Below are 72,089 nucleotides of genomic sequence, written 5' to 3'. Positions count from 1 at the left end.
ATGTGCGTGGATCGAACGCTGGGTGTTACGGTTACAAAACTACCGATATCGAGTCATATATGAAAAAGGTTCAAGTAATATCGCGGACCCGTTGTCAAGGTTGGTTAAAAACAAAATCGAAATTGAGCAAAGTGCACTCGAAGACGAATTCTATATTCGGACTATAGTCACAGAAACTATACCGACAGCTCTGTGTAGAGAGGAAATAGAACTCGAGTCAGAAAAAGATCCCCAATTACAAGAAGTTCGAAAAGCACTGTCAACAGGGAACTGGAACACGTTGTCAAGTTCAAAATTCAGATTGTTAAAAGACGAACTCTGTACATGCGAGAATACGGTACTTCGGGGAACAAGGCTGGTAATCCCTAGGAGCCTTAGAAACAGGACGCTAAGCATTGCTCATGAAGGTCATCCTGGGATCGTATCAATGAAGGCGAGACTAAGATCAAAAGTTTGGTGGGACGGTATTGACGGGGATGTGGAGCGCTTTGTCAAGGCTTGTAGGGGCTGTCAACTGGTTCAGCAGGGTGTTGACGTCGCGCCCATTGTCCGAAATACACTCCCCGACAAACCATGGAGCTCTCTGGCAATGGATCTGTTAGGACCGCTTCCAACGGGAGAGAGCCTATTGGTGCTCGTTGACTATTATAGTCGATTTTACGAAATCGAAATACTACATAGTACAACAGTAGAGGTCATAATCACAAAGTTGAAAGTCATATTCGCGAGATTCGGATACCCCGAGGTGATCGTGTGCGATAATGGGCCGCAATTTGCAAACGAACGATTGGACAGTTATGCGCGAGAAAACGGTTTTCGAATTGCTCACACCACACCGTATTGGCCTCAAGGAAATGGAGAAGTCGAACGACAAAACCGGAGCATTTTAAAAAGATTAAAAATCGCGCATTCGGAAAAAAAAAATTGACGAGACGAATTGCATCGATACTTATTGATGTATCGATCAACACCACACACGGTCACCGGAAAATCGCCAGGAGAGCTAATGTTCGGTAGAAAGATCAAAACAAAACTACCCGAGCTGTCGGAGGGGGTGCAATTCGACGACGATGTCCGCGAAAAAGATGGTTGGCAAAAACTCAAAGGAAAGGAGTATTACGATTCTAAGTTTAAAACTAAGGAGTCAGGAATTCAACCCGGGGATACGATTTTAGTTAGACAGCCCAAAGAACATAAGTTAAGTACCGAATACAACCCGACGCCTTTTCAGGTAACGGATAGTCATAACGGCGCGGTAACTATTACTTCACCGGAAGGAGTATCATATAAAAGAAATACGAGTATCGTAAAAAAATTCAATAAGGAAACACCGAAGGATCCGGAACCAGGAATCGAGAGTACGTACTTGAAAGAAAACAGTATCGACCAAAGTAGGGGTGAGAAGGGTCAAGTAGGCATAGAAGTAACGGTAGACAAAGCGGTCACAGGAAAAGGCGCTGAGCCACGCCGATCTGGAAGAGAACGAAAGGCATCAAAACAGTACAAAGATTTTGAAATGTAAAGGCTACTAGGTTAAGAAACGTGATTTAAAATTAAGGATGGCACTGTGTAATATCTAGAATAAGCGGAAAGACAAACATGTATTATGGCTACGAAAAAAGAAAATGATTGATACAAATATTTGATAAGAGAAAACAGATGTAGTGTATGCACGCGCCGAGTGGCGCCGCTAGTGTTAAGGAGTCGATTGGGTGATGCAGGTATATGTGTGTGTGCGGGAGATAGCCATGAGCGAGCGGCGGTAAGGACGTGTGCAAGGAGCAGAGATTGTAGGGAGGTGAAATAAAGACATTGAGTAACCACGAAATATCTGGTGTTGTGTTAACCATAAATTACAGTAACCTAGTTTTGTGGGCAACTCGTAAACAAAAGACAGTATCTCTTTCAACGGCAGAAGCTGAATACGTTGCGCTCAGTTCTCTTGTGACTGAATCCCTATGGTTTAAAGGTCTCCTAAATGATTTGAAACTAAATTGCTCACATGTATTAATACTTGAGGACAACCAGAGTTGCATACACATTGCAAAAAACAGAGATAATAGTCATAGAGTTAAACATATTGATATAAAACACCATTTTATCAGAGATACCATAGAAAGCGGAGACATCATTATTGAATATATTCCATCTGCACAACAAAAATCAGATATATTCACTAAATCATTAAGTAAGGAACTATTTGTTAAGTTTAGAAGTAGCATTGGTTTAAAGGAATTTGTATAAGTTTAAACCTAAGAAGGTATAATGTTATAATATATATGTACTATTTCACATAAAGGGAAACCTGTGTAAGAACGCAATATTATGGGGGAGTGTTGAGGAATATTGTGTCGGTAATGTAGCGTTGATACATGTGGTGGCGCCACTGTATACGTGCTGTTGACTCAGGACAACGGGTTGCCTCTCTACAGACATGTGATCTGTGGGGTTTATATTCTTAGTACAATAAAGAACTTCCAAAAGCATAAACGTGTGTACGTTCAGAATCCCACTAATATTTTGTTCACATATTATATACATAAATACTGTGGGTAGTTTTTGCTGCATTTACGACTTGTGTCAATACTTAGAATAATTATCGACCATCACACATCCGACACGTGGAGGTAAGTCTCAATTACTTTTCTACGTTACATATTTATCAAAAATGTAAGTGCAGTTTTATAATTGTTTTATGGAAAATAAAGCCTTTATTTCTTTGTGCTTGAATATGTACCCAAGTTAACTAAAACATGAAAAATATTCACAAGTAGCAACTTTAAATTAAACTACTCAACAAAATTAGTGGGCTAACTTTACTGTGACCAGCCATTTAGCGTGGTCTGCTACATATGATACAGATACTGGTTTACAGAATATAAAGTCAATGGGTATACGACCAATGGTTCAATCACTACATTTTACAGCTGTTGAAGATGCCTAAAATCAAAGACAAAAGCAGTTTATCCAAAAGACAACATCGGCGACTAGTTCAGAGAGAATATAAGAAGCTGCAGTGTAGTACTCAAGATGCTGAATTGATTTCTCGTGATTTTCCACCACCTGTAACAATTGTTGCTGCTGATTCTGCTATGACACTAGAATCAATAGAGCTCGATAATAATACTCCAGATATAACCAGTCCACAGAATAGTTTCCGTGATGGTAGTTTTAATGAAAGTAGTGATAGCAACAATAGTGGCCTTACGATTAACCATGGCGAGTTGTTTCATAATATCACTGAAAGAAGTTTTCAGACTGACCTACAGAACTGGGCCATCACTCGAAATATAAGTCATGCAGATCTTGATGCATTGCTACAAATCTTGTGTGGAAATGGCTTTGATGTGCCATCCGATTCGAGAGCTCTCGCCAAAACTCCAAGAAATTTGAAACTTATTAAGATGAATCCGGGAAATTATTTTCATTGTGGATTGCGTTCAGGCTTATTGCATTCTATCTCCAAGTATTTTTCACTTAAAAATTGCCCCTCAGAGTTGAACATAAACATCAACATAGATGGACTTCCTCTAACAAAAAGTTCTGGCAGTCAATTTTGGCCAATTTTAGCATCCATCGAAGTAGATTTTCATACAGAACCGTTTGTCGTTGGAATATACCATGGTTACGAAAAACCATCAGATAGTAACGAATTTTTGAAATATTTTGTGGATGATTTTGAAGATGTCTCTGCTACAGGTAGCACAATATATAACAAGAATATCCAAATTACAATTAATGCTTTTATCTGTGATGCGCCCGCGAAATCTTGTATAACTGGAACAAAAGGGCATAATGCCTACTTTGGATGCGGCAAATGTATACAAGAGGGGGAATGCATTCAGAACCGTGTAAAATATCCCGAAGTCGATTCACGATTAAGGACTGACGAATCATTCAGGCAAAAAACGAATGAAGAGCATCATAAAAAATTGTCTATTCTAGAAAAATTATTAATATGCATGATAGCAACTTTTCCACTCGATTACATGCACCTGGTATGTCTAGGTGTGATGAAAAAATTAGTCCAGTTTTGGGTGAAGGGAAAAAAGGATGTTCGAATGACAAATGAGAACTTGACAAGAGCATCAAATCATTTGTTGTCACTCAGCGGTTCAATATCGAAAGAGTTCTCTAGAAAACCAAGGCCTTTACCGGATGTAGATAGATACAAAGCTACCGAACACAGACAATTATTACTATATACTGGACCGGTTATATTTAAAGATACTGTAACTAGTGATCAATATACACATTTTCTTAGTTTGAGAATAGCCATTAGAATTTTGGGAAGTTCCGAGTTACATCGCAAGTACAATGATTATGCTCGAAGTCTTCTACTATATTTCGTAAAAACTTCTCACTGCTTTATGGACATCAATATGTTTCATATAACGTACACAATTTAGTTCACTTATGCGATGATGTTAAGTCGAAAGGACCATTAGAGAAATTTAGCGCTTTTAAGTTTGAAAACCATATGCAAAAAATAAAAAAAATGGTCAAAGTATCAAGTAAGTTTAAGTTTAAGTTTATTTTTACATCATTCTGTATACATATTGTAATGTCTCGTTTTTCTGTGGCTGTCACAGACGCGTTGGACGTACTTTATCCCCTTTTCAGGGGCGGTTAGGTCGATAAGTGTTGGTGTGGGCGGTTCCTGCCCAAGAGTGCTGCTCGTCCTTCGATGCGGAGGTGCAACGTTGTGCGCGGGAGTATGAGGATTTACGTGGATGAAGTGGCGAAGAATCTACCACTGCAATAGTGCGTAGACGCAGCCGGTGAGGTGGATGGATGTGTGATTGAGCAATGCAGGGTGCGCTGCAATAGCGCACGACCGCAGCCGTGTGTGTGTATCAGCAATGAATCTTCCACTGCAATAGTGAGAAGACGCAGCCGGTGATGTGGATGGACGTATGATTTTGCAATGCAGAGTGCGCTGCAATAGCGCACGACCGCAGCCGTGTGTGTGTGTCAGCAATGAATCTTTCACTGCAATAGTGAGAAGATGCAGCCGGTGGGATGGAGGTGTGGGTGATTGATAGAATCTCTCTTTGCGCGTGTGGTAGATAAAATAAGAATTTTCAATCTATTTCGCCTGCGGCGTATAACATTATACAAAAAAAAAAAAATAAGAAAATAAAGAATCAAACAGTGTTGAGTAATAAAATAATAATAATGACAAATAATAAAAGTGAAATAATACTGAAAGTTGTGTGGCCTAATATCGGCGCCAGCTACCGAATAAATTGACTAAATGCGTATATTGTAATTAATGATGATCGTTATGAGTCGTTGACTAGCTGCAGTGCAGTAAATAAAGATAATATAAATTTAAATAGGTTTGCTTGTTTGAAATGGTCTGAGATTTCGAAATAGAAGAATATAATACTTTAAATAGCCGTTATACGGTTAGAACACAATGTATATAATTGGATCAACTGAGCGGCCTCAGTTGATTCTTTGTTTGCGAACTAGCTTCTCCAAAGGAGAGCTGGAAGAAGAGAGTCTCCTGCCGTGTCCGAGCCGTCGGCTTATATACTATTTTGGTTGCTTCCCCCTCTTTGTCGGCCCGCGAGGCTCGGACGCCGTGTGTTCTATAGATATAGGGTTTTGCTAGCTGTGCCGACTTAGCGTGCCTCATATAGGTATATTTCTTAGTATATACATATTATTCTATCCTCTTTGGTTTTACTTGTTTCGAATATTATATGGCCAGTTTCAGTCTTTTATATGTGATATTCGTACTTTGCGACGGCTAAAATTAATTCAAGGAATGATTGACTCGAGGGACGTGGATTGCTTCCGTGGGTTATAATGCATGATTCATTTTGGGCGTCACAATATGTTCAGTGTTCAGTTTTTTGGGTATGCGTGTTTGGGTAATTTTTCGTGTAAGTTAAGTTAAGTTCATTGTACCTTTATTCTGTGTACTTATGTTTAGGGTTCAGTTTTTTGAGTATGCGTGTTTGTTTCATTGTTCGTGTATGTATATATCTTTTTCTGTCTTTTCCATTCGTTATCGTTTTGTTATGCTTTCGATGTAGTTTATCTTTTCCACATGAGTATTTACATGCTTGTGTGTGGCGAGGGTGGTTTTGGTGATCCTTGTTTTCTTATGCTTTCAATGGTTCTTCCGTTAGTGTGTTATTATCTTCTTTTCTGTTTCGTCCATAGTTCATTTTCCAGTGTTTTGCTTCAGTTCCGGGTTTTCATCCTCATTGTGGTCAATTGTTCGTCATTGGTTTGTAGTAATTTCTCCCTTGCTAAATAATCCATCGTCTCACGTCGTTTTTGTATGCATTCACGCATTTTTCACGTATAGCTTGAGGTATCTGGTTGTATACAATGGCCGCGATGTTTTTTTCACGTCTCTGTCCTCTGGTTGTGTGAGCTCTGAAATGCATCAGATTATTTTTTTCTTTTTCTCGTGTTCTGCATTCGTGCTGTATTGTTCTTTCTGCGACGTCAGCGGGGTTCTTTTTGAGTCGTATCATAATGGCTGTTAAATATGTTTGTCGTATGTCGGGGATGTCTGCCGTTCGATAGAGCTGGTCATTCGGATAGTCTCGAGGTTTGTGCAGTGCTATTCTCAGGATGATGTTTTGCATTGTTTGGAGTGGTTTGATGGCTTTGTCATACGCACTTCCCCATGCTGTTATTCCATATTGTATTATTGAGTGTACAAGTGCATAATATATTTGTTTCGTAACTTTTGCCCCAGCCATTAGTCTTGTGTTTACAAATGCTATTATGGTCCTTCTTATCTTTTCTGTTGTGTCCTGTATGTGCTGAGTCCATTTCATTTTCTCATCAAAAATTATGCCTAGGTATTTTATGTATGGCGTTTTTTCAATCTCCTGGCATTGGCATTCTTCTGTGGGCTCTGCACACTTGTGGACTCTTATTTTCAGATCCGCGGCTTCTTCTATATCCCTTGTGATGTTATTTCTGTATTGAATGTATTTAGTTTTTTTTATGTTCAAAGTTAGCTTGTTCCTGTCCAACCATTCTTTTATTTTACCCAGATCAGTGCTTGCTTTCTCATAGACCTCTTTCCAGTCATTTCCTCTGGTTACTACAGCGGTGTCGTCTGCATATGCATATATTCTGGAGCTAATTTTGATGTTGCATAGGTCGTTTGTATAAATCTTGAAAAGTATTGCTGACAGAACCGATCCTTGGGGTACTCCTACCGTTGTTCTTCTTTTTTCGCTGATGTGCTCGCCTATCCTTACTTACTGGTCTCGTTCGGTAAGGTAACTTCTAAACCAATTTAATGTTGATCCTCTGATACCGATGTTCTCCAGTTTCTTCAGTAGCCTTTGATGTGGCACCGTATCGAAGGCTTTTGCGAGGTCTAGGTATATAGCAATTGCTGGTTTTCCGGTGTCCAGTTGATTTGTTATTTGATCCGTTATTTTGTGTATCGCATCCTGCGTGCTCTTACCCTTACGAAATCCATGTTGATTTTCTGATACGATGTTAAATTTTTCCAGGAAGTTTGTGAGCCTTATTTTTACACATCTCTCTAGTATCTTGGCTATATTGCTGGTAATCGAGATTGGTCAGTAATTTTTAACATCTGTTTTCTCTCCTCCTTTGTGAATTGGCGTGACTGTGCTTAGCTTAAATTGCTTTGGGAACGTTCCAGTCTCCAGGCTCAGATCGAATATGTATTTCAGCGGTTCGGTAATATATTCGGCTGTTTCTCTGAGTGTTTTCACTGTAATCCCATCTGGTCCTGGTGAGGTTCTTGTTTTCATGTGCATAATGTGTTGTTGAATTTCCGTACCTTGTATTGGGGTTAAAAAGATTGAATGTGAGTTCATCTCTTGTTGCTCCTCTTCTACGTTTTCTTCATTTGTCATCTCTGTATGTTGTTTGCCATATCCTCACCGATGCCTGTGAAATATTCATTGAGGTAATTGGCTACCCTTTCTTCATCTTCTATAATATCATCTCCATCCACCTTTACCTTTATGGCTTGAGTTTTTTTTTTCATTTTTATCTTAGGTCTGTTCTGATTTATTATCGCCCAAATTTTTTTCTGATCGCTATTGGCTTTGTGTATTTGCTGTCTGTAGTACTCATTTTTTGTGAATTGTATTAATCTTGTGAGGGTTTTCCTATATTTTTGCATTCATTTTTTCTTTCCGCATTGAATGGTTCCTTTTTCAGTCTCTTTACCATTTTATCTCTTTCCCGGATTGATTTGATGAGTCCAGCGGTAATCCAGGGATTGATTTTCTTCATCTTGCTGGTTGGCTTTTCTATCCACTTTTTCGTTGCATTCTGGATCGCAGTTTCAAGTATTTTCAGGAATTCTTCAGTGGCTATTTCTGTATCGATTTCTCCCAGTACTTTTTCAAACTTTTCTCTCTCTAAGATTTGTTTCATCTCCGAGAAATTTATTTTCTGCTTGTTGCTAGATGGTTTCGTATTTACTTTGTCAGTATGTAGTACTGCCGCTGTTATTTCTTTTGTGTTGTCTTTTTTTACAAATATATGGTCAATACATGTGCTGTTGTTTCCTGTATCATGTGTGGGTACGTTGATCGTCGATATGTATCCATGCTCTAGCATCATGTTGTAGTACTGTTCCTTTTCCCGGGTATTTGAGTTGCCCAGGATGTCAATATTTATATTTCTCACTAGTATTGCTGTTCTCGTGGTGCAAAGTGCTAGCTCTTCATCAATGGAATCTGTAAACTTCTTCGTATTTCCTAATGGGGATCTGTACATTGCATGTATTGTTATTACTTCAGCTTTTATTTTTATTTCGATTTTAATCATGTTTGCGTCTGTTATTTCAGCCTTTTTTTCAGTTGCATTGATATTTTTGTGTATAAGGACAACTACACATCTTCATGGGATATTTTATTGTTTGCCCAAAATGCTTCGTAATCTGGGTAGTTCCATAAATTAATTTTATCTGTAAGCCATGTCTCAGTAAGTATTATTATGGTCATCATTAGATTAATTTCCTGTAGCATTATACTGACTTCATCCATGTTCTTTCTGAGGCTTCGTACGTTCATCTGTAGTATTATGAGTCAGTTGTCATCTATTATTACTTCTTTGAGTTGTTCTGTAATTTGGCACTCATGTGTTTTTAGTAGTTCATCTTTTTCTGTGTACCAGTCGTTCATTTGATCTTTCTTTGTTTTATGCTTCGTTGTTTGCTGGGATCCTGTTTATTGTTCCGTACTCTTTTGTTGTTTTAGGATTTCTAGATCTGCTTCTTTTGAGATTTTTATCACTTTTCATCCTTCTTTTTCTCTTATCATTATATTTCCGTCTTTGAGCCAGATATAACGGTAATTATTTTCTCTTCTGAATTTTTTTGTTAGGTACATAAGTTTCTTCTTGTAGTTTGTAAGAGCTTCGTTAATGAATACCGGTGTTTCAGGAAAACTTGTGTGTATTTCCTTTGCTTTGATGTCTGGTTTTAGTTTTGATTGTGTTATCCACTTGTTCCGTGTATTGACTGAGCCAAATCTAATTATTATCAACCGTGCTACTGCTGTCTTTGCGGGCCGATAGATGTCACTTATGTCCATGTTTACTGTATCGATCTGGATCTTTTCTGCAACATTGCTGATTATTTGACAGAGATTTTCATTGTTGGTGACAAGTATGCCCACTATTTCAATTTCGTTACTTTTTAGCTTTTGTTCCATTTCGCCTACCTTTATCTCGAGTAGTTCACATCTCTGTTTCTTCATTTCTTTCGGTGAGTTTGGTAATTGCTGTTTCAAGGGTCTTGTTTCTTTTTTCATATTGCGCTATTTTCTTAAAAAAATCATTAATTTTTTCGGAGTCGAATCTCATGGATTCTTGTATTGCATTAGGAATAGCTTTCATGGCTTGATTTTCTTTGTTACCTGCATAAATTGCTTGCTTGATTTCTTGCATACTGCCTAACGATTTGTTAATTTGATCAATATTCACTTTGATCGCTTGGAGGTCGGCATTGCTGCTTCCAGCACCGCGGATATTATGAAGCTCATCGTTGTCGCTGTCTTCTTCGATTCCATCGACTGTATTTTCCTCACATTTCTCGCAAACGTAGGTTTTCGGCACTTTGACACTTGTATCCCTGAACGTTGGTTCTTTGCGGATACATGTGATATGAAATAGTTTTTTACACTTGCCTGAGCAGTGAATATTTTCCTGACTTCAAGGCACCACTAATTTACATAATCCACACTTGGTAGCCAGCTTGGTTAGCCTAGTAAGCCCTTGTAACAATTTATGAACCGTAATGAAGAGAAGCGTAAGTTAGATTCTGTCACTCCTATGTCTCAGAAAAAAACAGAGTTTCCAGTCATAAAATATCACAGCATTGAACATTCTAGTATAAAAAAAGTAATAAAATCACTTCAATATGATGATTTTTTTTTTAAGTATGAAAGTACCTCATAATTGTTGTTGTTTGAAAGATGGGACAGTTGTTAATGTGAATCAGATTTATTCTCAGATGGAACAAATTTATTTAATTGGAAAAACATATTCCAATTCGAAAGCATTATTCACAATTCCTTGTGAGTCTTCAAAAGTCGGTATAAAAGTTGTATCTATTCAAAATAGTCGGTCCATTAAATTTGGCGTGTCTGACATTAAATGCAAATGTCTAAAATTCCCATCATCGCACAATAACAGTGATGTGATCATTCCGCTGTTACATCACTGACAATTGCCACCACGATTTCCACCAAAATACTGCCGTGTTTAAATTATAATCTTCTATTTCTTTATGAATAAAAATCTTCATAAATGACTATAATATCACATTGAAAAAAACGTAGGGTTTGGGATGAAAATCCTAGATCGGTTGAGCTTTGTAAATTTTGTATTTTGTATTTTTTGACAATTAGGATATTTTGATCCAGCATAAGGAAATAAAATTTTCGCTTTCGTTTTAGGGAACTATATAATTTATAACAGGAGTAATTTTTTAATTCAGATAACAAATTAATAAGTAATATGCTATGAATTAACAATTAAGAATATAAAGTTGATATTAATAATATATGATCTACTTTGCTAGTTATGACTTCCTGTAAGTGGTACGATACATGTGTACAGTACCACTTACAAAAGTGATAACCAAAAAAAAAAAATTACGATTTCAAAACAAAAAAATTTCTAATACTTTGCCGTATCAAATTTTTTTAATCATCATACCGATTTCAGAACAAGGAGATCTCTAACCTTTTCTAACTTCTAACATTACAGACTATATGAATCCCTATTTAATTATATGTATGTATAAAGAGTGCTGAATATTTACTGAGAATGAAAGATGGACCAAAATTAGTATCTGCTAGAATAGATGTATTACATACAGAACAATTTTTTTTCATTGTGGAATAAACATGAATAATTATGGCGGCGCCAAATAATAACGTAAATAACGTAAGGACGCCAATGAATTTTTCCTCGTCTTACAATTCTCGCAATTCATCCAATCAGCACGTAGGGTATTTAAAATAGCGTCCGTTGATTAGCTGCACATCACGTGATATATGTGAACCAGAGAAGTTTGTACACCGGTGATTTTACCTCGTGACTCGTGAGTAACGGCTAAATTTTCTATCTTACCCACGCGCACAGAATTTCCAGTTTTGTGATCTGAAACACTCGAGTGTTTGACTTTCAAGTTTCGTAGGTCAGTCAAAACATATTCTACTATTGCTATCGAACGACGTCATTTTCATAATTTAAACGAGCGTGTTAACAATAATTAGCAATCAGCACTGAACAGCCGGCATATTACAGCGTGGTGGCAGTCGCGTGCTAAACACAGTTAGTGCAGCCTTCAACATTCGTAAAATTCAGGTGATTATCTAGTATTTAAGTTGTAATGAGATTTTTTACTCACGTGGTGGCTATCGAAATAACCTCAATTTTGTGTATAATAATAATGTTTAAAAATTGAGACACGTGCTTCGTGAATATAACCTCAGAAAGACATGCAATCACCGTTCAGCTTGTCTATGCAGTTAAGGGGGTGCTCTCGTCGATTTCGATGTTCACGTACATATCTCCAGATATCAAAGTCCACGTGTTTTGAACGCGAAAATGGGCATAGCAGCACCATTCTATACACAATTCTGAACAGAAAGACGTCAATTCATTTTTAGTTAATGCAGTAATTGAGAAATTGCATGAAAACTTTAAATTTACTATTGGGATTTCGTAGTTCAAATTATAATTATGAGAGAATTCCTCACTTGAAATATTTTAATTAAATTGATGAAGCTGTCGATCCAGTTGTACTGTATTCATGTGTTTTCAGTCAAAGTAATAATGGTTTTACCATATGCTGTCGTATCATTTGTGGATGATGTGGATAGCGATGATGAAGAAATTGAAATTACTTCAGAGGTACCCAGTTGTTGGGTATCTGACGATCGCAAGCATTGCTATTGGCCTACAACAAAAAATTTTAATAGTCTTATTCCACGACGAGTTGAACCAAAAATAAATCATCCTACCTGGAAGTTGCACGATGTGACATTCGAAAATTATTATGGTGAGTTAACTTGTCAAATCTCAAAATATCAAGTAAAATATACAATTTGTTTATACAGTTCAGTCTCCATATAATTGGTCCTATCACAGCATGTATTCATGATTCAGACAGTTTCGACGTTGCTATTGAAAAATATTATTGCAGTTTAATGTCTTAAAATCTTAAATATTTCAATTTTTTATTGGCTAAACATAAAAAACTTGGAAGATGCTCGAAAAAGAGCAGTTACTATTTCATCTGCCGACGAAACTAGTATACCCGATGACGAAGAGCGTGGCTGCAGACAAAAGAAGTATGGCACTCGTCAAAAAGAAAGACAGAGTTCTGAAATAGTGGCATCTGGAATCGCTAAAAGCAAATAAATTCCCCTTCCACCCAGTTGCGATTTTAATGATAATGATCAACTACTGCAGATCGACAATATTCCAATTATTTGCGAAGACAAATTAGGAGGTATTTCAATATATACGTGTGTGTGTGTGTGTTTGTGTGTTTTTACCCTTTCGGATCTGTCCCATAATTGGTTATAGACTAATGCTACTTACAGATAATCTCTGTGAATTTATTCAGATTTTGTAATTTACTCGTTTCGGATATGGTTTTTTTTCTTTAAGGGGGGGGGGGGGGGGGGGGGGGGGGGAGAGGGATACGGTTAATTCGGTGGAAAAAAGACACTTTTTTAAACATTTTTTTACAAGATACGGGCAATATATTTCAAATTTAATTATTACAGTATTGTAGAGTAACCTTTTAAGGATATTTTCTGAAAATTTCAGCGAAAAATATTAAAAACTAAGCCGTTGGCAGCAAATCTCCGGAGACGGCTCCAAGTTGTTTTACGGTGACGGTTGTAACTGATCACTCGATCATCTGAAATCAAAAAACTAAATTGATTTGATTAGTTTATGAGTTCCCCCAGGTAACGCTGTCGAATTTTTGTTTTTTTCTTTTTTTTTCAATTTTTGGTGACACTGGAAAGTCAGGAATGCGATTTTTGCTTGAAAAATCGGCAAAATTGTTATTGTAAAATAAAAAATAACAACAAATTCAAAAATAACTCGACAGCGTTACCTCATGAATTATATAAAGAACGAGTGCACAAAATTTGAAAAGAATTGGTGCTATAGATTATAAACTACAGCCGTCACCGACTTTGAAAACGTGAAGTGTGGGAAAATCACTTTAAAGATTTTTACATGAAAATATCTGAATTTTTTTCTTTTTTTCGCTATATACTTACACAGTATCATCGATACCAGGCCCGTACAGTGAACAGCTATCATTCATGATGTCCAAAGCATCTTTTTGTTCTTGTCTTCGGTGAACTCGACCTTCTTTGCTTTCCTTTGCAGCTTTTTCTTCCACTCGACTTACGCGTAATCTGTCGACTGCGCGCGCCCATTCGTGAGCACTTGGTCCACTTTTGATTTGCATCTCTTGCATGACAGTGAGCAGGGAAAAACAGCCTTCATTGTGCATGCTGCCACATTAGGTGCAATTTCAATTCTTTCACTCGACAGAACGTAACGAGGCTTTTGACATTTTTCGCAAGTCACTTCTATTTTGAAGCCGAGACATTCCTTGTTGCATGTCTGGAATGATATTTTTCCTCCACACTCCGCACACTTCAGTAATGTAGCAAGAGTTGAAAACACTAGAAGAAAATCTACAATTCTGTAAAGTTTTTGAAGACCTTCTACACAGCTATTTTCACTTACTTTATTCGACGAAGTACTTGTAGCCTCAACAGAGTCTTTCTTGCGTTTGTGCGGAGGTTCAACTTTTTTTGATCCGCTGAATCGTGAACCACTCCTCTTTCTTTCTTCTCTGCTAATTATTCTCGCCATTTTTCACGAACAAACGACACGACTAGCACAGTGAAAATCGAACGAAAACAGTACACATAATATAAAACTGAAACGACATTTGCTAACGTACGCACACAAATGCTCGGTAGGACGCGTCGTTCTAGACTATTCGGTGGTCCACTGAATATCTGTAAGGTCCACAGGTACTACATACCTATAACCATAGGTATGTATTACTTTGGGGAGATTCTAAGATTCACGAAACAGCTGCCAGGTAGCCGCGCCGCGCAGCTCTCGAACAGGTATACGAAATCGGAGCGGAACGATCCAGATCCGTGTATGGTTAAAAATTCCATATCTCCGTTATTTTTGCTCGAATTGCTCTAAAAATTTGATACAACATTCTTGAGATATTGTGCATTCATAGAAAAAAATTTAAAAAACATCGAAAAAAAAAAAGTTTCAAGACCATACCCCCCCCCCCCCCCCCCCCCCCCCCCTAACTTGTATATCATGGAAGCTTGAAGTTGGGCAAAAAATATTTTAATACAAAAAAAGTCATGTTTTCCCATAAATTATTTAATGCTATATATGTTATATTTTAGATGGCATCATATATCGTATTAAATAGTTCATCGAAAAGAGGAACTCAAATGTACCTTAATTCATCTTTCTCAGTAAAATATTTTTTCTACTCGGCATGAATGTCGAGTTCCATGATGCTAATTTTTCATACGTTCCCAATACACTGCCAGATACCCTGAAAAATTTACAGCAAAATCAACAAAGATGTAGCATAGGAAGGAAGAATGAAATTCTTTTTTTTCGCTGGAAATAACTTTGTTGATGCCATCAAAAATATAACATATATTGCATTAAATAGTTCGTAGAAAAACATGACTTTTTTGTGTTAACATTTTTTTTTACCAGACTTTAAACTTCCATGATGTACGAGTTTAATAAAAAACCATTTCCGAAACAAGTAAATTGAAAAAATCTGAAAAAATTCACAGAGAGTACCTTTAAGTAGTATTACTATACCACCAATTACGGGACAGATCCGAGAGTGTGAAACAAAAGTGGCTGGGTTTGTGGAGAGTGAAAAATAATATCTGGAAATCAAATATTATTTGAAGAAATGAGTATTGAATACTTTTGAGGAAGGATTTTACAAAAGTGAAACTCTCTTTGTTCTAGCCATGTCTTTTGCAAACGCAATCATTACAGAGTGCAATTCGACACCCCTGGGTGCCAAATTGGACTCCTCATTGGTCATGCCCACTTCCAACAAATCAGAGAAAGTGTACCCAAAAATAATCTCATCGCATTTATTGGAGAAACCATTTACAGGGATGGGTAATTACCATTTTAAGTAGAACTATGATGAAATGGAAATTTTTTACTTGCGGCACATGCGTAACTGCATCACGATGTGTTATGAATGATTTTGCCCAATTATATTCCACCTTGCTTGAGATAATACTGTGCAGTCTCAGAATTAAATCTGCAAAATTCCCATAGCTCTATTCAAATTCAAGTAATGTTTTGACAGATTCTGTATCATGTGGACAATCGAACAGCAACAATTCAATAGTGATCTCTTTGAGAGTACAGTCGCCATCTACTGATGGAACATCGTTACCTCGTGTTGACTCTGAGGATGAGACTTTAACCGAAGGTAGATCATTGTCCATATACCACATACTACATAACGTAATATTTTCTCCAGATGATATTTTAAACAAGCATTCAATATCACACTCAATAGCCAAGTTCGTAGTGTACTTAAGAAGGCTAGACTCTTTTTTTTGTATATCACCATTAAATTTATAATAGTGAAACGCATGTTATTCGTATATGCTAGATCCCATAAGTTCACACGAAGAACTTCATCATACTCTCACGAAGCGTAACAATTATTTTTCAACGCCGACATCAATACGCAAATCCAGCCGAGCACTCGACAGAGGTAATTTTACTCTATGCATTGTGTTCACGTGAACGCAATTGAAAAATTATAAGATTGTTGTTGAATAAAAATTATAATTGTTATAATGGCCATGATCTTAATCTCATCTGTCTGCTGGTAAACCTCCAGCTCCCAACATACTACAGTTCATCGAAAGTACGTAATACATTGATCGGCAAATCAATTGATCTGAACTCAGAAATTATCCCCGTAGTTTATAACCTTATTTTTTTTTTGTATTGGTTGTTACAGATGAATTTCACAAACTCTATCGGGAGGTAGCGGAGATAAAAATAGAATTGAAAAAAAATAACGAATACTTGAAAAAATCACAAAATCGACCTAGTGAAGTAGCAACTGCAAACCCTATAATTGCCATGATTGAAAATTCCATTCCCTTTTGGACGAAAGAGCAAGTGACCAAATTTGAGGCTGATTTAGATGCTAATATTATTCCTACGTCTAGTCTGGTGAGAATTTTCGAGTATTATTCATATAAATTAAAAAATTGTGTGAAAGGAAGAGATCAATGTGCAAATACACTATTATTTTTCGCTATCTATAAATTTATCCAATTTCAATTCATCGCAAACTTATTACAATTAAACAACAACATTTGGATTCTGATAAGCAGAGACAATTAAGTTTTAGGAACGATTCAGTATGCCGTTGAGTAGTATCATATTTTTAGTTAATTATCAAGAATTCACTTGTTTGTGAATCCCGAACATATTAACTGCAATGTAACATTTGTTTTATTTCATTTGATTAGTTTTATTGACTTCAAATAATTTTCATTATGTCAAATAATGCATTTTATTCGTATATTTACCTGCTCCAAATATGCGGGATTTTATGGTGAATTGTGAATTATTCTTGAAATTCTTTTGCATTTTCTGATGTTAATGAAACAAATTCATAGATACATTATCTAAAAAAGATCAGAGGGAACTGTATGAAGGAGAACACGACCCGAAATTGAAGAGGGTATTTACAAATGTACTTGGCAAAGAGTCGACTTGGTTGGGGCAACGTAATAACTTTAACGTCTGCGATTTAACAATAATGAAATGCATAAAAGGTATACTCATTCATATTACCTATATTACACTCACATAAATGCACAAGCAAAAATTTCTATAGATTGAATTGCATTATTGCTATACTACGAATTAAAGATATGCCCATATAATGAATATCGTTGTCATACTCCATAATATCACTTTGTTTCAGATGCGGTCTCTGCTAAATACAGTCACACCGAAAAAAAATTTGAAGACATTGCGAGCGAGTGGTTCCGCCAAGCCAAGCAACGCTTTGATAGGGAGATTGCGAAAAATACTAAAGCTGCTAAGGCTACTGTAAAGACTCATGCAACGGCTTCTGCTGCACCTCCTCAATAAAAACAAAACCTCACTTTTTTAAGCGACCAGCACGAATTTCTGAAGATTGCTCTTCCATTTAATATCATATCCTAATTTTGATACTTTCACGTCCAGCCTAGTGTCTATAATGAATACTTATTTCTAGAAATCATTTTGCCTACAGTATATATTAAGGTGGCCCTTAATATGGGTAAAAAAAAAAAATTGATCCCGCCGCCCTCCAAAGTGGTTCCAAATAATGAAAAAAAAATCCACGAAAAGTCCGAGCGATGTCCGTTGAGAGGAAGACGTGCCTGTAAGCATGAAACTTCCGTAATTTGAATAAAATTCCTAATTTTTTCAGAATTGATGTCGTCATTGTTTTTTTTTTTCAATTCTGTTGATGTAAAACTTTTTTTGCAATATCGTAACAACTATTCATATGTTAAAATTTGATTTACTTGGCTAATTTCCTTTAATTGATGCATAAATAATTAAAGGCATTAACATTTTGCTTGATAAAAATGAAAAAAAAGATATTTTTCTTAAGAATAATCAACATACTTTTCACGTTTTTTTCATTTGTAATTTTAGATTTGGCGGTTGATCATAACAAACGAATGATAGCCACGTCATAGTGACATATGCCGCCAAGAGGTGGCGACACAGAAGAAAAGATATCCACGCCACGCCGTTGTGTCGTTAGCTGGGTTGTTGGGACTTCATAACCTTCAAAATTATACGGAGACGGGAGAACAGTGTACGTGTAATGTCTTGTGACAAATCTTATCGATTGCCGTATCTTTTTTTTGTGCGAAGTTAAAAGCAATTGAATCATGGCATCAACCTCGGCATCAACCTGTACTTTCTGTCATGATATTTTTTTGATCGGTAAAGTCGATGCGCAAATTTACGGCAATAAGCTACCGTCTCGATTACAGGTTCTTAAAGTTTTGTTCTTTAATCTGCGAGAATTAAAATTAACTCTATGTGAAAGTGTTGAGTAAAAGAGGTTATCGCACTCTTGAATGTTACCGCGCTTGCGTGCGCAGTCTTTAGAATACGGCCAGCGGTTAGTGGGCGCAGCCATCTTGGTAAAGCCGTTCAAAAAAAAAATTAGTCTGAGCGTGAACACCGTAAGAGTCGGTTCGTTAAGAAATAAACAATTAACACCTTTTGTATATCGTGTCTAATCTTCTTTATTTCATACCCCTACCTACATCTCTGTTGAAAAGGAATTGTATCAACAGAAAGTTCAACATTGACGCTAAACGAAGCGTTGATTTTTTGGGCAAAAGCCCGTCTGCCGACACCAAAGTTAGATCGATGTGTAACAAAATTGGAAAATTTATATGAAGACTGGCGAAAGATACAAAAAAATCGTGGACAGCGTTTTAACGAAGAACGAGAAATAGATTTTACCTCGCAGTTCAATAACCTATTCGATATTGCCCACGGAAATGTACTCGAAATTATTAATGAGAGCGGAAAAGATTTTCTAATAAATCAGAGAAAAGATGGGCGAATCGGATTCATTGGAGACATCGAGACCATCTATGATACAGAAGAAAAAGCTAAATTGCAGAAAGAGGTAATTCGAGCGCAGAGATTAAAAAAAAGTATCGCTGAAAAAGAACTATTGAGTAAGTTTGCTCAAAATTATTAGTGACAGTCAAATATATCGTTCAAATAATAATAGTGTAAATAATTACCATCCGATCATTTTTAATTTTATTTTCAAGATCAATTCGTGGAATTAGAGTCAAGCTCGGGAAGCGTTTCTTTTCAAAGTCTCAGCCAAAGAAGCGTTGGAACTTATTCAAATATTTCCATAGACGATATAGATGACTCTTCTCCTATCAAGGTTGAAGACGATGCTGGGCCATCCATCCCAAAAAAACCACGTGGAATGATTAGTTTCATAGATGAAAAATTAGTTGCAGCATTGGACAAATGTAAATTGAGTGACAGAGATTCTGTACATTTGATTGCTGCTATAGCGCAATCATTAGGTCATGATTTGAGTTCTTTCATAATCAATAGAACATCGATTCAGCGTTGTAGGCAAAAATTGCGGGAAACGAAAGCAAAAAATATCACGACGTTATTCAAAAATATCGCCGTGAATCCCGTCGTTTTACATTGGGATGGAAAAATGCTTCCTAATTTGTTGAAGCGTGAAGTATTGGATAGGCTACCCATTGTCATCACCAATCGCGACGTTGACCAACTGATAGGAATACCCGAGCTAGTTGATGGAACAGGACTAGCTCAAGCAAAGGCCATTTATGAAGTTCTTGAGGATTGGGGGCTTTGCGACGCAGTGAAGGCTGTGTGCTGTGATACGACGGAGGCCAATCTTGGTGGGATACAGGGCGCAGCAATTCTTCTAGAGCAAATGTTGAAACGAGATCTTTTATTTCTACCTTGCCGACACCACATATTTGAAATAATTCTTAGAAGTGTCTTCGAGGAAAAAATGCCCGGAACTTCCGGTCCGAGTGTTCCCATATTCAAGAGGTTCCAAGAAACCTGGCCTCAGCTAGATAAAAGTAAATATAAGAGCGGAATAGAGAGTGAAAATGTACAGAAAGTATTGATTGGCAATGTTGAAAGCATCAATTCTTTCGTTGAAGATACTTTGACAAATATATATGCAACCGAGAGACGATTATAAGGAACTTCTCGAATTGACGCAAATATTCCTGGGTGTTATTCCATCTTGCGGTGTTAAATTTAGATTTCCAGGTGCATATCGTCATGCCCGGTGGATGTCCAAAGCGGTATATTGTATAAAAATCTATTTATTTCGGAAAGTTTTCAAACTGACAAAAAAATAAGAGAAGGCACTTTGGGATGTATGTATTTTCATCGTAATAATCTACGTGAATGCTTGGCTTACGGCTCCACTTGCATCTCAGGCTCCTAATCACGATTTGCAATTCTTCAAAAAGCTTCATAATTATAAATCAGTTGACGCTGATGTATCTCGGGTGACACTGCTCAAGTTAAAAAATCATTCATGGTATCTTAGTCCAGAATCAGCTGTGATTGCATTTTTCGATGAAAAAGTATCGTCTGATGTGAAGCGCAAAATGTTGTTCGAACTAAATTCGAGCGAATAAACATCATATGAGAACAGCTCGAAACGATTCCAAATTAATCCAAAAAACATCGATCACTTATTAGACAAAGAGATTGACTACTTTGTAACTTCGCAATCCCTCAATTTTTTCGATAGATTTAACATCAATAAGGGATTTTTAACAATGGATCCGTCCTTGTGGTTTCAGGATGAAAATTTTGCAGAAGGCTTAAAAATAGTGAAAAATTTAAAAGTCGTCAACGATGTAGCAGAGAGGGCAGTTTGTTTAATCGAAAGCTATAATAATATTCTGACAAAAAACGAAACTCAAAAGCAATACATACTTCAGATTGTGTGCGAGTACCGGAAAAAATTCCCTGATGCAAAAAAAGAGACGGTTATGCAAAACTTTTAATCGGATCGATATAAGTAAAATTATTGTAATATGCAATCGTTTGCGATATTTTTGTGGTTTAAATAAATAAATTCGTACTAAACGAACTAGTATCGATTTCTTATGTGTGCATTTTTTAAATATTATGTTTTTTCCGACCAATTGGATGACTTGTGGGAATGAATGATTTCTTTGTTTTTAATGAAACGTACAAGTTCGCCAAGTTTGAAATCCTGCCAAGTTTCAAATGTCCTTATGCATTTTTGCGAAAGTAATTTTTGAATACATTCTTTATCCACAGCACTGGATGTCTGATCTCAGTGAAATAATAATATGTTTGTATCTCAACACGCAAAGAATATTTCTAACAAGATAAAAAAAAAAAAACAATTCTAGCCAATCCGAAAGTTCGATGTGAATGGTTCATCGTGAATTTATATTTTTTGGACTTGATAGATTTTTCTGACAAGATGCAAATATAAGGTTTGACTTTGATGTGATTAAAACTGTTCGATAGCAGCTAAATCGAACTATTGTTCCAGAATAATGAGATGGCAGAACTGAACGCTCATCAAATCCAGTATGAGTACCTTATTATTTGATCTGTATATTGAATACCAGTATACGATGGCTTCGAAAAGTTGAAAAAAAATTGACACATGAACGACATTGAAAAAATAAAAATTCCTCCGATCACGAAGAAAAATTGATCTATGAATTCAAGTTCATGCTTACAGGCACGTCTTCCTCTCAACGGACATCGCTCGGACTTTTCGTGGATTTTTTTTTCATTATTTGGAACCACTTTGGAGTGCGGCGGGATCAATTTTTTTTTTTACCCATATTAAGAGCCACCCTATATATGTATTCTTATGTGTAAAAGTCTCAAAAGTACTATAGTTATTATATTTCTCTTTCTTTTAAAAATGTTAATGTTGATATATTACTTATGTACAATATGAAAGATCTTTCATATACCTTCATTATATATTATTCTGCCTCAACTTTGGCAACGGAAAAAATGACTGTCGTTTCGTACTACTATAAATTTCAAAAATAAAACATCACTTTTACGTAACTTATATGCAAGCTGCAACATATTGTGCGTATATCTTTATGTGATATTTTTTCTTTATATGGATCATGTGCAAGATCTTTCATAATTAAGCGACTCCAATTTTTACGATAGAAAAAATATAATTTTTTATTTGCCATTCACTAAAGTATTCACAAAATAAGCTAGAATACGGATTTTGGTGCAATTATTCAATAAGTTTAATGCAGTGTTCATTACAGTCACTGTATATATTTGAAATACAGTACTCTACTGTTTCATTGAGGAAATTAACTTGAATACAGATGTTATATAATATATATACCTATTATAATATACTGTACGAATGCGTGGATTAATATAATATTTGATTTGGATCCGTATTCAGGTAGATTTTCAAGGAAAAAAGTTTTTTTTTTTTTACATCTTCGTTTAGTCCAAAGATTATATAAGTCATACTTTAAGCACATAGGTGAATGTACAACTATGTATAATATAAATACCTATACGCGCGTATAACGTATATGCGAATGCGTGGATTAATAAAATAAAAATACTGAACTGCACATATTGATGCACTGTGTACTTCATTAGAACATCATGTTTATGATACCTTGCCCTATCATATGTATATATAGATATACCTAATATATGTCTGCGTCACATATTTCATACTTCATTTTTGACGTTACAGTTATAATTCTGATCTATACTTGATACGTGACTTTTTAATGTTACATTCATGAATCTGATCCATGACTGCTGTTGAATAACAAGTACACAACTGGTACGTAATAAATATGTAACACCGATCTGTAATTGTAACATATCAGCAGCATGAGCATGTGGCGGACATTTTGCAGTTCACGCACTATGAAACTGAGAGTCCCCGTGATGTTGCAGAGACTTTGTAAAGAACAACCATACATACCTATGACATCACTGTGCCATGATTTTGCTGACTGGGATGAGTTCCATTGAGGAAAACACAGACGAGGAAATGGAGAATGATAACCTTGTTGTGGAAAATGTACAAGAAAAAGATAATGAGGATTCTGTAGATTCTGAAAACGAGAACCAGAATATTAAAGTTCCTCAAAATCCTGCAGATTTCAAGAAAAGAACTCTGAAAAATGCGTTTTTAGCCGCTAATCTGACTCACAAACAAGGACATTTGTTACTAAAAACATTACGCGAGCTACCATTAGCATTGACATTTCTTCCGAAAGACGTGAGAACTTTACTAAATACTCCCACGGTTGTAGCAACGAGACATGTTCAACAAGTTGCCAGTGGAGAATATCTTCATCTAGGGTTCAAACGCATATTTAAAAAAAAATTAGAAAGTCTTGCTTCAAATGTGTTGCCAGAAACGGTTGACATTGATATCAGTACTGATGGTGGCAAGGCAGATAAAGGCGCAGATCAGTTTTGGCCTCACCAGGTTAGAATTGCTAATATAACTGATAAAAGACCAATGATAGTAGGATTATTCCTTGGGAAACATAAACCATCAAATCCATTTGACTTCTACGAACAATTTATCCAAGAGATTGTAGAGATACGTAAGCAGGGTGGAATATATGTTTGGGATCAGCAACTGCCATCGAATGTACGATGTTTTATTGCAGATGCACCTGCTCGTCCATTTGTCTTAAACCACTATGGCCATACATCGTCAAGTGCGTGTTCAAGGTGTAAGGTTGAAGGACATCGTTGTAACGTACCATGATTTCACGGAACAATGGTCTTACAGAAGAGTATTGGAATCTTGTGGATGAGGACCACCATAAAGGTAGAAACCCTTTATCTCGTATCTTGAATTTGGTGACGAGAGTTCCATTTGAATCGGTGCACTTAGCTTAGCTTGGAAACGTGAAGAAAGTTGTCGCTGCAAAATTAGAAGGAAAGTTTGGGCATCGAAGACTAAGTGGAAGAAATTTGGATATCCTCAATTCAAGATTGACATTACTAAAAACATACTGCCCATCGAAATTCAACCGCCGGCCAAGAAAAATAACCACTTTTCACAGTTATAAAGCTACTGAATTTCGACAACTTTTACCGTATACTGCCCCAGCTGTTTTTAAAAATGTTTTTCAAGATGAGTATTATGATCACCTTATGATGCTCAACAGTTCTATACGTCTTCTGATACCTGAAGATACACCACGGGAAATGTATCCATTCTGCCAGGAAACGTTAGAAAGTTACGCCACGTCTTGTGAAGTGCTATATGGACAGCAATTTCTTTCGTACAATGTACATGCTCTTTTGCATATAGTCGCCGATGTTGAAGAACTGGGTGGTTTGGAAACGTTTAGTGCGTTTGACTTCGAGAATAACATGACAGAATTCAGTAAAAAAATTCGTAAACCTGGCCTAAAGCTTCAACAGTATTTCAAACGAATGTGTGAGATCAATGATTCAACTATTGCACCGATTCATAACAATGTTGAAATCCGTGTGTTACAGCCTCATGCCGAGGGACCTTTTCCAGGAGGTATTCCCGAAGCCGATTGTCAGCAGTTTCACAAGCTACAAGTCGGTCAATTGAATGTATTTGCAACAACATTACGTGACAGATGTTGTATTCTTCAAAACTCTCAAGTCTGCGTGATAAAAAACATTGTAAAAGTTCATGGAAGTATTTTCTTAATTGTTCAAAAATTCCGAATAGCGACGGCTGTATACGACGTTGGAATAGAATCAGATTCTGTAGGAATATATCATTGCTCCAATTTATCAGAAGATATCCAAACAATTGATTTGGTTCATGTGGAGAACAAGATCTACAGGATGCCGCTGTGGAGTGGTACTAAAGGAGAAGAAGAACGTGTAATTGAAAATGAGTGGATTTGCGTGAGTTTACTAACGCCACTCATAATTCCTCGTAACTGAAGATCAATGAAGCTTCATCATTTATGCCATACGATGAATGTATATAAGTGCTAGAAGTTGATAATATCTTTTCCGGCATAGGTATTCGTACGTCGCTTTCTGACGCCTATTTTTGGACCGTGAAATATCATTTTATAAAGCTCACTTAATTTAGAATTGTCTTGAAAAGTATTTTTACGGCAGTTATCATACCCAGTTCGTACGGATCCCTACTGGCGTCAAAGTAACTTTTAATGCACTCACCGGAGAAAATCTTGTATGGGGCGCACGCGTGACGTAACTGTTTGGCGTGGAATATTTTTTCGTACTCTTCGTCTTGTACTTCAGTACGCCAACGTCTCGTACTGAAAACATAATCTTGCCCAAAAAGAATTACTTTACATATATGCTACATAAATATTTATTTTCAAATGGAATCTTTAAAAAAAACACCAATTAACGAATGAGTTATCGAATTATGTTATGGGCTGGGTTGGCTGATGACCAAACCACTCCCAAAAATATAACGCTTGGCTCGGACTAGTTCTCTCGGATGGTGAATTATTTGAATTTTGATGTCGTTTTCCCTCTTGGTTGAACCGACTTTGATAATAAAATGGTCACTTACCTTTCGCTGGTGACCGTTGATTCGGGCTATGTGGGCGGCTCTGCGTGTTCGGCCGGTGGTGAGATCAGTATAAAGTTACTGATCGTTTAACGTATATTAGGCGTTGAAGGTAATTAATTGTTTAACTCGCGATGTAAGTTTAACACACGAATATTTGTTTATTCAATTAAGGTTTAACGAAAATGCTTATAATGATTTTGATTATAAAAAGATGAAAGATTTAAATGTAAAGTCACGGAATTCCCTTTTCGCACTTTGGTTTGTTAAATAAAATAAAAGTCCTTTTGAATTTCTAACAGATTCTCTGGTCTGATTGATCTGCCTAAAACTGAGAGAACGATTTCTTGTGGAAGACTGTTAATAACTGAGAAGATATATTAGAAAATGAAGCCTGAGAATGAAACTTGAGAAAATGAGAATTGCGAATAAGAATTGAGCAATGAATGTCTTGAAAAAACTGAGAGCTGCTTCTTCTTGTTGAAGACTGGCTGACGAAAATGTAACGACTGCTTGACGACTATCTCACGACTGTTGTTTAGAAAACTAAGAATTGAGAGAAACTACTTCCTGATTGGTTCCCAGCATCTTTGAGAGAGCTGCCCAATAAGGAAGTCTTGATAATATTTTGAGTTTTCCATTCGCCCTTTGGGTACGGTGTAGCATGCAAAACTATCTTAACTAATCCCGCCTCTTCCATGAGTGCGGGTGGGAATTGCCGTGCTTGTTTTGGTACATGATAAAAAATATTCTACCCTGTCCAAACAGACACTTCAAAGATGGCTATACGGATTTTAATCCGTTGCACGTGCTTGCCAGATTCTGCATACCTGGAAATATCGAGAAGCGATTTCCGGTCATCTGGTTACTCTTAGAGAGTTTGTATATTCTAGTCTGTTTAGGTAAGAATTATCCCGTAACATTATTTAATGAGTAAGATTATTATAAGCTGAGGGTGGTTATTTCCCAGAGCCGTAAAGAGACTGAAAAATATAAGACATAAATGAATTTAATCGAAAACTGAAATAAAACTAATGAATAGGGGCAGAGGGCATCGAGGATGTGACAATTAAGCATTCATCCGCAATTAGTGCTGATCACTTTCAGATCAGGTGACAAGCAATTGCAGGGATTGCAAGTGATTTAAAGTAATTTCAATGTTATTTCGAAGCCATTTCGGTGATTCACCGTTTCCAAGTTTTGTTAACTGTTATTTTATCAGAAAAAAAGGAGAAAACGTAACTTTTCAATTTGATTATCGCATTATGAACACCGGGTCACCTAAAAAATTGCATGAATCGAAGAAAAAAAAGCCGAGAACATTAATTACCAGTAGCGGAAGAGCGAGCAAAACTCCGAAACATTTGCTCACAACAACGGAACATGAAGTCTCTCCAGCAAAAAAAAAAAACTAAACCTCAAAAGACCCCCGCACAGCAGAAAGAACACTTGCGAGAGATGCTGAAGTCAATGAAACAAGGTACGCAAGAATTTGAAGAATCAGAAAAGAAAAACGAAAATGTAAGCCCAAATCGAATATCATCAAAGGTGAAATCGGGGAAGAACACTATAATGAATAATAACGAGAATCGCTATAATGGATCGGCGATTAGAAGAATATCTTCAGAGAAGATCCAGTCTAAATCCAGACCCAACACTCAAAAGTCTAACTCGTGAGTGATAAATAAGCCACTTATATTGTTTTATTTCTTTAGAATCATAACGCGAAAAATAGGTTGAATAGGCTTTAACTAATATTGCTTTTGAAAATTTGTATTCAATTTCAGAGAAAAGGCAGTATTCGACTCCTGCTCGTCAATTGACCCCGTTGAAGTAATGGACTCTCACGAGCTTACTGTACCTATAACAAATACTGCAAATAAGCCAGCGAAGCCCTCAGTTAATCGCCCTGTTCAGAAAAATTCACAAAGTACTCCGAAGCTATCTCCATCCGATTACGCAGGAATCGCTCAATCGAATGCGATCTCTTAGGCAGAAAAATGTAATAATGAAGGACTAAACAGAAGCTCACATCATTTAGACAAATCACCGAAAATTTCGTGAGTATTATATTTTCGAGAAAGGTGTATTGGATACGTTATTGAAAGATATAGGAATTCATTTTACTACTTCAATTTGAAAATGGGTTTTATATCATTTGTTTTTAGTGAACTTGAAGGTCTCATAAAAGACCTAACAAAAGAATGTGAGAAAATGCATCAACATATCAACGACATTAAGAATCAGAATGCGGAAATCAAGCACCAAAACATTGCCATTAAGGAACAGTATCAAGAAATGAAGCAACTAATGTCTGACGGTCTGTCACATAGTAATGCGGGTGAAGTGAACTTGTCTGATAAGTTATTCGAACCACTTTCAAGGTTCCCCTTGCAAAATAAAGAGCAGTTCGATATGCTCAACTCTACTCCCCGAAAGTGCAAGACTCTGGTTAGAATTTTTATAACAATATATTTTGCATATTTAATTGGGCTGCAATATTGATTTTGAAAGCTTTCAAAAGATTGAGGAACCTAAGACTGAGCACTCGAATTAATGTTATAATTATTTCCAGTATAATTATTTAAGAAGCAGAGGTGGAACTAAGATTAGAGAATTTCTCAGCGTTGCTATGAAGATAACGATGACGGACGAGTTAGTGCCTCAGTTCACGTGGCTAGGCAATGAAAAGTATGCAAAATTTGGGGACACGAGAGTTTCGAACGTTTTCTACGGTATGCGCATATAGCTTTTTACGGGTTAATCAAGTATTACGTAACGCTTTATTTTATATCACTTCTTCGTCTGACCCCTGTTATGATTTCTCATTGTTTTTTCCTATTATATTCTGTTCATTACTCGTGTCATTGCCGTAACACTGATTGTGAGACTGAGCCATCTACGCTTCGAGGTATTCGTACAACTTGTGGTGTATACTTGAAATATAACTAATTCATTCGTTTCAGTGGCTACGAGAAATTGTCCGTATTTTGTGGGTCCGCAAGACAAAAATATGTTTAAAATGAAAATGCTGGAGGTACTAAGATCAACAAAACAAAGATACCGTAACTCCAAAAAGAAATCGACGAATAACGAAACGACATCAAAGTCTAATAATCTTGATGAAGAAGAGGTAATAGTGGACACTGGCGGGGAACAGTATGGCGATAATGACCTTTGCGCTCAAGACATAGCCAGGGAATTGGAGCGTTTGAGTGACCTGGAGGAATCGGAGACTGAGGAAGACTTCGACGCCGCGTCAGAAGGTGAATTTGGCGATGATGAAGATAATTAACTAATAGTTTTGTTCAGGAAAATATATTTGTGATACCTGTTGTGATAGATACGTTGTTATTTTGATGAAGCTATGTCAGTGAAGGCGAACTCTATAATATTGATATTTATATTTTTATATTTACATATTTATATTTTTAAGCTCTTGTTGCCCGTTGGCATTAAAAAAAAAGATTATTTTACTACTTTACGATTAAATCGTCTCAATGAGACATGTCCAAGTCATGGACCAAAGGCTATATTATATATAAAACTTCGTATTGTTATAATTCGGTATACTTTATGATCTCGTTATTCGTTTCCCTCAAAGAAGTTGCTACTAACGTCAGTCGATTATGTGAGTGAAGCAATTGTTACTGCTAATTTGTTCCTGACAGTATTAATTCATAACATATATGTAACAATACTATACGATAGAAAAGATTAAAATTTTTTGTGTTCCAATACTTTGATTTATAAGAAGAAAGTGCCAAAAAAATAATTATTCATAATTAATATAGGTATACGCCCGGGTAAAAAAAATTGTATATAATTTATATAGAATTATATACCTATAATTCATGTATAATTATATATAACTATGTGTCGGGGAGCGCGGTCCAGGGGCGTCCATAGTTGCTCTTGAAGGAGCTACGTTTACGCTTAATCTAATCACTAATAATAACAACACAAATAATAGTCTTAATTCACTAACAAATGTCTCTATCTCTAATATAGTCTGTTTCTATTGCACTAACACTTAACTATTGCGTACAGGGCGATGCGACAACGAATCCACCCTGCCTCCAGAATCCTCTCAATATATTTCACGTTTCTGTACCGATCTCTAGCTCGGTTCCAATGCAACTGCCACTCAAGACAGCATCTTCTAGGGCTGTGGCTACGTTTGACAAAAGGCTCTGCATCTCAGAGTCTTTCGCCTCGCACCTCCCCTTACGCCACTTATAGGCTAAGGGTCTATGACTAATCTAAATACTAACAAATATGCTTAGACTAAATATTAACCAAATGTCTTTCAATGTTATAAACATCACAGCGCGAGAAAGCGCGTCCAGAATATCGTGCGCCGACAATATTTGGTTATATACATATACTATATTAGCGACTCTCCAATAAAAATCTTCTCCACCTAGTAATTGATCCTTTTATTTTATCTGAAACATATATGTTCGTTTTTTGGTGATAAAAACTAACAGAATAACCATTCGAATAATCAATTACAACGATAAAACAATCATTTTCATTTGCACACACACACACACACACACACGCGCGCGCGCGTGCAGCTTAAAAACACCTTCTTCCTATTTTGAGAAGACAGTACCGGACGCGAAAGTTGAGGTTGAGGTACGCAACTCCCAAACATACAACCACACCGAGGTATGCTTAGAAAGTGTTGGTCCTAGACACTTTCATTGATAATAATGAAAATGATAACGGTAACAATAATACATTGAATTCTTATTACTTATGTAATATACTTATTTGATAATTGACCGGAGATTGCACAAGTTGACGTATTTATAGATACCTTCGGTAATCGCAATCAACACAAACCTTTACAATGCTGACTCACAAACCGAGCCCTCTTAGTTCACGGGTTATTCGTAACTATCATAAACTATTGCCAACTCTAGGTAAAAATATCATCATACAATACCAAAGTTCCATACATAGAAAAGTTGAAACAAATTTACATGCAATCTAAAACACGAACAAAGGTTGTATTCAGACTTATAAATACAAAAATCAATAAATCTGTATTCATGAACCTTAAGTGCTAGCCATAAAACTATATGTCAGACTCGATACAATGTGAATGTGAACAGCGAAAGACATTGAAATATAAAATTGTTGGTTCTGACAGATACATAGCTTCATACAGGTAATAGATCGCAATTTTAAATATAGTATATACAACAAGTACATGACTTGTCTGATTGTTTTGTATATCAAAATACTGAATGGAACGTTTGAATAATAAAATTAATGATAAAAATTGACCGAAACACCCAAGATTTCTTCTCCTTCGTATAATATATTTTTATCGACTTCTTGAATTTTCTTGTTATATAAACTATAACTTCTGTCTTGACAAGTGCACCGTTCGTTGTTTGATTACGCGATTCAACCAAAGAACGGTCCACTTGATCAATTTGTCCAAACAATCTCAAAATTCACTGGATGTCAAACTTATTATATGAACATACATGAATACATAATAAAAATGGATTTCTATATCTATTTTTTCTAATACTTTCATATTGCACGTCGCTGTAATAACATCGAAAGTTCAAGTGTACAGGTTTTGGAAAAACACATTCTGAAAAATCTAACAAATTTAATTGAAGTGTCTCTCTCATATTAATGTTTAAATTCGCATTGGAAACGTACGTTATTACAGCCGACCTACATTGCAACACCACAAGTACATATAACTATTGTATAATTTTCGAACTGTCAAGATTGTTACTCGAAATTTTACTCAGCCGGTGTTCAGCTTTTATCCATAGAAGAACACAGCAGCTATTTCATTCATCAGTATATCCACATATATCTTGTTAATTTTTCATAGCGCTTGTATCGACGTGAGGCAGTAGCAGCTAAATTTCGTAGCGCTTGTATGTCACATAAGGTATTCACAGCTGATTGTGCGAAGCGCTTATGTCCGCCGTAGAAGATGATATTCATACACATCTTCAGCAGCTAATTTTTCATAGCGCTTGTATCCACGTGAAACAGTAGCAGATGATGACATTGGATTGAAATATAGTTTCACAGTACAAATATGTTGTAACGATACAGTCGTCAGCCTAACTCTTGGACGACAGCTGATATCGATACATACGACGGACAAGGACACGGACTAGAACACCCGACGGTACGCGACGATAAACACAGCGGAACGACGAGACCAGACAGGGCAAAAACACCCAACCACCACGCACGCAACAGACAGCCGAAAGAGGGACGAACGCCACACAGACGACAGAAGCGACAGCATCGCAGCGTGACCAAGTGACGTCCAGCAGGTATAAAAGGAGGAGCGCGGAAGGACTCAGGCAGCAGAATATCGGCGCACGCCGTCTGACTCACGATATTTTGAGGGGTGTCACTCGTCTAGGGGGCACTACCTAACTTAGATTCATTTTGCAGAGAATATTTAGATAGATAGAGGGTTAGAAGAACATAAAATTTGAGCAACAAAAGTATCGCAGGAGCTGAACCGATGAATTCATGCATTATTATTTTATAATTTTCTTTTGTTTGCTATATATTTTTTGATTTAGATGTTAAGGTTTTTGTATTACTGGATTAGTTGCATTTGATAAAGATTTAGAAAATCAAGTAATGTTTCCAGACTTGTATTCGTTTTCTTGACAGCCACTTTCCTGAATAATAAATTTGACGGACAGCCACGGCTATCCCTGGTCTGTACGTCACAGCTGATACGGGTCATTCACCCAAAACATAAACCAAAGGCAGACAGCTCTTGTACAACACGAGTCTGTAATTAGAAGGGCACACTGGTAATCCCGTGTTGCCGAACAGGTGTCAACGATCTAGCTGCGTGTCTCCAAGATGGTCGCATTGGCTTCGGTATCACCCAAGTCCGGAAAGTTAACAAATTGGTTTTAAAGGCGAGTACCATTAAGCCTAAAGTTTTCCCAATACAAAGAGGAGGTCCAAAGATTTATTAATAAAAATTAGAATTCAATCTCACTTCACTCGGAAGAACCCAAACGGTGCACTTTTCTACAGGCTAAAGGCCTAGAAAAGACGTACACGTTACAATGTATACAGTATTTATTCGTTCGATTTACAAGGCACCTAAAATTTCCCTGTAAACGATATTTTTTGTACACGATTCGACATCGTTGGGCTTTTCACTATTTGTGGTAACAGAATATTTTGTCAACAACACTTTTAGATTATTCTCAGACTTGACTCTGGACAGGACGACGCGCGACGTACAGTTGAGCATGACTGAATACTGGGTTCGGTAAATATATGCCGACTTTGTCAAAAGATTGTCCTTGGGACTTATTAATTGTGATTGCAAAACCTAATCTGACAGGAAACTGTCTTCTCACCATCTTAAACGGAATCTCCTCTTCGGATGGCGATAAATCTATCCGCGGGATCAATACTATTTCTCTAGCGCAACGTCCGCTTATAATCTCAGCACAAATGAGATGCTGTTGCAGCTTATTTACGATCAGTCTAGTTCCATTACATAACCCTTGTGATAAATTCAAATCACGCAGCAAAATAACAATACTTCGTACTTTTAATGTTAATTTATGCGGTGGAAGACCATTCGGAGTTAATGAGTTCATGAATTCAATCGGAAGAACATTCGCGATATTTGTATCATCTGCATCCTCACCTGAATCTACACTCAGATAATCAACTCCAACACCTTTGATTTTCGATGACATTTCATTATTAATTGCGGTAATGTCGGTATTTCTTGGAGCTAAAATAACTTTACCATAATTTGACGAATCCTGAGGATCTACACTTTCTCCAAATATTTCTTGCACAATATTCCCTTTGGACAAAATATGAGACGGAATGGTAATGACCTCATTGTTACGTTCAAACGAATTAGTAAATATTCCGTCGCCAACTTTTAAAAGCCATTGCTTGAAATCCGTTTGTCCGTCACGCACACGAATGTTACCTTTCAATGACATATATATGTAAAATTAATCCATAAACTATTTCTTTTGACGCACGCTTCCAAAATCTGTGTTCTGTTGCCATGTCGTACGACAGGTAAAGTTTGCCGGAAATCCCCTGAGAGTATAACCACTTTGCCCCCAAATGGTTCATTGCGATGGCATACGTCTCTTAACATACGATCAACGGCTTCCAGTGCGTATTTTGACGCCATTGTTATTTCGTCCCAAATTATGACTTTCGCATCACTCATACGTACTCCAAGTTTCGAATTGGATCTTACATTGCATGTTGATTGTTCATTCAAGATAAAAGGTAGTTTGAACGTTGAATGAACCGTCCTACCCCCCTGCAATAAGTTTGCTGCGATTCCAGTCCATGCCACAGGCAATACAATCATATTTTTACTATTTAACGTGGAAATAATAGTGTTATGTAAATAGCTTTTCCCACTGCCACCGGAACCATCCAAATAAATAAGCTTATCACGAGACTCACCATGAACGATAGCCATAACTGTATTGAATACAGCTCGTTGATTTTGGGTCAAACTATCGACGAATACTTTGACTACCTGTTTGGACGCAATCGTACTCTCAAGATCTTTGTTATCATTACCCATATGACACGCTAAAGTAAGACCTTTTTCAATATCCGGTAGATTGAAGTTTTGCAATGTAAAACCGTAAAATATAAGTACTTCATTCATCACTCGCAAAGCTTTTTGTTCGTTTCGTTCATTGTATTCATTATGATCGACTAAATCATATTTGTATTTCTCAAATAATTGTCGGGCGTTAATTGGCATACCGAACACACATATGTAAGCAAATAAGCGACACATCTCGGTTGGAAATTTGAGACTAGAATCTTCGGCAAGGCATTTATCTAATTCTTCATCATCAGAAACTAACTTACGCGCAACTGCCGCTTCGAAAAAGCTTAAATATGTTGTACCATCATATTTGCGCATATTTTGGAATGATTGAGCTCCGCGAACGTGTAATAATAACACTCGTAAATAATAACGTTTAGTTTCTTTCGGGCTCACGAAGTACATTCTACTCAAAACAGGTTTTACAAATTTCTTCCGTTTCGACCACTCTGTAGTTTTTTTTATTAAAAACATAATAATTTGGAATTTCGCAATACAAATACTTACGTGCTTCTACATCTTTAGTATTCAAAGAAAACCATGCAAGCAAGGTGGATTCCTTATTTCTATCTATAGCTAATTTTTCCTGGCCCTCTTCGAAATATACTACTTGTTCATCTTCTACATGAACTACTAATCTATATACTGCAACGTGATTATTATTTAAAAAAAAGGAAAATAGAGATAATTCTTGAGGGAGGGATAATCACGCTACCCTACGGCGCAGGTACTGATCTGATCACGGAATAAACGATAATTAGAAAAAGAGATAAATGTTGGGCGCCAGACGCAGTAGCGTCAGAGATACGATAATTAGAGAATACGATATGACGAAATAGATCAGATTCTACGACGGTTTTGCACAGCTCACTCAGCAGGTAAAGATAATGGTAGAGAGGATGGGTCGTATCCAATTCGATAAAACACAATATTAAAGAAAATGGTAATAGTATCAATTGTATTAAAAAAAAGCAAGCAGAGAAATTCAGGTACAGCCAGAGATAAAGTGAGTTCAGAGATAGCACGGTAGCGATACAATTATTCAAGTTATTTAGCGGTATGAAGCAGGTGATCGCGATACTATTACTCGGTATAACAATCAGCAAGTTTACAAAGCAGATAAGAAATAGGCTAGCATGCAATGCACAATCTAAGGTTCTTAAACTAATTGTTACAATTCAAGTCAAATAGCAAAGTATGGCGAGAAAAATATGATCACATAGAAATACAGAATAATCGCAGTAATGTGTAACAATAATGAGGCACGATAATAGATAGAAGATACGAGGATACAATTGGCAAAAGAAGGCAACAGATATTATAGTTAGTCGAAAAGCAAAAGGTATTATAGTTAGTCGAAAAGCAAAAGATATTACAATTAATCGGCAACAAGGGATATGACAATTAATAGAAAGGCAAGGATTACAAGTCAGTTAGATAATTCGATACTTGAAGCGAAGTCAGAGATAATCAAGTATAGCGAAATAATATAAAACAGGTATGATAGAAATTACAGAAGAAATTACGATAGAAATTACAAGAGAAATTAGAGAATTACGTAGGTTCTAGCTTGCGATATATGCGATACGACGAAATATTATAATTACGATAAGAAAGAAATAGATATCTTGACGTGTCAAGAACAGGTATTATAGAGAGCAAAATATTATAATGCGATATATTACAAACTAGAGATCTACGGACAAACTACGTAACAGCAGTATTAGCAAAGAAAGCGGTGAAAAAGGTATTATTCGGTACGGCACAATACTCCAATGTCAAAAGAGAACAACGGCTATACCGCGCAGCGATATAAGATCGCGCACGCGGTACGCTTACGATATAATTCCTCCAAGATATTCGATAATAATTAAATCAGAGAGATATTCGGTAATATTCAAATCAGTAAAATATTAATAAATCAAAGAAACAATATTTGAGAAATTATAAAAGAGATACAGAGAGAAAATAGATATTAGATAGCGAGAAACGACATAAGAGATAAAATTAGAGACTTTATAAGCTAATTGATTTAAAAACCACTACTGAGAACAATAAATCAGAGATTCGAATAAGATACGGTATTCAGAGATATTTTACGGAAGCATAAGTAAGGCGCTGCTATTCAGCGATATCAGGAAAATCATTCAAACAAGATAAATCAAAGAAATAGATAATAGTCACTACAAATAATAGTGAACTAACCAGTCGCGAAATTACTTGCAATATTCGATAATAAGGGAGAGAATAAGATAAGAGATAAGAAGAGAATACGATACGAGCCCACGTGGCTCACGCAGAACAAACTGCGAGATAAAAGAGAGAAAAAGATATAAAGCAAGTAAATTCGTGGCTTCACAAAATAGATAGAAGAAAAACCTCACTTACGAAGATAGAAGATACAGGAAAGCGTAGATACAGGTAGTCGAAAGCGAAAAGATAGAAGCACTGAGTTAAGATATGCGAGAGAGAAAACTAGATACGATAGCGAAAACACGTCCGTGAGTGGAATCGGCTGAACGTAGAATGTGAAGAGACGAGCGGCGATCCTGACGATCCCGGTCGATTTTCGGCGAGATTTCGTCACGTGATCCTTTTCCGGTGTTCGGTGATCGATAATTGGGCCAGAGGGTCACGTGGTACGGGTCAACAGGTGTAGATGGGCGATAGTCCATGCCTGGGTGTCTTCTCCTCCCACGTTGTCCTGTAGAGAATTATCGATCCGTCGAGCGATATGTGGGAGGGCTATGGTCAGCTGCTTGCGGTCCTCGCGAGAGGGGAAGGTCTACCCCTCACGGTATTGCGGTATCGATGTGTGCGAGAGATCTAGGAACGACGACGAGAAGAATGATCCTGCTCACATTGTTGCGGTATCGATACTTTGCAGAATTCGGGATTGGTGCGTCGTCAACTTATGCAGTGCTAGTACTCCCCGCGCTGACTATCTCTCCGGTACTGCAACTCGGTGCGGGCCCTACGGCACTGTTGCACCGAGCCTTCCTGATGGTGATGATTTACACGCAGGGTTCCCATCCTTAGGACCATCAGTCCGGCGTGGTCCACCACTGTTTCTCGGGCTTGTCCTCACGATGCAGTCCTTCGATAATCGTAGGTTTGTAGACAGCTACGATTCTGCGGTATAGTAGGCGAGACAGTAGATATTATGCTGGTTCAGCTCCAGGCTGATAAGTACCGCGACGGGAGGCTTGATTGTGTTTTTGACGCACAGCCCTGTACGCCGTCTACGATGCATCCATGCGGCAGTGGCGTTGTAGCGATGGTTCGGCTCCTGGCCGATAAGTCTAAATGATCGGAGGTCTTCGTTGTGCTTCACGCACGACCCTGTACGCAACCTAGGTAGGCATCCATCTGAAGTTGACTTTGCGGTATCCGATCTGTTGCAATTGACGATAGTTGGCTGTTGACCCGGTACGTAACCTCGGCTTCGCGATATTCAGTTCCTTCGAAGCGGTGTCGCTGAAGATAGCTCTCGTAGTGCGATACAAAGATAAAAAAAAAAGACAGGAGTTAGCTTAATAATTAAGTCTCACTTAGAAATTAATTAGCTGTTCTTTTTGGAGTTTTGGCCCCAGACGTGTTTTCGTTACTTTTTAGGACATTCTGAAAATAAGGAGAGCGATATTCAAACCATGTGACGGGGTATAAAATACCACGTCACAATACATATAGCGTGAGACTGTTCAGTTATCGGATACTCATATAGACGATACATTGCCTCAGGTGGACAAACATATCGCGTCGATATATATTCGTCAACCTCATTGTACGTAATATTATTACCTCCTTGCACATTCTCCATTTCGACAATTGCACAATCATGACCTTTATAGCAGTATTTAAATAAATATTTGATACATTGCACCGTCGAACATATCTCGACGTTGATGTGACTATTGAATTTTAATAACAAATACGCATGATATGGCACAACGTCTCCATTGTTAGCAGTTCTGCGTGTCCCGTCTTTTTTCGCATTGAAAACAATAATGTTACCGTCATCTCGTCTACGATACATGGGATAACCCTTTGAATGATAATTTGTTTCCAACACATAATCCTTTGGAAATTGTTTCGTACATCGATTTGTTTTTACATCCATGCAAGGTGAATTCATATTTTGTTGACTACAAGGGCCGTGAATCATGCATTGTTTGACAATGTCATGTAGTAACGGATATCTTGTCTTATCCGGTATCTCTGCCGAAACTATTTCGTCAACGTCATCTGCATCATGGATTTTGCTATCTTCTTCCAGCCAAAACAACATATGAACATGTGGTAAACCTCGTTTTTGGAATTCGACAACATAAACATAGGCAGCACACTTTTCAAATACGGCTTTGACAACTAATTCTTCTTTTAACTGCTTAACTTTTTGATGAAATACTCTTGCAACGAGGTGTGGTCGATTCGTTGCAATTTGACCAAGCTTTAGATTTTCAACAATCTCCTTCCATTTAGGATTACAAGTCATAGTTATGAATAAATCGGGTTTGCCATATTTTTGTAATATTGCCATTGCATCAATAAAACTCTGCTGTAATGCTTGTGGACTCCCACTAAACGAAGACGGTAATACAACCATTTTTCCATAACAAATATTCTTGCATTTTCCTGTCCGGCTTTGTTGTGTAGATAATCGATTACTCCTTTATACATTTCTGCTCGTAATTAACTTTGTTGATTTGTTATGTAATATAGACGATGACTGTCGACTTTTGTCCACATATCAACAATATATTGCTGAGATAAACTATGCATACTCAGACATGGATTGAATCCACCTCTGTCGCTCAACATAAAGCTGTGGTATTGCAACGCGTTTATATCGCGATTTCCTTTGTTTTGCTTCATCTTTGGCGTCCATCCAGATTGACCAGATGGAAAGATAAGCGGATATGTCATAGGGTCGACATGTTTACTCAAAGTTGATATACTTATAGGACCGTCAATTTTAGAATATACACATATATGTCTTTGTACCGGAGGATCTCCATCTTCAGCGACAAATACTACCGCCACTTCATTACATGTCGGTATGTTGAAACGATTTTTATCAACTTTGTCATCTCTCTTCAACCACATTTTCACTTCATGAGCTGGGCAGCCGGTTCTATTCGATAACAGTCTTTCTTTTTGTTCCATCTCGTACATCATATTAAACGCCTTCGCATTTGGATTGACCGTTCGTATATCTTTATCCAATACGCCTAATACCTCTGGCAAGCATCCACTATTGCCGGGATACTGCATACGTATTCTAGTAGCGATTTCGTTATCAATAATATATAATTGACCGTATTTACGTGCTTCATTGGAATGTGGATGAAGTGCATATGTATTATGATACGTTTGTCCACATATACGGAACACAAATGGACCTCGACTTTTAATAGAATCTAATTTAGCACCGAAACTTGCCAATACCAAAGAATTGTTATAATCTCTCAGATTTCTCATAAAATTCCGACTATACGCGTCGGTACCGGTTAGCAATTCTTGAATTTCTTTTGGGCAAGGACTATCTGCTAGAATACATACTTTACCTTTGCGACAGCAAGTACTATACTTTTTATCACTGGGTAATTCACAAATAAAATGTGTAGCATTACGAAACTGACATGAATGATTCATTTTTCCCAAATATTGTAGTTCCACTTCTTCTTCTCTAAAATCTGGATTTTCTAACAAAACCCTTGCTTCAGATATGACAGAAGAAATAGTTCTCCTTTTTTTCGTCAGAGGTGACACCAAGCCTTCTGTCACATTACATTTTCTTTTATCCAAACGTTTCTTCCGAATAGATTCCCTCATTTTCGTTTTATATGTTACAGCGGCCTTAAGTTTGTTAGCCCGTTCTTCCTCGGATTCCTTTGAGCGGCTTTTTTTCATTCTATCCGCATCTTTTTGACGTATCGCTGACGCCTTATTTGTTTCCAGATGTATGGTTTCTCTTTTTTGCTTCTTATACATTGCAGCGGCTGCGAGTCTGTTAGCCCGTTGTTCTTCAGATTCTTTTGCGCGCCTCTTCTTCATTCTATCTGCATGAACGTTGCATAATGCAGTCGTCCGTGTGTCGTCTGCTTTTCCTACGGATCCTGTGATTTTCTTCGTATTTGCTTGCATACATTGAGAATCAGTCCCAGTATTTGTGTTTAGGGGTCGATTCGGTTGCTTCTGCTCCTTATTATACATAGCGACGTTCTTTTCCGATAAACCTATTTCTACCATTGATTTACGTACTTCAATATTCATCTTACTGACTTCCTTCGCAACCTTCACTTGAGTACGTGCTCTGCGAATACCTATTGAAAACGTTTTGCGCGGCATAGTGCTATGCGAAGTGACTTGTATCAATGGAAACGGTATCAAACAATTGGAATTGAACATACTGGAGAAATGCGGTCTTAGTCTGGGAATATCATACTGAACCTCACAAGGATTCACACCATAAACAATAGAAGTTGCAAAAGCTATAGAAAATACACCGCAATCCCAGTAATTATTTTGTTGCTGAACTTTTTCGAACACGACGCGTATATTATCGTAAGGCAATAATTTATTCAAAAATATCTTATGATCATCATGCAATACTCTCTTGTTTGCGCTATCATATACATGTAATACTACTTCGGTATCGTAGTAAACACAAATCCAATGCCCCAATTCAATGGGACCATGAAACAATATTTGTATGCATGCTTCATTTTCCGGAACCCTTCGAATTGATCGCAGAATTTGTCCCAATAAAGTACTCTGCATGCGGTAAGACCTTTGTTGCTCTAATAGATCGCTAAATTTGGCAATGTGTGTATCCAACAACATACCTGCTTGACCAGTTTTCTCCAAGAGCGCCGAATCATCTGAAGATAACTCTACATACCTGTGACAACTCATGGCGATATCACTTTGGACCTTCTTGTATTTTACACTTCCTTACACGTTCGTTCACAAATCACGCACGATATTCTTCAACTGTATGCTTCATACCGAGATGATTGTTTAATTCTTTCACGTATCACTTGCAAACTCAAACACTACATTTGTTATTGACTACGTACAACACTTGCTGGTAATCGCACCTGAAGTGACGATCACATAATACTACAAAACGAACGCAATATAATAAATACCCGACGTCCATATGCTTGTACCCATTTACTCCAATCAGCGTAGGTGTCCTGCGAATCTCTGTCTGCGACGGACACCCGAAGAAACGTTTCTAACTTCGGTGTTATTTAATAGTATGGTATGAACCGTAAGTGTCTCCTAACGCTGAACGTCTGTGCGCCTGACGCACTGAGGCAATCAACCGGAATCACTATCGATCATGTTCAACAACACGAAGAAGTGATATTGTAACATCATACCAAAAAATCACGGCATTTCAAAGAGGTCTGGTACATGGTCCCGAAAATTCACACGGAATCATAATGTTAACAATGATCATGTAAATCCATAACCGCAAGGTTTGAGTAGGGTAAAAGCCGGATAGTGTTAATATATATGGCAATAAAGCACTTTTTACGTTTTGAATCTAGGGACTTTCCCGCTTTATAAGCTCTACACTCTACGTAACTAGAGACTCCATGCTTAATCTTTTTCTCCACTCCGTCGCTCTCTCTCCTTCTTCTTCTGGGACCGTTAGCCGAATATGGACGTATGTAAAACTAAAACGGGCGTTTGCGAAGATAGTGAAATAAAATAAAAAGGAGTAAAATGCAAACCTTCATCTGAACCTAAATAAAACAAACCTCACACATCCCAAACATCACAGGTTATGGGCCCAGATACCGCGGATTGCATTGATAATCGCGGATTATAAAAAGTGAGGTTATACTACGGCGTGGGCAACGCCGGTCGGAAAGTTCAGTTCGGTCCAGTGTTAAACAAAATCAGGGAAACGTCCACTCGGTCAAGATGGATAAAATGTACGTAAATACAGGTGTGAAACTGGAAGGAAGCGGAAACTGGAGCGTATGGAAATTCCAAATAAGAGTCATACTACAAGCCATGGGATTATTCGGTTTGGTCGTAGGAAGTGAGCCAAGGCCGGTTGTAGGCGCACCTGACTACGCTGATTGGGTAGCTAAGGACGGCAGGGCTCAGGGAATAATCGTGACACATCTCCAGGAAAAGGTTATGGTACATATCCTAACCACGAAATCAGCTTCGGAAATGTGGAATAAACTTACGTCGGTGTTTGAAAGAAAGTCTGCAACAAGTTTGCACCTAGAGCAACAAAAGTTTTTTTCATTGAAGTGTGAGGGCGAGGACATTTCGATGTTCTTTGCCAAACTCGAGGAGATTCGGGATAAATTGGCACAACTTGGAGAAATAATCTCTGAAAGGATGATTCTAACAAAAGTGCTAACGTCACTACCACAGAAGTACCAACACTTCGTCGCTGCATGGGAATCGGTTCCAGCCGAAAGCCAGACGATGGCTGAGCTGACGGCACGACTACTCGTCGAAGAAGGAAGAGTTACCGAGAGGGCATCGCAGGACAAGGGGGAATCATCGGTCGCACTAGCAAGCAACAGCGGCTCTCAGGACGTCGCAAAGTGCTATTCGTGCGGACAAGAAGGCCACTTCAAGCGCGACTGTCGGTCAAGCAAAAACCAGTGTAATTATTGTAAGAAGCCCGGGCATCACATAAGCAAGTGTAGGACAAGACTATATAAACTCAAAAAAAAAAGGCAAGAAAAAGACAATTTGGGTCAATCAGACAATAAAAAGGGTAACGCCTACGTAGCTAAGCTAAATAGCAACGAGAGTTGGCTGGTAGATACTGGCGCAAGTGAACACATGTGCCATAAAAAGACAATGTTCACCACCTACTTAGAATTATCAAGCTGGAAAAAGGTAGTGATTGGTGATGGTACAGAGTTAGACGCAATCGGGTGCGGTACAGTCCAAGTAAAAGCGTTCGACGGTGTCGACTGGGTGAACACGACGCTCAATAACGTATTACACGTCCCCAAGATGACCGTGAATCTGTTTTCGGTACGCAGTGTAGCCGACAAGGGTTATCAAATAACGTTTACCAGTGAACAGTGTCAGGTTTTAACGAACGGTCGGGTGACGTCGATCGGGGACAGACATCAGAAACTATATACTATGCGTTTCAAAGGAACGGAACAGGCAGCGGTAAGCTGCGCAAAAGAAAATCTATCGGTGTGGCACGAGCACTTAGGCCATCAAAACAATAACTATGTTAAAGAAATTTTGGACAAACATAATATTACTTACCACGTAGACGATATCCGGTGTGTTGGGTGTGTAAAAGGGAAAATGCACAGAGCTCCATTCAAGAGAAGTGAAACCGTTACAACGCGAACGTGCGAATTGCTACATATGGACACCTGCGGACCTATGGAAGTCGATTCAATCGGAGGATCGAGATATTTTGTGTTAATAAAAGACGATTACTCTAATTACAGGTACGTCCATTGTGTTAAAACAAAACACGACGTTATAGGCAAGGTGAAAAAGTACATTCGTCTAGCCAAACAGGATACAGGCAACAAGGTGAAGATCTGGCGGTCTGATAACGGGTCAGAATTCATCAACAAGGAGCTGGAAGCACTGTGCGAGGAGCTAGGGATTCGACATCAACGGTCAATAGTGTATACACCGCAACAAAACGGTAAGGCAGAACGGGCAATTCGCACTATTAAAGAAGCTGCAATGTCGATGATAATGGCAAAAGGACTTGGCAAAACATTGTGGGCTGAAGCTGTGTCTACGGCAGCTTACGTCTTAAACCGGACAGGGAAAAGTTCAGTGCCTGGAAAAACTCCGTACGAACTTTGGTTCAAAAAGAGTTACGACATAAGCAATTTAAAGACTTTTGGTTCCAAGGTAGACGTTCTCATCCCAGCCCAACGAAGGCTGACGTGGGATCCCAAAAGTATTGAGGGATTGTTCATCGGGTACGGCGAGGACCAAAAGGGGTACAGAGTCTACTTTCCGGCAACTGAGACAGAATGCGAGAAGGTATTAGTCAGACGAGATGTATCGTTCGCTCCAGAAGAAAAACCAATTCTACAAGAGGTAATACTACTCGACCAAAACAACGACGAGGCACGAGAAGAAGAACTCGACGAAGGCGAAGAGGACATACAAGATGACGGTCAATCCGATCGCCAGTCAGGTAGCAGCGTCTTCGAGGAGTGCCAGGAAGTGTTAAGTGACCACAGTGACACGAGTGAATCTAGTGAGTCGTTAGTAGATTTAATATATAATAGACAATAAGACGTGATCCGGGTAAAAGAAAAATAGTGAGACCAAAAAGGTATAATGACTACGAAACAGGGTACGTCAGTGTATTAAACGAACCTACTACTTATGAGGAAGCGGTTGAGAGTGAATACTCAAATGAATGGAAGGATGCTATGTACAATGAGTTGAGTGTTCTGAATGAAAATAATACGTGGACTGTAGTACCCACCCCGGCGAATAAGAAAATTATAGATAGTAAGTGGGTGTATAAAGTAAAGCAAGATAGCAATGGGAATCCATCCCAGTTCAAAGCTCGCCTGGTAGCGAGGGGTTTCCAACAAGCAGAAAATTTTGAAGTATACGATGTTTATTCACCCGTTGCTAAAATCAGTACTTTTAGAATCTTATTAGCTGTAGCAAACAGATTATCTCTACCGGTCCATCAAATGGATGTACGCAGTGCCTTTCTGTACGGCGATATAAATGAAGAAGTTTATATGAAGTTACCAAAGAATTTCGAGAACGAACAAAACACGGTCTGTAAGTTAAACAAATCAATCTACGGCTTGAAAAAATCGCCAAAGTACTGGAACCAAAAGTTTGATGACGTAATAACAAAAAGAGGTTTTATCCGTTCTCACAATGATTTCTGCCTGTACACTAAAATTAATTCTACTACCAAAATGTATTTGTTATTATTTGTAGACGATATCTTAATGTTAAGTACAAATCAAAAAGAAATTGATGACTTAAAAAGGTACCTGGGAAATATTTTCCGTATGAAAGATTTAGGCTTAGTATCGAATTATCTAGGCATAAGAGTAACTCAAAATTTAGATATAGGGATTACGGAACTGAGCCAAGCCACATATCTAAGACAAGTGCTACGCAAGTTTGGTATGGAGGATTCCAAGCCTATGGCAACGCCTATGGAAAATAAATTTCAGTTTGTCAAACCAGACGAGAGCAATCCAGAATTAGAGTCAAGATGTAGACAGATAATAGGCAGTTTGATGTACGCAGTCTTAGGAACCAGACCAGACTTGTGTACCAGTATCTCGTACTTAAGCCGATACCAAAATTATGCAAATGATAAATTAATTACAGCACTTAAAAGGGTGCTCAGATATATTAAAGGCACTCTACACCTAAAATTAGTCTATAAAAAAAATGTTCAAGCAAAAACGCTTATCGCTTACGTCGACTCGGATTGGGGTAATGATGTGAATGATAGAAAATCAACGTCGGGATTTATATTCAAACTTTTTGGATGTACAGTTGCTTGGTCATCGAAAAAACAACAAACAGTCAGCTTATCTTCAACTGAGGCTGAATGCATTGCGCTAAGCTCCGCTGTAGTTGAAGCTTGTTGGCTTTCTAACCTTTTAAAAGATTTTAGAATTACTAGCGATCCAGTCAAATTACATGTTGACAACCAAGCAGCTATCGGATTAGGAAATAATCCGGAAAATAACAAACGTGTAAAACACGTTGACATAAAGTTTAATTTTATCAAGGACGCAATCGACAAGAAGTTGATAGTTCTTGAATATGTGAAATCGGAAGAACAAACAGCCGATCTGTTCACTAAGCCGCTAAGCAAAGAAAAATTCACTAAATTTTTGAAAGACTTGACACTTATGTAACCAAAGCTGTTGAGTCAACATTCCTACAAATTGAAATATTAATGTTCCTTACAATGCTGTGATTAAGGAAAAAAAAAAAAAAAATTATATATAATATGTTATTTATAACTGCGTAAGCTCAAAACAAGGGGGCGAAAGCGCAGATTCGTTATGTACAATATATTCTTTTGGTGTGTAAACCATTGCTCCTTCGGTACGTAAACGGAAAACAAGGAAAAACGAGGAGAGACTTTATTGAGAGGGCGTGTTAATATATATGGCAATAAAGCACTCTTTACGTTTTGAATCTAGGGACTTTCCCGCTTTATAAGCTCTACACTCTACGTAACTAGAGACTCCATGCTTAATCTTTTTCTCCTCTCCGTCGCTCTCTCTCCTTCTTCTTCCGGGACCGTTAGCCGAATATGGACGTATGTAAAACTAAAACGGGTGTTTGCGAAGATAGTGAAATAAAATAAAAAGGAGTAAAATGCAAACCTTCATCTGAACCTAAATAAAACAAACCTCACACATCCCAAACATCACAGATAGTTACCCCACTTTTCGAAAAAGCTTTATTTTCTTTAAATATGAACTTGCTGACAATTATTCAGTATGTATTTTATGACATAGGTCTTTTATCTTTTATAATAGCATATTTTTGTATACATAATTAACAATGGTTTTGAATAAATACTATTTTATTTCACCTCTCGGAGAAGGGGATAGTTGCCTACTATGGCGGTTAGTAGCCTAGCGTGGAAAATGCTTCGGGGATACTCGCCTCGTGCGGGCCAGTAACCTCGGTATGATTTTTATTCTGGATGAAAAGAAATTTACATCAATCAAAGTGATCTTTATTATTTATTTAACAGTCTTCATCATTCATTGAGATCTTTTATTTGGTACAATTTCAAATATTAATTAACATTATTAAATAGTTTTCAGTTTTGATGATTTAAATTATAAAAATATTATTCAAACTTAAAGTTATGTAAGTTGTTATGAAATATTAGCATTTATCTTAATAATACAACAATTTGGTAATCAACTTTGATGTTAACATTAATTTTTACCAGAAGCTAAGGTTTGTATCTTTCCACGTCTCACACAATAGCGTTTGAATGTTGTACACGTTTCATGCAACCACACCCGACACATCTCACATTGAATCCAATCTGATTTTGATCTAGTTAATTTGTAATTATCAAAATATTTTACGCAATAATTATCCTTTTTTTCGTCTCAATTGTTCAAAGGCAAGTGCTAAGCTATCTTCTGTCCAGTTGATGTTGCGTGGCAACATTACAATGCGATTTGCGAGGCATTTTGCTTATCTAGAATAAATACATAAAACAGTTAAGTAGATATTTATTTAATTTACAACAAGTTAGAGTCACAGTGAATTCTACAAAAACAACAAAAAAATAAAATCCGTCTTTGCTTGTTCAAAAATTTTCAGTCACTCTAGGGGCAACTATCCGCGAAAGTAAGTAGGGCAACTATCCTTTTTGATGCGGATACTTGCCCTTTTTATTTGCGAAATAAATAAAAATTATTCAGCAATAAAACATAATGAACAATGTAATGTAAATTCTAATGCATGCAAAGAAACAAAAAGTTGACTGAAACCACGATCAGTAATAGAAATATTCAATAGAAATTACTTACCAATGTAATTATAACACCCGTCAAAGTTTCGCCGCGGAAGGTTTTTGCTGACACGGACAAAACACGTGCGCCTATTCCGATGGCTTGTACGGCATTGAGGCCTGCAGGACGGTCACTACTTATTGTAGTAAAGCGCCAATACAACTTATATTCCTAACATAGTTTAATCAAAACCGGGGCATGTATCCGTCCGAGGCAACTATCCGGCTTTTACCCTAATAAATAGTATTACTATCGTCCAAAAATTTTATATCATCATGCCAAGCAATCTGGACAAAGTCTACACCCTTGAAATTGAATCTTTTTTATTTCGGAGGGGTGCGGTTCGTCTTCACGTAGCACTCATACACACTCCAACCTGGGGTTCCGGATATTTTTGAACATTAATACGCTAACAATAGAATATATACTAACAATGTGTTCAAGATACGCGAAGTTGAATTAAACAAATCCTTCACTTCTATGTACTAAAACATAATTAGCGTCATACTGGTGCTCTCGCTGCATTGTTTGTTTTAGCGGGTTTTTGAATATTCGAAGTATACAGTGTACCAATATGCATTCAAACCTATTACAACACAATGACTTCTATATGTATCACACATCACCTCAGACTGTGTGCCCTTAAAATAAAATAGGTAAATCAATTGAAATTCTCCAACTTGTTAACATAATACACCACTGGTTAACGAATACGTGTGATTCATTTAACATATTCGACGAAATAACAAACAAACGGTGTCATCGATATATATATTGACCACATTCCTACAGAGTATCAAACTAAAATTGACATTTGTGACAAACACTAATCGTAATAGCATACATCACTTAATAAATTTACATTCTATGAACTCCTCATCGGCGGTACCTATGTTTTATTTCATTTGAAAATTGCAATAGAAATAAAATCCATTGATAAAAAAATTAATTCTCACTGTAATAGCAACTATGAAACTATACCATAATAAACAAAAATAAAGAATTTCCATTCCGCAACATTCAATACATTGTTTTACGCATACTTTACTTTGGATATCCTTTCCCATATAGCATGATACACAAATATTAATCGAAAATGTTATTGCAATATATTGTAATAACAACAAAATTTTGTAAACTTCATTAGATTATTTGCACCGTTATTTATTCAGCATAAACCTGTCAGCATTATTTTATGTTATCGGATGAAGTAATAAGAAAAAATTTAAACCTATGCACAAATTTTTAATCAGCAATACACATTACAGCAACCAAAAATCCATTTTGTTATTGAAATTAAATATCTTGTTACTGCAGATTTTCAATGTCCGCCTTCGCCAAAATTTCATCCCATTGATCACCTGAAAAAAATAACGTTCTCAACGCGCACCTACAATTGTTACCGATATTTTCAGAATTCACGTGCTGATTCGGAGTATAAATAAGCTATCGTTAACATTATCAATTGGATATTTACATTGTTTTGCTTTCACCTATATATATAGGTCTTTCCATATCAACTTGACCAATGATTTTAGTAAACCACTTCTGATTTGCTTCTTAAATTTTTACATAATTTCCTAACCTCAGAAACGTCAATTTTAACATTTTCAGATTCCCCCTTGACTGTCTATTTTTCGTGATTACTTACAGCTATTTTGAAATCGGTAATTTCAAATAATATTTGAATTTCCATTCGGCTCATTTTGAAACCCGTCCACAATAAACGGATTTTTATTTAAATATTTTCAGCACGTCAAACATTTTTAATATACAAAATAACATGCTTGAACGTTTCCGAAATCTCGGAAAATCAGCAAATACTCTGTACTCAACTCCCAGTTCTTTCGACATACGAATTATCAGAACGTTATCTGAATCAGGCTATGATACTATAAATACGCTCATAGTATTTTAAGTTGAAAATCACACACACTACCCTTTTTGAAAGCGGCAATGGCCCGCCGAGCTGCCCGCACGAAAGCTTTGCGCGATTCTGGAATCAAAATGCAAACAACTTAATTTTGGAAATAAAACTCAAGCAATAAATGCACAGCGATTAACGAATTCAATAATTTTCTGGTCCTACTAAAAGTAGTACAATCAAATCTGACAGCACTGATGATTTTACTCACTTTTTTCTTTGGCCGGAGCCATGGCCGTCTTTTTTGTGGAATCTGAAATGTGAAAATAACAAACTTCAGAGACGACATAACTTTCAATAAGTGATTTTTATGCAACTAATAGTTCATCCTTGAAAAAATATCCAAACGAAGAACGTGCAATCCACGCAATCAATAACTTTCAGATCACTATTACAATATAACAGACTTTTACGATTTTTGCCAATTATCATCCCTGATTTCCTTTAAAATATCAATATTGTTTGATGAACAAAGCTAATCACAACACAGGTCTTTTGTAAACCAATCATGCAATAGGAAAAAGTAAAGTCACAATAACAATCAATCAGGGGCTAAAAATGGTCCAAGACTTGAAAAGAACAAAATACGCTATTGTCACGGACTCTATGTCGACGCTTCTAGCGACCAAAAATCCAGACACCGATGACTTCAAGATTCAAGAAATACAAAGGATCTTTTCAACATTATACCCTATGGAAATTAAACTGATTTGGGCACCATCTCACAAAAGCATACGCGGAAACGAGGAAGCTGACAACGCAGCAAAAAGAGCCGCCCTATCCCCAACCTCGCCTATAACAGAACCCATATCAGTTAACGAGGGTAAACGTGTCTTTCGTAAAGCTGCAAGTGACCTGTGGGACGAAATGTGGCGAAACGCCGGTAACAGCAAATTACATCGAAACCGGAATAATATTCACGAGCCATCTCCTCACATCGGTACGAATAGAAGAGACCAGTGTGTAATTAACCGTCTGCGCATTGGACACACGAACGTCACCCACAGCCACCTATTTTCAAAAAAAAAACCGCAACTGAATGCAACGTTTGTAAATCTCCGCTAACAGTCCAACATATTATCATCGACTGCCCATCCCTACAAAGTGTGCCCCAAGACCTCAGTATACCATTAGACTTAAAAACTTGTTTCAGTGATGTAATACAGTGCAAAAAAGTGATAGAACTTGTAAAACAATCTAACCTATACGACATGATATAAACAGAACAATTTAGTTATTCGTTATTACTGCGCTGAAAACCATGCCGTTGATGCGACGTTAAATAAACGCTGGGGAAAAAAAACAGAAAAATAACAATCAATGAATCGCCACACGCCATATATAATCTGCGCTAATCGTATGGCTTGTTTACCAAAAAGTGTGTAATCCCAAAGACTACTTGTACAAATGCGTATAAGCTACCTATATTCGTCCTTACATAACCAGCACTAATCATTTTTTCGTCGTTCGTTTATTTGCGGTATTTATTGAATACTGCGGGGCAAGAAATAAGTAAATAATTCACAATCGGTAGCCTGCGACGTCCCAGGGACAGCATCTTCCATGGCAGAAGGCGTGCTGCGTTCCGACATGTCTACTCTTTATGTATTGCAATTTCTTCTGAAACGTACGTGTGACTTAATTAGTGTAAAATACTCACAGTATAGCAATTTCTATGATAAATTAAATTAAATAAATTGAATAACAGTTTCCACTATCTTACCGTGTGTATAACTGGTGAGTGATACGATAGGAACTGAGGCGCCGAGCGGGCGATTTTCGATGAATACAATGTGAATTAATACACAGACAGACAGATCATAGATTATATATATCATATACAATGGATTACTAATTACCACTACATCTAAACTACGCACCTACGTATATATAGCCGAGGTACTTTTTCTTTCCCTTCCAAGAAAACAGGATTTCTGAAATAACATAATATTTTGAAAATCTACTACGTCGTCTACCTCATATACGAAACTCGTGTTATAATTCTTATTGAGAAATACCTCAATTATTATTATACTGATTTTCATACATACCATACATACCTACAATAAGTTTTAGCGTGCACCTGGGGCAAACGACCAAAATTACAGCCTATGTTGGCACCCATCCCTACTGAAAATATTCATGTAATGTATCATGTGAAAAAGTATAATAGATCACATAATAAATCACGAAAACTTATGATCGATTTCAACATATGATTTATTACAACGTATTTTTGAACATGAGTTATTAGGTTTTGCAAATTGTTTTGTAAATATTAGTAACCAACAAAACTGCGATTATAAGAGAAACGGGCGTGTGATTTTTGAACATTAGTCCTAAAGGTCAAAAGTTACCAGGTCACGTACCTGGACAGCCAGATCTCCGGAGCGAGGAAACCGCAGTTAGTTGTACCTGGTTTCATGTATTACTATTGAATTATTCAAGCTTTTTTAATACGAACTTGACAATGTGGCTATATTACCTTTGAAGGTGAAAAATTACCAGGTTAAGGATCTGGAGCGCAGGAACTACGTAGCGCTTGTCTGGAGGTCATGATCCACCAGGTGGAGGACCCGGACAGCTAGAACTGAAAGGTGGCACGTCAAAACGGTGTAAGTGCCATCATTACGATTTTTCAGGAGACCAAATAAACTGTCCCAAAATATATTTCGCGTGCCAGTGTAAGTCCACGGTTTGTGCTAACTTTTGTTTTCAACTTTGAATGCTGATTGAAAGCACAATTATGATATTAAATTTGTGAAACAGATATAAATCGCAAACTTGAACCTTAAAAAATCAGACCCGGTTATAGATTTTTAAGTTTGAACAAAATTTCAAATACTACGGGACAAAATGGCGCACTAAGAAGGGATGGCAAACGGTGTAAGTGTTGAAATGAACATAATTTGCTAACAAAATCGTGAATATTTGCTGAAAAAACAGTAATATTTTTTGAAAGAACCAATAAATAGTATTGCAACTTCATTGATTTATCGGAGTAAATCCTCATAATATATCCTGGCCTGTGGAGGTATGAAGTGGAGCATATCGGCGAGATCCTTTCTTACCCGATCCCTTCTAACTCACACCGTTTGTGAGTGACAACTTATTATAACTTTGGGAACGAATTTTTCTCAGCCATATCGTTAAGCAAGGATGCGCGTATTAATTTTCAATAATTAAAATTAAAAAAAACTATTTTCGATATTTTTACCGTTTTGCCCTGCTACCCTCCAACTATACTTTATAAACATTCTGAAATCCACAAAATCTCTCCGAGTATGGTAATCAATACGTAAAACAATTGATCAGATAAAAGAATACAGACAATAAGTACGTGTGAGAATAATCATAATATAAATTTAATTTTTTTGTATTAGATGAAATACAAAGATTTTCTTTCATCAGAATCCAAGTTCTTGCGCTGCTCCTGAAAAAAATAACATTATTAATCAGCACCTAGGATTATGATCGATTTTTGTTTGATCAATACGGAGATTGTAAATATGAATGAGCTATCATTAAAATTATCACTTGGTCATTTCCTTTGTTTTGCTTTGACCTATAGATGAGGCTTTACATGTCAACTTGACCAATGATTTCGTTTCGCCACTTTTGATATGCTGAGAAATATGTATCTGATAAACTTATTTGAAAACGAATAATTGACCATTGACTTTTGTAATAATAGTTCAGTGTAACAAAATTGTACCTTCAACTGATTTTTTTAACTTTTCGTATTATTATGCAATAACTGGGTTCTTACCACTTTAATACTTCTTTTTAGCAAACATGCTGTTCAGTAGCATTGCGAAATTGTCGGCTACCGCGCGTTTGCGATAGTATTCCGCCCTTCTCTGTCTGTATTGCTGAACACTCACGCCAGCACGCGTCCCTCGTCGGTTGAATCTTTCTGTAAAAATATAAAAATACTTTTACCAACCATACGTTATATCATTTTTTGATGCAAATTATTGTTATCAATAATATTTTCACCTGAGCGAATACTTTACCATGTAAGCAAATGATAAACGCATAAAATGCATTGCAAACGAAGCATTTCACGCCAAGTTCACCCAAAGTTGAACCCTTGCCAACTTTAATATTATTCAAAGATCGTTATGCAATTTCCCTAACTCCGAAACAGTCTCTATCATACAATATAATACATACACATAATTTTTTTGAATGAAATTGCCACAGCAACCATTAGAAAGAATTCTCATCCTAACTGATAACATTTGTGACGTTTAGTTGGTACTTTAACATAGTAGATAAATCAGTAACTCACGGTCGATGGCTTGAGAGGACCCGGCTTATGATGATTCCCGACGTCGGGAAGATTCACGGCGATCGACGCGAGAAGAGCCGTCCACTATTTTGGCACACAGAAAGTAACAACTTTAGAAATTGAAGTACACTCATTCATACGATCGAGGGTGTACGATATTATCCAAAATATAGAAGCCTCATAACGCATGGTGGAAATGACTTCATTGAATCACATGATGAAAACGTCTAGTAACGATGATTCTCTATTTTTCTGCGGTGTTGACGTTTGTGGGCTTTGCTTGGTACTTTGTAGGCCCAGCTACAAAAATATTCACATGCAAGAGGTGTCATAAGAAAACCACCCGCGCCATAACTTGGAGAATAATTTCATATGATATAGTGACATGTTTTTCACTCGAGTTTATTATTTATAACTTTGAAATTAACAATTTTATGCACAAATTCACTTTTTTTTTCATTTTTTGCTTATAAAATTAGAACTGCCAGCGTAATTGCGATGGTGTCAGCAGAGAAATTGTAGGAAATGAACAGACGAAGAAAATGATAGGTTGAGCAACTCGATCGGACCGTTAGTTTAGGAGAAAGCTTTTTTTTTTGAGTTGTAGCGTATACCCTCCGGCCAGTATTAGTTTTTAATATAAACTTTATATGTGCAAAAAGCAGGCACTGCCCAATGCATAGTTTCTGATCTGCAGCCATTTTAATTTTTTACCATGCAATTTTTCAGTAGGCCTGAATGCGACAGGTATGGTCTGATTTCAATTTTCAAAAACGATTTCGAAAGTGAAATTTTCATACTTCAAAACGTTCATCTTCGTTTTGCATAAAAACGCTGAAAAATATGTTCTAAATGAAGCTGAACATCACGAGAAACGGCCGAGCGCGCGAGAGTAGATAAAGAGTGGGGAAGAGCAGCAGCCGCAACAGTATTACTATACATGCTTCTCCTTGCCTGCTGCTGCTGCTGATTGCACTTTCCGAATCGTTTTTTCACAATTGTAATCGAACCATACCTGTCACATTCAAGCCTGCTGGAAAATTGCGTAGTAAAAAATAAAATGGTCGCAGATCAAAAACTATGCATCGGACTCATTGCAGCTAGTTTTATGTTAACAACTAATACTGGCCGAAGGATATACGCTACAATTCAAAAGAAAACTTTTCTCCTAAACTAACGGTCTGATCGAGTTGTTCGACCTCTCATTTTCTTCATCTATTCATTTCCTACAATTTCTCTGTTGACACCATCGCAATTACGCTGGCAGTTTTAATTTTATTGGCAAAAAACTGAAAAAGAGTAATTTTCTGCGTAAAATTGTTAATTTTAAAGTTATAAATAATAAACTCGAGTGAAAAACATGTCACTGTACCATATGAAATTATACTCCAAGTTATGGCGCAGGTGGTTTTCTTCTAACACTCTTTACAAAAAGGCAGCATTATGGCAATAAATAAATCAGTAACTCACGGTTGATGGCTCGAGAGGATTCGCGCCGTGATGCTTCCCAACGCAAGTCGCGTCGGGAAGATTCACGGCGATCGATGCGAGAAGAGTCGTCCAATATTTTGGCACATAGAAAATAATAACTTTAGAAAGTACACTCATTCATACGATCGATGGTATATAACAATAGACAAAATATATAAGCCTGATAACGCATAATGAAAATGATTTCATCGAATCACATTATAAAAACGACCAGTATCGATGATTCTTTATTTTTCTGCGGTGTCGACGTTTGTGGCCTTTACTTGGTTCTTTATGGCTATAAATAAATCAGTAACTCACGGTCATTGGTTCGGGAAGACTCGCGCCGTGATGATATTCCCGACGTCGGGAAGTTTCACCGCGATTGACGCGAGACGAGTCGTCTACTATTTTGGCACACAAAAAATAACAACTTTAGAAATTCAAGTACACTGATTCATACAATCGATAATGAACAACAATATACAAAAAATTACAATAGTGGAAAATAAAATCCCAAAATTCGAATAAACACAATATATTGATCTACATTACGTGAACCGAATCAACCCGTAAAATTTGTTCCATGTAATCCCAAAAATTACGTGTACAAATGCGTATGAGCTACCAATATTCGTCCTTACGTAACCACCACTAATAATTTTTTCGTCTTTTTTTCATTTGCGGTATTTACTGAATACTGTGGGGCAAAAAATAAGTAAATAACTCGCGATCGGTAGCCTGCAATGTCTCAGGGACAGCATCTTCCGTGGCAGATGTGTCCGCTGATTTGGCTGCAGACGTATTGCTGCTGTACACCATCATTTTCATTTTTAAGTATTATGGTTTTTTTTCTAAAATGTACATGTTACTTAGTTAGTGAAAAATACTCACAGTATTGCAATTTCTATGATAAATCAAATAAATTGAATAATGGTTTCCACTATCTTACCGTGTGTATAACTGGTGAGTGATACGACAGGAACTGAGGTGCCGAGCGGGCGATTTTCGATGACTATAATGTGAATTAACACACAACAGACAGATCATAGATTATATAGGTATATCGTACACAATAGATTACTAATTCCCACTACATCTATACTACGTACCCACGCATATATAGCCGAGGCACTTTTCCTTTCCCTTCCAAGTAAACAGGATTTCTGAAATAACATAATATTTTGAAAATCTACTACGTCGTCTACCTCATACACGAAACTCATGTTATAATTTTTATTGAGGAATACCTCAATTATTATTATACTGATTAGCATACATACCGTACATACCTACAATAAGTTTTAGCGTGGGCCTGGGGCAAACGACCAAAATTACAGCCCATGCTGTGACCCATACCTACTGAAAATATTCATGTGATGTATCATGTGAAAAAGTATAATAGATCACATAATAAATCACGAAAACTGATGATCGATTTCAACATATAATTTATTACAACGTATTATTGAACATGAGTTATTAGGTTTTGCAAATTGTTTTGTAAATATTGGTAACCAACAAAACTGCAATTATAAGAAAAACGGGCGTGTAACGTCGCGTATCTAATGGTATGAGGTCGTATGCACCAATATACGACCTTTCACCACGTATAAAGGTAGAAGGGCTCAACGTTTCTTTTTTCTTCGTGTATCGGCGAAAAATTTCAAAATGTGTTTATAAAAGTTCAAATTACAAAACTGATCAACTAACGGGGTAAAAGATCACAAGAAAGTTACGCCCTTTCATTTCTAACACTTTCAAAAAGAATTATGATCAGTAATGGTATAAGTTCGTACCCACCATTGTCTCGTTTTTCATCGAAAACTGTGTCAAAACTTCTGAAACGCAAGGATCAATAAATTTTGTTTTATTAGCCGAAAAAATATTCAGCGATTAAGGTGAAAGTTCATATTGACAATTTTTTCGTTTTTCGATTAAAAGCAGTGTTAAACCCTCTGCAACGCATGGACCAATCCATTCCTGAGATCGAGTTTCCGACGTCTTTGGACAGTTTTCGCTCAAAAACGCAACAAAGGTGGATGCGACCTTATATCAATAACAAACGGAACGAACAAACTCAAAGATTGATTATGAAAGGGCTTATCCACCAAACATACGACCTTTCACCTTCATTTATATTTTCGGATAATTTCAATGAATCTATGCCTTTTGCACTCTCATACTCAGAGCGTACGGCGTAAAAAAATTATACGTTTTTTTACCACCGAAATCGGCTTTTTGGCAGATACTACGTTATACCATTAGACACGGGATGTATTACTACTGAATTATTCAAGCTTTTTTGATACAAATTTATTAATATGCCCATATTACTCTTAAAGGTCAGAAGTCACGAAGTTAAGGACCTGGAGCGCAAAAAATACGGAGCGCTGGTTCTGGAATTCTGAATTCCACGATGTAGGTCACCAAGTCAAGAACCTGGAGCGCAGAAATTACGGAGCGCTGGTCCTAGAATTCTAAATTCACCAAGTGGAGGACCTGGAGCGCAGGATCTACGGAGTGCTGGTCCTGGGATTCTAAATTCACCAGATAATGGACCTGGAGGACAGAAACAACGAAGCGCTGATCCTGGAATTCGAAATTCACCAGGTAAAGAACCTGGAGCGCAGGAACTACGGAGCGCTGGTCCTGGAATTCGAAATTCACCAAGTAACGGACCTGGAGCGCAGTAACTACAGAGCGCTGATCCTGGAATTCGTAATTCACCAGGTAAAGGACCTGGAGCGCAGGAACTACGGAGCGCAGATCCTGGAATTCGAAATTCACCAGGTAAAGAACCCGGAGCGCAGGAACTACGGAGCGCTGGTCCTGAAATTCAAAATTCACCAGGTAAAGGACCCGGAGTGCAGGAACTACGGAGCGCTGGTCCTAGAATTCGTAATTCACCAGGTAAAGGACCTGGAGCGCAAGAACTACCGAGCGCTGGTCCTGGAATTCAAAATTCACCAGGTAAAGGACCCGGAGTGCAGGAACTACGGAGCGCTGGTCCTTGAATTCGTAATTCACCAGGTAAAGGACCTGGAGCGCAAGAACTACCGAGCGCTGGTCCTCGAAATCTGCGGAGCGCGATTTTCATACGTTCTCTCTACCGCGCAGTTGTTTCCGGACTGAGAAATTCGGCTAGCTGATTTTTGTCGTTGACGATTTCTATTGATAGATGACGTCAGAGTGAAAATGACGTCACTCTCTGAACATCCGAACATTCACAAATTTTCGCCTTCGAACTTTAATATATAGATAATATATAGATTTTTCTCGGCCTATGATCCTCTTGGTGTAAGCTTCTCCATAGTTTGCACATGGCATACGTCTTGTCATTCATAATGTTAAACTATAAGAAGGATTGAGCGACGAGGTCACGTATTTTCTTTGTTTTGATTATCAATTGATTTGTGTAAAATATGACTGTAGTGACGCAAAATATTATCAATCTTTCCAATACGTATGTATATTAAAATATAATCCAATTCCAGTGATATTTCGGGTTTTAAGAACTTTTTACTTCGTCTCCACAAATTTTCACAAAGGCAAATACAATAACATAATCACTTGTAATCAGCGAACAACTAGATAATGGACGTTGTACTCCAGAAACACGGCTCTCGACAGATTTATCAATTGCCCGAAGGTCTACATGAACTTTGCGCTGATATTTCCCGTGAGGTATAGTATCCCTATGAATAATTTGATTTCAAATCCATATTTCAACGTGGAACATGTATAAATCTTTTTCTGTGTATACGTGTGATATTTGCTTCTGAATTATTTTTTCCTGACAAGTATTCGAGCGTCGTGAGGAAGGAAATTGTAGCACAACTTTTGAAAGTTGTTGAAAAATTAGGCTCTGCTATCACTTGATAGCCAGAGACAACCGTTTAAATAATCAGGATGGCTTGAAATTTTAAGAGTCTGATTTTTGTTCGAAGATGAAAAAATTTGAACCAAAGTGAATGCAAAAGTGACTCTAAAGTAGCGGGTGTATATTAATACACTTTTTATTTATTCATTTCAAATTCAAATGATACTTTTTCAACAATACAAACCCTATCTATCTGAGCTCAATGCTGAATCTGTGCAGTTGATAGTTTTATTGTGCTTTAGATAGGTACCTAACTAAATATTCCCTTACCTTCATCTTCCTTTCATCAATTTTTTCCACGCTATCTTATCTGCGAAAAAGCATGAGAATTTATTTTAAAACGTAAAACTAGACACAAATAACCTTTGCCTCGTAACAGCTTTAATGTGTAGTAGTTAGGGAGCTGGGTCCCAAAATTTCTAAATGATTTGTTCGTTTGGCAGACCTTAATAATATCAATTTTTTTGTACCATAAGAAACATTAAGGACCACGTCTACCACCATGACAGCCCTGCGTTGTCAATTGACAGCGCTTCAAAAATGTAAAAAAAAGGTGCGCTAAGTCATTTGTTCGTGTCTGCCTCTTGGACTGATGGTCAGAATCATCCTGGAAACGATCAAAATCCAGAGGCAGACATCCAGACCCCTGATTTTCCAAAGGCAGACCATTTGAATATAATTTTTTTTTAACTCTACGCTCGCGCCAAGCCACAAGTAAAAAATTCCACGCCTACAAAATCTTAATGAAAATAATTAAGGTTACACACGGAGAGAAAAATCAAGCTTTGAAACGATGAACCTTCATGCTTTCGGACTTGTAATTTTTACATGCTTTCAAAGCATGAATTTCACGAGTTTAACCGGTGAATTCATTGTTTAAAAGCAAGATTCTATTCACGGGCTAGAAGGAGGAGATCCATGCTTCAGCCGCATGGACTTCGTGGTCCGAAAGCATGGAGTCTATCGTTTGAACGATTCGGAATGATTCAAGCCTCCAAACCATGAACTCCACCGCTTGAAACTGTGAATCTTGAGCGTTCCCCCACCCTGTTCTAGCGGCTTATTAACACTCGAGACCAAGAGCAAAGAGTGTAGGATAGAGTGGAAGGTCCCATAAGAGCCAATGTATAAAAGCGTACCTCGATTTTCAGCACGCTCTGGTGGCTTTGAGGAAAAGTAAAGTACCCCCACTACGATTTTGGCGCTCCCTTTAAACCAGGGAATACAGTGAAGAATTCTTAAAACTTCTGATAGTAAATTTGTTGCAATGAATTCTTCAGTCAACGCTGTTGTTACAGAACGATCTCATATTTTTCTCCATATCTGGCAGCCTATAAATATGTTCGCATGGATACAGAACATAACGTAAGCATCGCACATACACATTTCTTCTATGAATGTGATGTGCATTTAGTATAAGACAAAATTAATGAAATAAATGGCAACAAATCAAACACATTGTATCGAAATTATATATTTAAATAGGTAATCTTCAATATATAACATCAAAAAAGTACTTATATTTAAAAAACGTAAACAGTACTTTCAAATCTTAATAAAAATATATATCCGTACATAATACCGTATCATAAAGAATGGTTACATAAAATATTATATCAACTCAAAAACCTCTAGTATTTTTTATTAGTTTCTACCAAAACAGCCATACACGAAAATCATTACATTTATTTTCTCAATATATGAAGACACGTGAGCCACAACATTCCCGCGAAAGTGAGGTTATATATTCATATTTACTTACAGTTGCTGTTTATTTGGTAACGAGAAAAACGTCATTTGTTTCCCGTTATTTATGCTTTGATTTTTTACATATTTGTTATTGTCACATAATTTGATGTCACAAGAATTTGGCATCTTTGGAAAAAGTTTGTTTGTTACTCAATTCTTACCATGTATTCGTACCACTGATTCTTACTCAAAGAATATGGCGACCGCGTCATCACACCAACAAACAATACTACATGGCATGTTCACTGACGCTACACATACACGTTATACTTTTCCTCAGAGCTGGTAGGGGCGCTGTAATAGGGCGATACGGGTACCTTCCACTCTATCCTATACTCTTTGACCAAGAGATACACAGTTTGGAACCGTGAAAGTCTTGCTTTCGGACCGTGAGCTACTGCAAGCTTCTACCCGGTGGTATTCATGGTCCTAAACGACGAGGTTCTTGCTGCAAAAGCATGTTTCGAGCAGAACACCTTCCAAGCTTTAGAAGGTTGAATTCATCCTTTAAAAGGATGGTTTTTCCAAGCCTTCAAAGCTTGAAATGTTTCCATCGTTTCAAAGCTTGACTTTTCTCTCCGTGCATAAAAACAATTGATAGGATCAATTTTAAAAACATATTTCAAATATTCGGGTTCTAAATCTGTTACCTGCCGCCCCGCAGATATAAAATGAACTGTATAGTTTGTCTTTCTTTCTTAGAGAGAAGAAAGTGAGAACGTTATAACTCCGTAGAGAGTTGGGGCATACCTATGCATAGATATATGAGTAGGTATTTACCTATACATATACGTGTGTGGGTGCATGTGTGTGCGTGCGTGCGTGTGTGTGCTCATCCCAGCCAAAAATTCTATACGATCAGACTTTTCGTACTTTGTTACTTAATAAAAATCTGAAAAAATTCATCAACATTCGGCAATGATATGAACAACAATTATCAATAATGATATTGCTCAAAAGTTATTAACAAATTGTTTAAATAAATAATTATTCAACAATTTATTAGTGAGTTCTAATTTTCAGAAAGATACACAAATTTAATTCGCATAAGAAAACAAAGAACTGACCAATAAATTGTTGAATAATTATTTGTTTAAACAATTTGTTGATAACTTTTGAGCAATATTATTATTGATAATTGTTGTTCATAGCATGCCAAATGTTGATAAATTTTTTCAGATTTTTATTAAGTAACAAAGTACGAAAAGACTGATCGTATACAATTTTTGGCTGGAACGATCCAGGACATCCTTTTTATTTGCGTCTTCTGACGTTGTAATATTTCTTGTATTTTATCTACTTGTATAATTATCTACAGACTGCGGACTTTACTTTGGTATCAACACGCGGGCTACGGCCTAATCCGTCAACAAAGCTCTACCCATTCTCGGTGTTTCAATTGACTCGCTCCAGATTGGTTAAGAAGTACGGCCTGATCCGTCAACTGAGCTCCTCCCATTCTGAACGTTTTGACTGACTCACCCTGTATATGGGGTAGTCCATACCAAAACGATCAATATTCTACGGTGAGATCTCAGATTTTTTGGATTATTTTTTGTATAAAAGTACATGACAAAAAACTCGTTCAGTAATTTTTAATAATTGGTATAGGGCCAGGCGCACGAGCCTAGCGCGAGGCTAGCGTACGTATCGGGCTCAACTACACTAGCTTCGCACTTGGCTCGCGCGCTCGGTCCCATCTGCGCTGTGATTGATGGACTTCAAACGGCTCTAACTCAAAAACCGTTGCTTTAAAAAAAAAATTGTCCAGACAAATTTTAGTCTTATTTTTTCACAAGGAATCCGTCAGTGAAACTGACTGACGGATTCCTTGTGAAAAAATAAGACTTGTAAAAAAAATAAGATAAATATATATATATATTGTGATACGGAGTTTAGCAAGCTCTACCTCACCCGGAGAAGTTTACCAGGAACTTACCGAACACACAATAAGTTGGACGCCCCCGATGAAATAAGAGTATAGGTTGGGGGTGTATTCCGCCAGGGAACTGTGGCAGTCCAGTAATAGTAAATTTTGCATCTTGTAACTAGCTGCTGGTAATATTTACTGGTCATTAACTGCCAAGGTGTTCCACCGTGCTGGGCAGTAAACGAGTGTTATTGTTGATAGAATAGCGTATCGAATAAATCCTGAATAAATGCATTTTATTCTCATCTTTTACATTTCAAATATAATCATTATCTTTATTGACAATTGTTTTGTGAGAAGCGTTCCGTTTCAATAATTTTTACAAATCAATCAAGTGACTGAATTCCTACTTAACAAACTTAACATAATTGATAATTATTGTTACACGTCAAAATATCACGGAATTCCACTTAATTTTTATACTCACGAAATTATTATGGATAACGCAGAAGTATATTCATAGTCGTAGATCATTTTTATACTTCATCTAGTAGTAGTGATAGTGATGATGATATGGATGCCACTCATTATGAAATCCTCTTCAAAAATCAGGTTATACGAAAATACCTCGAATAGAAAATTTTCATTGAAACGGTCATTATTCGATACACAAATGTACAATTTCAGTAACATTTCCGCTACGCAATCAAAGTACAAGACGAATCATTATTTTGACATGAAGCAATTTAATATAAGATATTTTATTTCTTTGTAGCATGAGCCGCACAACTTTTCGAGTTTTTTTCGTTTCAGAGTCAGTGATTGTTAATTTCCGTGTGAAATCCATTTTAATTTCAATTTTGATTTCTACCCGAAATTGAAGATCAAATGTATCACTCTTACTGTCCAGCACGGTGGAACACTTTGGCAGTAAATGATCAGTAAATAGTACCAGCCGCTAGTTACAAGATTCAAAATTTACCGTTACTGGACTGCCACAGTTCCCTGGCGGAATACACTCTGGATCTCACGAAAGATACCGCAGTTTATTGTACGCCTGGCGTGGTTAACACACCGGTAGATAGTTCTTGACCAAGATGGCAGCGTTCCGAAAGGGGCTTCCCCCCTATCGTACGGGCCGGCCAGGGTGTCAGCAGCGGCGCTGAGGGGGGGGGGGGGGGTCCGCGATGGGCGCGCGAGGAGAAGGGGGGCAAAATTATCTAATTAAATAATTATAATTAATCATAATTAAATGATAAATCTGTCACAAATATGGGATTCCTAACAAAATTTATTACAAAATGCCAGATGTCGGATACGGAATGGCGGTAAAGGGGAGGTAGTAGTAGTGATACAATGTCGGTATTACAATACTCAAACACTTCTTCGCGATGACGTCACAGCATGTTGTACCGACCGAAGATCAAGATAGCGCTACCCATTTATCGATCAAAGGTTCAACCTTAACGACAGTGTTATCAGCCGATCGTCATAATTTGCTGCTTTACCGACCGTTTTTAGACCGAAGGTCAAAATTACTCGGCCCTACCATCAGCCTCGCTGTCATGCCCCACCACCCTTCCGACGGTCGAGGTGTAGCGGAGACGCAAACCCTTCCGTTCCCAGCGTACCCATCTCAGGAATGTTCCGGTTAGCCTTGAGCGGCTTGCGGTGTGACATTTGACACCCTGCATTCCACAATTAACAGTTCCGAGAGTTGTTTTCGTTAACCTGATATCAACCGCGTGACATTCTCTTCTCGAAAACTGCCTGTGAGGTCGAAATACCAGCGTGATATCAACCACGTGACATTCGACAATTATTAGTTTCGAGAATAGCCGGGGTGAAACACGTGACATTCCGTTCCCACGATATCGAACCACGTGACGTTCTGTTTGAGTTCTAAGTCCGGTGCGTTATCAACCGCGTGACATTTTTAGCAAAAGAACTGCTCAGTCCAAAGTTCGCAGTAATATCAACCAGGTGACGTTCTTTCTCCCCACCAAATAACTTTCCAGGACTCTTATATAACGAACCCTTATGTTTATGTTTTGCAAACGAACAAATGTGATATCGTAGGATGGCCCCCATGTTCACCGAGTGCCACTGCACCGCGTGCACAGACACACGTACAGCTCCTCCTATCAAAAGGATTACGTGTGAGATTCTTGGTGTCGAAGGTCACAAGAAAAGCCAAAGAAAATTGACGTTTCGGCCCTGAGGGGGCCGTTATTGTATAATTATTGGTTTTTTTACCTACTTATTTATAATAAATTTATAGTTTTTCTGAGGAGGGCCCCCCTCAGGGCTGAAACGTCAATTTTCTTTGGCTTTTCTTGTGACCTTTGACACCAAGAATCTCACACATACATGTGATAAGGTCAATATCCGTTGCTACAAAAGGATTACCATCGCGGGAAAACGATCATTCAAGTTTAAACGTGTCAAGGGCACGTGAGAAGTAAGGAAGATGGAATTCGCGAAATGTTTGAAATTGATCAACGGTATGGAATCTGCGTACAAAACGTTGGACAAATCATCGCCAACAGAAATTCAGAAATGGATCAAATTTGGGACGCAAAAGATCCGGATTTTAAACAAAATTCTGCGAAAGGCCTCAACGATGGATGAGAAAACAAAAATCACAAAGATCGGACTCTTGAAATCGCTGGCGGAAAAATTGAAGCGTCTTCAGAGAACGGGTGACGGTACGCGGAAACAAAGAAGAAGCAATCGCGCACACTGGGAAGAATTAGAGTCTGCTTTTGAGGGAAGAATACAAACCGGATCCATCACCAATTTGAAACATAAAGACGTGGAGAGGTTTCTAGAAGACGCAGAGTTACTTGCCGTGACAAGACTGAAAAACGCTTTGCGAAAAATGGGGAGCCTAAAAGTAAACGCTATCCTGGCTTGTAAATTCGAAGTAAGAAGGATGATCACATAGTAGAAGAGAACAAACTCTTTTATACGAAAAACAAAATCATCCTCTGGACAACGGATATTAAAAAATGGTTAATCGAAAATGTAATAAACTGTTTGTTAACAAAGGTGGAAGATTTCCAGGAAAAGGATTCAGGCTGGCCAGTACTTGAAATTATCAATCTTGCCGTCGACATTAACGAGTATACGCCGCTACGAGGTGGTATGTGTACCTACACCCCGTTACCGAAGCACATCAGAGATAAGAAGGCTGTGGTGAACATCCGAAACAACGACTTGTACTGCTTTCTTTGGTCGGTCACCGCAGCTCTGTTCCCCGCCAACGACATCCATCCTGACCTAACCAACTCATACCCACATTTCAGCTCAGTGCTACGGTATGATGGTATAAACCTTCCTATGTCTCTAGATAAAAATACCAGTTCGAAATTTGAAAAACTCAACGGGCTTTCTATCAATATTTATGGTATAGACCAAGATAGTGGAATAAAAAGTGAAATAGTACCGATTCACTTGAGTTAGAATAAGTCTAATAAACCTGTAATTCATCTCTTGGTAGTGAAAACCGAAATTATTGACGATGACGATGATAATATTGATATAAAATATTGTGAAAGGAATACAATCTTTCATTTTGCTTGGATTCGGAATTTGTCGCGATTGACAAGTGCTAAATTTCAAAACGTGCACAACATATTTTGTTATGTGATAGATGTCTGACGCATTTTGACTCTGAAAGATGTTTAACAAAGCACAGAATCGATTGCTTGAATTTAAACAAGACCAAAGTCGTTTTACCCAAGGAAGAGGAAGAGATTCTGAAATTTTTGAATTTTAAGCACAAAGAAACCGTTCCGTTCTGTATTTACGTGAATCTTGAATGCTTGTTGCAAGCTCCTGATATTCAAGTGTCAGAAAATAGAACCATTTACCAAAATCATATTGCGTTCAGTAGAGCGTATTACCTTCATTGCACCTTTAACGATTCCATTTCAACGTTCAAAATTAACCGCAGGGAGACTGGCATCGAATGGTTTGTGAATGAGTTGGAGCAATTGGCACACTCGTTAGAAACGTATCTCAACACTGTTGTACCTATGGAGTCGCTGAATTTCAATCAAATTAATGAATTTCATTTATCAAAGGTATGTCATATTTGTGAAAAGCCGTTCACGCGCGAAGACGTGAAACACCGTGATCACTGTCATTTCACAGGAAAGTACCGTGGTCCTGCGCATCAAAGCTGTAATCTTAATGATCAAAACTCGTATACTATCCTAGTGATATTCCACAATCTGTCGGGTTACGATTCGCATTTGCTGATTGAAGCATTGGCCACAACTTTCGGGGGTACTATTCAGCTTTTACCCGTGAACAAAGAAAAGTAAATTTCGTCACAAAACATGTCAATGGGACAGATATAAAGTTTAGATTTATAGATACGTTCCGTTTTATGCCCAGCAGCCTCGCAAAATTGGCAACGTATTTGAATGATAATCAGAAAGTAATTACATGTAAATTTTACACTAGCTCTGAAAAATTCGAGTTATTAACCAGGAGAAGTGTTTTTCCGTATGAGTACATGGATGGTTGGGAGAAGCTCGTGGACGTAAAGTTACCACCTCAAAAAAAATTAAAGTTTGGTAAGCTTTTAATCTTGAACCGTTGGGGGAATATTCAGACTTATATTTTCAAAATAATGTTTTTCTGTAAGCTGACGTTTTTAAAAACTTTCGACAAAATTGTTATGCAACGTAGGACCTGGACCCTTTACATTATTTTACAGCACCCGGTCTTTCGTTTGACGCAATGTTGAAATGTACCGGTATCGAACTCGAGCTTCTCACTGATATAGATATGCTTATGTTTATTGAACAAGGTATTTGAGGTAGTGTGTCCCAATGCTCTAATCGATATGCAAAGGCTAACAATAGATACATGGGAGATGCTTTCAATCCAGCGTTCGAAGAGTCTTATCTCATGTACGTTGACGTTATAACAACTTGTACGGTGTGGCTACGAACTTGACTCTTGCCATGCAGTCAATTCGAATGGATATTAGATTTCGGACGATTTGATGTTTTTGCCATCTCAGACGAAGCGGAGTTTGGCTATATGTATATTAGAGGTAAATTTAAAATATTCTGAGGAATTGCATGAAATGCATAGAGATTTACCACTGTGTCCGGAACACAACATACCTACCTAGCTCCCATCTCAGAAAGTAAGCAGCCGAAATTGACGACCACGCTACTTTCCGAGCAAAACTATGTTGTTCATTACCGCGTCTTGAAACAATGCTTGGAATTAGGTTTAAAATTAGTTGAAATTCATAGAGTTCTCGAGGTAAGACAAACGCCGTGGTTAAAAAAATACATACATTTAAATACCGACTTACGCAAAAAATCAAACAATAAATTCGAAAAAAACTTCTATAAACTGATGATCAACGCAGTTTTCGGTAAGACAATGGAAATTGTTAGGAAGTATAGAGATGTCAGGCTGATCACGAAATAGGATAGAAGATGCTAGAGCTACTATAGCCAAACCAAATTTCCACAACTGCACAATCTTTGATAAAGATATGATAATAGTTGAATTACGTAGATCGACAGTCAAACTCAACAAACCAATGTATGCAGGCTTCTCTGTTTTAGATCTCTCGAAGACCTTTATTTACGATTTTCACTACAAGTATATTGAAACGAAATTTCGACATCAGGCAAAATTAATGTACACTGACACGGATAGTTTGATATATCACTTCACCGTCCCCAACATTTACGAATGCATCAAACAGGACTTGGATAAATTTGATACCTTGGTTTATCTACCTGATAATGTCTACGGAATGCCGTTGGTTAATAGAAAAGTTTTGGGTTTGATGAAAAATGAGTGTGATGGAAAAATAGCGGTAAAATTTATCGGCTTGATAGCGAAGTTGTATTCATTCAGAGCGATGGGGGAGGATAAGGATGAAAAACGAGCCAAGGGTGTCAAAGGATCTCTATTAAAAACTATAACTTTCGATGATTACTTGGAGTGTGCTTTAGAACACGACAATTAAGTCGAACATCAGAGTCTAATACAGAGTCAGAAGCATCAGGTCTATACCATTGAATAGAAGAAAGTAGCACTGAGCTGGAACGACGATAAGCGTATCTTATTTCGACACACAACAGATAAGCTGCCGTGGGGCTACAAGTCTTGCAGTTAAACTGAGCACTGCTGTGAATTGTATCTCTAAGATGTAAAAATAAAGACACATACTTGAAAAATAATTTTCGTTATTCAATATTACATATGAGATTCATCTATCCAACTGTTGTGTGTATTGTCACAACTTGGCCACTGCACGTATAATTTTTTTCCCCGCTTCTCGAGCACCTTTTCCGGGAGATAAGTATCCGGATGTTCAACCTTGAGGAGCTCTTGTTCGTAGAAACCACCAGCAATGGGTTGACCTTAGTAATCTTCGAGCTTGTACGTCACGGGATTGGTATTTTCTACTTGGCTCATTGTGAATATTTCAGTCGTCCAATTGGGAGTGTAACCTGTCTCAATGACGTTTTTGAACTTGCTGATTCGAACTTCATCACCGGTTTTGAACTTTGTCGGTTTGGTAGGTTTGGCTCGAAGCTCTCCATACGCATGACGTAATACCAGTCTTTCGTTCGCAACGGTGACATCCGACGGCTTTATTCTTTTGGTTCGATGTTTCGTGCTGTTGTAAACCGATACTAAATCAGATAAGATGCTGAGCCACTTGTAGCTTCCTTGCATACTGAACCGTTTCTACATTTTACTTTTCAGCGTACAATTAAATCGTTTACAGATCGAAGCCTTCAAACTACTGTACGTTGAGTGAAGTTTGATTTCATGGCGTGACATAAGAGATTCAAATTTTGAGTTGTAAAATTCCGTTCCTCTATCCACGTGTAATTTTTTCGGTACACGTTCTTAAGTTAACACAGATTCCATGGCCTTTGTAACTTCATCCCCGGACTTGCTCTTTATTGGTACAGCCCACGCATGCTTTGAAAAAATATCAATGACTGTAAGCATATACTTGTAGCCTTTGTTTTGCCCAGAGTACGATATTATATAAGCAAGATCCGCCTGCCAGGTCTCGTCAATGCCGCGCACGTATACACGGCGACGCGGGTAATTCCGGCGTGCAGGTTTATGCAGTTCCGTCACCAGCGTTAGCTTTTTCTCGTTCACCTTCCAATGCTCTCACTCTGGTGTCCAATTTGAAAGTGATCTCGGCATTTCGGATCGACAGGTCTCTGCCTGTTCCAAAATCTGCGTAAAAAGTATCCAAAGCTTTCGCCGTGGTGATATCCAAAGCTTTGGTTATTTGAGTAAGGTTGTCGATTTGTTTTTGTGGGAAGTTGAATTTTTGTCGTAAGATTTTCAAAGTTACAGCATTGTTTTGCTCAACAGCGTCTGCGACATTGCACAGTCTTCTATTTTGTAGATCGTAATGTCCGTCCGCAGTGATTTGAAATCCGACACCGGGAGGGCCGCGATTACCCGTAGATATGTTTTTATCCACATGCCGTCCAAACACGTCAACGCTCATCTCGGAAATGAATGCCAAAGCGATGGGAGCTGCTTAATAAATGCTTCCTGTTTCGCGCAGTTTTTCGATAATAGATATTACTTCGTTGTTGTGACTCGGATTTCCCGTCGCCTGGGATGCTAGGAGTAGACGAAGACGCTTCACTGACTCGTTTGGATCATTCCAGAAAACGTATTCTGTTTGAACACCTTGTCGTGTAATCATCGTTTGCGGTAGTAGACCTTCACTCTTTCGCTGAGGCGATGGTGAATGATGCAGCAATTCGGCAATGACATTCTTCAATTTGTAACTGTTATCGCTTCGAACAGCTCCATGAGATGAGTAATATTTTTTATGCGCGTTCGTTATGAGGATTATGTTTCTATAATTTTCCCGATCTCCGTCGCTCACATAGGACCTGTCCGGCTTCTTTTTGAACAAAAGCTCCAGCAACCTTTTCGTTTTTGGGTAAAGCGTATCACCAATACGGATGTGGTCACTCTCAAAACTCATTAACGAATCACCAATCATTAGTCCGGTTGAGAGGTTGCGTACACCGTACACGTTGTCCAATTCACTTTTTCTCGTTTCATATCACATCATTTCAAAATACTTGATTTCAGTTTCATCAACAGGTGTTTCTACGATTGTTTCATCTCCTGCCGAAGCAAAGGAATCATCCATTTCCGAGACTGTTTCATTGCTCGTTTCATTTTTCATCTGCTTTATTTCTTGTTTAATTTCTTCCACTTCTTGTTTCACAAGTTTCATCTCTTTTGTAACATTCACCAGTTCTCGCACCAAAGTCACTGCTGGTTTGAAAACGTTGCTCAATTTCCGAGCCGTGGATGTCTTGCCCGACTTGAGCAATCTGTGTTTTCGACGGATCGCAGCACTCGCTTGAGCGATCTGATGTAGGACTTCTTTTTGCTTAGGAATTTTGGAGCCCTGCATGTTGACGCAACTGAGACTGCAACGCTACTGTGTCTCACACTTGGAAACACAAGATTTTTATTACTTTTCCAGGCTAATGAAAGAATCGAATCCCTTCCTATAACGTCCTTGGTTGGGCTAGCTGTCTTTGTCGATCGCAAGAAACTCGTACTACACCGTTCCAGCATGCGGAGCACACATCTTTAAACTGTATGTAAGACATATCGGTGTTCACATGGTCGTTGTATACGTGTCTCAGGTTTATATCGTCTTGTTTGAATAAGACGAGTAAGTTTACGTTGTCGCGCACGAGATGTTTGGGAATACGCGCGTACGTCTGACAGAGATAGAAACAATCAACATCGTGATGCCTGCCCATGCAGAAGTAGACTCTAATATTGTCCTGCTTCTCGCATGCTACATCATCAAAAACGATTATTGAGTTGGGTCGTGCTTCGTCCGGTGTAATCACTTGCTCACACTCGGTATAAGGAAAATACTCCATATTCTCAACGTTGTCCAACAATTGCTTCAACGATTAGTACTTTGGTTGCTCAAAGGATTTTGAGTAGATATAGATA

The 72,089-nt window shown here is 37.5% G+C and overlaps 2 protein-coding genes, 1 long non-coding RNA gene and 1 pseudogene across 3 annotated transcripts; 1 reads left to right on the top strand and 3 right to left on the bottom strand.

Annotated features, from left to right (window-relative positions):
* Positions 1 to 14,992: 14,992 nt before the first annotated feature.
* Positions 14,993 to 32,358, top strand: LOC124406278. The gene is made up of 3 exons (XR_006929205.1): positions 14,993 to 15,140; positions 28,389 to 28,393; positions 32,349 to 32,358. It is a non-coding gene; the product is annotated as an uncharacterized LOC124406278 (long non-coding RNA).
* Positions 32,359 to 37,399: 5,041 nt separating this feature from the next.
* On the bottom strand, positions 37,400 to 38,961 carry LOC124406215. The gene is made up of 3 exons (XM_046881571.1): positions 38,027 to 38,961; positions 37,583 to 37,798; positions 37,400 to 37,487 (listed from the first exon to the last, which is right to left on the bottom strand). The coding sequence occupies exons 1-3, from the start codon at positions 38,959 to 38,961 to the stop codon at positions 37,400 to 37,402; spliced, it is 1,239 nt and encodes a 412-aa protein (XP_046737527.1).
* Positions 38,962 to 57,927: 18,966 nt separating this feature from the next.
* On the bottom strand, positions 57,928 to 59,953 carry LOC124406214 (annotated as a pseudogene).
* A 9,523-nt stretch (positions 59,954 to 69,476) lies between these two features.
* Positions 69,477 to 69,794, bottom strand: LOC124406212. The gene has a single exon (XM_046881569.1). The coding sequence runs from the start codon at positions 69,792 to 69,794 to the stop codon at positions 69,477 to 69,479; it is 318 nt and encodes a 105-aa protein (XP_046737525.1).
* Positions 69,795 to 72,089: the final 2,295 nt, after the last annotated feature.

Source organism: Diprion similis, chromosome 5 (assembly GCF_021155765.1).
Source record: "Diprion similis isolate iyDipSimi1 chromosome 5, iyDipSimi1.1, whole genome shotgun sequence".
In the NCBI taxonomy this organism is placed as follows: domain Eukaryota; kingdom Metazoa; phylum Arthropoda; class Insecta; order Hymenoptera; family Diprionidae; genus Diprion; species Diprion similis.
The sequence above is the reverse complement of the archived record's forward strand: the minus strand, read 5'-3'. Positions and strand labels throughout refer to the sequence as shown.

Excerpts from the sequence above, each read along its gene's own strand:
- LOC124406215 (XM_046881571.1), bottom strand. The coding sequence starts at position 38,961 with ATGGTTGTATTACCGTCTTCGTTTAGTGGGAGTCCACAAGCATTACAG. Across the intron at positions 37,799-38,026 it reads GCTATATGTATTGTGACGTG|CCGAGGTTACGTACCGGGTC; the intron begins GTATTTTATACC and ends AATATCGCGAAG. Across the intron at positions 37,488-37,582 it reads CGTAGACGGCGTACAGGGCT|AATCGTAGCTGTCTACAAAC; the intron begins GTGCGTCAAAAA and ends ACTATACCGCAG.
- LOC124406212 (XM_046881569.1), bottom strand. The coding sequence starts at position 69,794 with ATGCAAGGAAGCTACAAGTGGCTCAGCATCTTATCTGATTTAGTATCG.